The following is a 72,089-nucleotide window of genomic DNA, read 5'->3' on the forward strand; positions in this document are numbered from 1 at the left end:
TCAAACTAGTATTTATCATCTCCGTTGCATCTACGTACTTTCCTGCAATATTGAATCTCAATATTGATACGTTCGTGAATCCGATGCCAACCTTGCACTTGTTAAATGACGTTATATGTATTTTTACTACGAAATACAGTATTGTGAGTTTCATTTGCTCCCTTTTATACATATTTTTGGGACTGAGAATACATGCGCTGTTTTTATAAATGTTTTACGAAATAGGCACAAGTACTAAAACTAATTCTACGTGGGTTTAAACCAGAAATATACCCTTAGCTTGGTAACATTAAACTACTTGTCTATGTACGGTAGGCGCGAATCCTAAAGATAGATCTATTGGGCCTGACAAACCCCATCCTGACTATGGGATGCTTTAGTACTTCGAGGTTATTTTAAACACACCTGATCTGGTGTACTTCAGAGGGTAAAACATGAACGTTAAGGCTTGTTACCGGGTGCCTACAACTTATAGAATACTTTTATACACTTGCGAGTGTACATATATTTTAAACAGAAATCTTGTGGTCTATTAATATATTGAAATGATTGTTATGATAAACCTATGAACTCACCAACCTTTTGGTTGACACTTTAAAGCATGTTTATTCTCAGGTATTAAAGAAATCTTCCGCTGTGCATTAGCTCATTTTAAGGATATTACTTGGAGTCATTCATGGCATATTTTGAAAGACGTTGCATTCGAGTCATTGAGTTCATCAAGATTATTATTATGTCAATTATAGTTGGATGTATTATCAAATGGTGTGCATTGTAGTGACCCGAACTTTTCCATGTTTATATATATTAATTGAGATTGATATTTACATGATTAAATGTTTCCAACATGTTAAGCAATCAAACTTGTTAAGACTTGATTAATTGAAATAGGTTTCATATAGACAATTGACCACCCAAGTTGACCGGTGATTCACGAACGTTAAAACTTGTAAAAACTATATGATGACATATATATGGTTATATATATAGTTAACATTATATTATGATAAGTAAACATATCATTAAGTATATTAACAATGAACTACATATGTAAAAACAAGACTACTAACTTAATGATTTTGAAACGAGACATATATGTAACGATTATCGTTGTAACGACATTTAATGTATATATATCATATTAAGAGATATTCGTACATCATAATATCATGATAATATAGTAATTTAAAATCTCTTTTGATATTATAAACATTGGGTTAACAACATTTAACAAGATCGTTAACCTAAAGGTTTCAAAACAACATTTACATGTAACGACTAACGATGACTTAACGACTCAGTTAAAATGTATATACATGTAGTGTTTTAATATGTATTTATACACTTTTGAAAGACTTCAATACACTTATCAAAATACTTCTACTTAACAAAAATGCTTACAATTACATCCTCGTTCAGTTTCATCAACAATTCTACTCGTATGCACCCGTATTCGTACTCGTACAATACACAGCTTTTAGATGTATGTACTATTGGTATATACACTCCAATGATCAGCTCTTAGCAGCCCATGTGAGTCACCTAACACATGTGGGAACCATCATTTGGCAACTAGCATGAAATATCTCATAAAATTACAAAAATATGAGTAATCATTCATGACTTATTTACATGAAAACAAAATTACATATCCTTTATATCTAATCCATATACCAACGACCAAAAACACCTACAAACACTTTCATTCTTCAATTTTCTTCATCTAATTGATCTCTCTCAAGTTCTATCTTCAAGTTCTAAGTGTTCTTCATAAATTCCAAAAGTTCTAGTTTCATAAAATCAAGAATACTTTCAAGTTTGCTAGCTCACTTCCAATCTTGTAAGGTGATCATCCAACCTCAAGAAATCTTTGTTTCTTACAGTAGGTTATCATTCTAATACAAGGTAATAATCATATTCAAACTTTGGTTCAATTTCTATAACTATAACAATCTTATTTCAAGTGATGATCTTACTTGAACTTGTTTTCGTGTCATGATTCTGCTTCAAGAACTTCGAGCCATCCAAGGATCCATTGAAGCTAGATCCATTTTTCTCTCTTCCAGTAGGTTTATCCAAGGAAATTAAGGTAGTAATGATGTTCATAACATCATTCGATTCATACATATAAAGCTATCTTATTCGAAGGTTTAAACTTGTAATCACTAGAACATAGTTTAGTTAATTCTAAACTTGTTCGCAAACAAAAGTTAATCCTTCTAACTTGACTTTTAAAATCAACTAAACACATGTTCTATATCTATATGATATGCTAACTTAATGATTTAAAACCTGGAAACACGAAAAACACCGTAAAACCGGATTTACGCCGTCGTAGTAACACCGCAGGCTGTTTTGGGTTAGTTAATTAAAAACTATGATAAACTTTGATTTAAAAGTTGTTATTCTGAGAAAATGATTTTTATTATAAACATGAAACTATATCCAAAAATTATGGTTAAACTCAAAGTGAAAGTATGTTTTCTAAAATGGTCATCTAGACGTCGATCTTTCGACTGAAATGACTACCTTTACAAAAACGACTTGTAACTTATTTTTCCGACTATAAACCTATACTTTTTCTGTTTAGATTCATAAAATATAGTTCAATATGAAACCATAGCAATTTGATTCACTCAAAACGGATTTAAAATGAAGAAGTTATGGGTAAAACAAGATTGGATAATTTTTCTCATTTTAGCTACGTGAAAATTGGTAACAAATCTATTCCAACCATAACTTAATCAACTTTTATTGTATATTATGTAATCTTGAGATACCATAGACACGTATACAATGTTTCGACCTATCATGTCGACACATCCATATATATTTCGGAACAACCATAGACACTCTATATGTGAATGTTGGAGTTAGCTATACAGGGTTGAGGTTGATTCCAAAATATATATAGTTTGAGTTGTGATCAATACTGAGATACGTATACCCTGGGTCGTGGATTGATTCAAGATAATATTTATCGATTTATTTCTGTACATCTAACTGTGGACAACTAGTTGTAGGTTACTAACGAGGACAGCTGACTTAATAAACTTAAAACATCAAAATATATTAAAAGTGTTGTAAATATATTTTGAACATACTTTGATATATATGTATATATTGTTATAGGTTCGTGAATCAACCAGTGACCAAGTCTTACTTCCCGACGAAGTAAAAATCTGTGAAAGTGAGTTATAGTCCCACTTTTAAAATCTAATATTTTTGGGATGAGAATACATGCAGGTTTTATAAATGATTTACAAAATAGACACAAGTACGTGAAACTACATTCTATGGTTGAATTATCGAAATCGAATATGCCCCTTTTTATTAAGTCTGGTAATCTAAGAATTAGGGAACAGACACCCTAATTGACGCGAATCCTAAAGATAGATCTATTGGGCCTAACAAACTCCATCCAAAGTACCGGATGCTTTAGTACTTCGAAATTTATATCATATCCGAAGGGTGTCCCGGAATGATGGGGATATTCTTATATATGCATCTTGTTAATGTCGGTTACCAGGTGTTCACCATATGAATGATTTTTATCTCTATGTATGGGATGTCTATTGAAATATGAAATCTTGTGGTCTATTGTTACGATTTGATATATATAGGTTAAACCTATAACTCACCAACATTTTTGTTGACGTTTAAAGCATGTTTATTCTCAGGTGAATATTAAGAGCTTCTGCTGTTGCATACTAAAATAAGGACAAGATTTGGAGTCCATGTTTGTATGATATTGTGTAAAAACTGCATTCAAGAAACTGATTTCGATGTAACATATTTGTATTGTAAACCATTATGTAATGGTCGTGTGTAAACAGGATATTTTAGATTATCATTATTTGATAATCTACGTAAAGCTTTTTAAACCTTTATTTATGAAATAAAGGTTATGGTTTGTTTTAAAAATGAATGCAGTCTTTGAAAAACGTCTCATATAGAGGTCAAAACCTCGCAACGAAATCAATTAATATGGAACGTTTTTAATCAATAAGAACGGGACATTTCAGTTGGTATCCGAGCGTTGGTCTTAGAGAACCAGAATTTTGCATTAGTGTGTCTTATCGAGTTTGTTAGGATGCATTAGTGAGTCTGGACTTCGACCGTGTTTACTTGAAAAATGATTGCTTAACAAATTTTGTTGGAAACTATATATTTTTAACATGTGAATATTATGTGATATATTAATCTCTTAATGCGTTTGATATTATGTGATAGATGTCTACCTCTAGAACAAGTCCCATTGACTCACCTAATAATAATGAAGAGTCAAATGTAAATTGGAATGATTCGTGGACTGATTCACAAGTTCCCGAAGAGGAACCGGAAGAAGAGTCGGAACCGGAAGAAGAATCGGAACCGGAAGAAGAATCGGAACCGGATGAAGAAATAGAACCGGTGGGGGAAATAATAAAACGGTTAAGTAAAAGAAAATCCTCAACCAACCGACCAAGGTTAATTATGGTCAATGGTGTTTCCGCCAAGGAAGCAAAATATTGGGAGGATTACCAATTCTCCGATGAATCGGATTCCGACGAGAATTCCGATAATGTTATAGAAATTACCCCAACTGAATTTAAAAAGGCAAAAGAAAATAATAAGGGAAAGGGCATAAAAATAGAGAAATCTAATTCCAACCCCGATGAACTTTATATGTATCGTCAACCCCCGAAGTCCTTAAGTTGTAACAATGACCCGGGAACCTCTAAACCACCAGGTTTTTCTAAACCAATGTGGATCACGACGGCTCGTATTAGGGGAACATCATATATCCCTAGAAACTTGGCAAAACGAACCAAAACCGAAGAAGAAGAAACAAGCGAGTCAGAATAAGATAGTTGTATTCGTGTGGTGTAATATATGTAATATAGTGTGCTTATGCTTTATGATATATGTAAAAATTGCTTGTATTAATAAGTATTTTTTTTTATGAATCTAACTCTTGTCTATTTTACAGTATAAAAACACAAAATGGATAGACAACCCAATATTTTAAGAGACCTACCCGGAGACATGATTGATGAAATCTTGTCTAGAGTCGGTCAGAATTCTTCGGCACAACTATTTAAGGCGAGATCAGTTTGTAAGACATTCGAAGAACGTTCCAAGAATGCCTTGGTTTATAAAAGGCTTTCGTTCGGAAGATGGGGGATATCACATTGGGAAATCCATAAGTTACGATGTGTTTACTTTGACGCATATATTACGGGGAACCCAAATGCTATTTTACGCAATGGGTTAAGAAATTATTTTGACTCAATATATCCGAATATTGGACTTCGTGATTTAGAAAAAGCGGCTAACATGCAACATAAAGAATCATGTTATGCTTACGGATTAGTAATGTTCGCTTCTCACCAAAGTGAGAACAAGAACATCGGGCTACAACTATTAAACAAAACGTTCCCACAAGTGACGGAGTCGGTAATTGGGGTAAGAAATGAGGTTTTTAGATTGTTACGGGACTGTTGGACATTACGTAACCCTCGTCCCTTTGACGACGTTACAACACGCTGTCTTATCAACGGCCATAACGGTTATGTTCCACAAGACCAAGGATGGGAAGTAGTCCTAGTAAAACCAGAATGCATGACTTGTTTCTGGACGTATGAATTACGTGTCTTTATTGCCTTTGCTGAACGACTTGTGTACTAGCTAGAATTATCTTCACAACCATCTTGTATCAAATTTATTGTGTGCTATATTTCATGCTATATGTAAAATAAGCGGTATTGTAAGTTTGTAAAATGTTGTGTAAAAGTTTGAACGCGAAATATTATTATAATCAGTTTTTCATATAGAATTGTAGTAGTTGAATTGTATATTAGCTACTAAGTATGAACTTAACGGGTAGGTACTACCCGAATTTAAACTTATAAAACGCTAATATGAAGAAAAAGCTTTTATAAATGAGTTCATATTATGCTACGAAATACTATTAACTACTCTTAATATTCTGTATGATTAACTTGTTCCATTTAACTATTTTGAAGGAAATGGCACCGACTACTCGACACACCGTGAATATGAATGAAGAGGAATTCCGTACTTTTCTAGCTTCAAACATAGCCGCAGTACAGGCTGCGCTACATACCAATAATAACCTTGGATCTAGCAGTACAGGAAATCGTGTAGGATGCACCTACAAAGAATTCACTGCCTGCAAACCTTTGGAATTTGATGGAACCGAAGGACCGATCGGATTGAAACGGTGGACCGAGAAGGTCGAATCGGTGTTTGCCATAAGTAAGTGTACTGAAGAGGACAAAGTAAAGTACGCTACGCATACCTTCATAGGTTCTGCGTTAACATGGTGGAATACCTATCTAGAGCAAGTGGGACAAGACGATGCGTACGCACTACCGTGGTCAGCATTCAAGCACTTGATAAACGAGAAGTACCGTCCCAGAACCGAGGTCAATAAGCTCAAGACAGAACTTAGAGGGTTACGAACCCAAGTATTTGATATTACCACGTACGAAAGACGATTCACAGAATTGTGCCTATTGTGTCCGGGAGCATTCGAAGATGAGGAAGAGAAGATCGACGCGTTTGTGAAAGGATTACCGGAAAGAATCCAAGAAGATATAAGTTCACACGAGCCCGCCTCCATACAACAGGCATGTAGAATGGCTCACAAACTCGTGAACCAGATTGAAGAAAGAATTAAAGAACAGACTGCTGAAGAGGCCAATGTGAAGCAAGTCAAAAGAAAGTGGGAGGAAAACGGTGATAAGAATCACCAATACAACAACAACAGCAATTACAACAATAATCGCAACAATTATCCCAACAATCGCAACATCAATCGCAACTACAACAAACGGCCCAACAACAACAACAACAACAGCAACTACAACAATCATCCCAACAACAATAATAACCGCAACAACAACAACAATCAGAAGCAGCTATGCCAAAGGTGTGAAAAGAATCACTCGGGGTTCTGCACCAAATTTTGCAACAAGTGTAAAAGAAATGGTCATAGCGCGGCGAAGTGTGAGGTCTACGGACCAGGGGTTAATAGAACGAAAGGAACAAATGGTGTCGAAACGAGTAATGGCGGAGCAAGTAGTGTCGGAGCAAGTTATGCCAATGTAGTTTGTTATAAATGTGGAAAACCGGGCCACATTATTAGAAATTGCCCGAACCAGGAGAACACGAATGGACAAGGCCGTGGAAGAGTTTTCAATATTAATGCGGCAGAGGCACAGGAAGACCCGGAGCTTGTTACGGGTACGTTTCTTATTGACAATAAATCTGCTTACGATTTATTTGATTCGGGTGCGGATAGAAGCTATATGAGTAGAGATTTTTGTGCTAAATTAAGTTGTCCATTGACGCCTTTGGATAGTAAATTTTTACTCGAATTAGCAAATGGTAAATTAATTTCAGTAGATAATATATGTCGGAATCGAGAAATTAAACTGGTTAGCGAAACATTTAAGATTGATTTGATACCAGTAGAGTTAGGGAGTTTTGATGTGATAATCGGTAAGGACTGGTTGAAAGAAGTGAAAGCGGAGATCGTTTGTTACAAAAATGCAATTCGCATTATACGAGAAAAAGGAAAACCCTTAATGGTGTACGGAGAAAAGGGCAACACGAAGCTACATCTTATTAGTAATTTGAAGGCACAAAAACTAATAAGAAAAGGTTGCTATGTTGTTCTAGCACACGTCGAGAAAGTACAAACTGAAGAAAAGAGCATCAATGATGTTCCCGTCGCAAAAGAATTTCCTGATGTATTTCCGAAAGAATTACCGGGATTACCCCCACATCGATCCGTTGAATTTCAAATAGATCTTGTACCAGGAGCTGCACCAATAGCTCGTGCTCCTTACAGACTCGCACCCAGCGAGATGAAAGAACTACAAAGCCAATTACAAGAACTTTTAGAGCGTGGTTTCATTCGACCAAGCACATCACCGTGGGGAGCTCCTGTTTTGTTTGTCAAGAAGAAAGATGGTACATTCAGGTTGTGTATCGACTACCGAGAGTTGAACAAACTTACCATCAAGAACCGCTACCCACTACCGAGAATCGATGACTTATTTGATCAACTACAAGGCTCGTCTGTTTATTCAAAGATTGACTTACGTTCCGGGTATCATCAAATGCGGGTGAAAGAAGATGATATTCCAAAGACTGCTTTCAGAACACGTTACGGTCATTACGAGTTTATGGTCATGCCGTTTGGTTTAACTAATGCACCAGCTGTGTTCATGGACCTTATGAACCGAGTGTGTGGACGATACCTTGACAAGTTTGTCATTGTTTTCATTGATGACATACTTATTTACTCAAAGAATGACCAAGAACACGGTGAACATTTGAGAAAGGTGTTAGAAGTATTGAGGAAGGAAGAATTGTACGCTAAGTTTTCAAAGTGTGCATTTTGGTTGGAAGAAGTTCAATTCCTCGGTCACATAGTGAACAAAGAAGGTATTAAGGTGGATCCGGCAAAGATAGAAACTGTTGAAAAGTGGGAAACCCCGAAAACTCCGAAACACATACGCCAGTTTTTAGGACTAGCTGGTTACTACAGAAGGTTCATCCAAGACTTTTCCAGAATAGCAAAACCCTTGACTGCATTAACGCATAAAGGGAAGAAATTTGAATGGAATGATGAACAAGAGAAAGCGTTTCAGTTATTGAAGAAAAAGCTAACTACGGCACCTATATTGTCATTGCCTGAAGGGAATGATGATTTTGTGATTTATTGTGATGCATCAAAGCAAGGTCTCGGTTGTGTATTAATGCAACGAACGAAGGTGATTGCTTATGCGTCTAGACAATTGAAGATTCACGAACAAAATTATACGACGCATGATTTGGAATTAGGCGCGGTTGTTTTTGCATTAAAGACTTGGAGGCACTACTTATATCGGGTCAAAAGTATTATATATACCGACCACAAAAGTCTTCAACACATATTTAATCAGAAACAACTGAATATGAGGCAGCGTAGGTGGATTGAATTATTGAATGATTACGACTTTGAGATTCGTTACCACCCGGGGAAGGCAAATGTGGTAGCCGATGCCTTGAGCAGGAAGGACAGAGAACCCATTCGAGTAAAATCTATGAATATAATGATTCATAATAACATTACTACTCAAATAAAGGAGGCGCAACAAGGAGTTTTAAAAGTGGGAAATTTAAAGGATGAAATACCCAAAGGATCGGAGAAGCATCTTAATATTCGGGAAGACGGAACCCGGTATAGGGCTGAAAGGATTTGGGTACCAAAATTTGGAGATATGAGAGAAATGGTACTTAGAGAAGCTCATAAAACCAGATACTCAATACATCCTGGAACGGGGAAGATGTACAAGGATCTCAAGAAACATTTTTGGTGGCCGGGTATGAAAGCCGATGTTGCTAAATACGTGGGAGAATGTTTGACGTGTTCTAAGGTCAAAGCTGAGCATCAGAAACCATCAGGTCTACTTCAACAACCCGAAATCCCGGAATGGAAATGGGAAAACATTACCATGGATTTCATCACTAAATTGCCAAGGACTGCAAGTGGTTTTGATACTATTTGGGTAATAGTTGATCGTCTCACCAAATCAGCACACTTCCTGCCAATAAGAGAAGATGACAAGATGGAGAAGTTAGCACGACTGTATTTGAAGGAAGTCGTCTCCAGACATGGAATACCAATCTCTATTATCTCTGATAGGGATGGCAGATTTATTTCAAGATTCTGGCAGACATTACATCAAGCATTAGGAACTCGTCTAGACATGAGTACTGCCTATCATCCACAAACTGATGGGCAGAGTGAAAGGACGATACAAACGCTTGAAGACATGCTACGAGCATGTGTTATTGATTTCGGAAACAGTTGGGATCGACATCTACCGTTAGCAGAATTTTCCTACAACAACAGCTACCATTCAAGCATTGAGATGGCGCCGTTTGAAGCACTTTATGGTAGAAAGTGCAGGTCTCCGATTTGTTGGAGTGAAGTGGGGGATAGACAGATTACGGGTCCGGAGATTATACAAGAAACTACCGAGAAGATCATCCAAATTCAACAACGGTTGAAAACCGCCCAAAGTCGACAAAAGAGCTACGCTGACATTAAAAGAAAAGATATAGAATTTGAAATTGGAGAGATGGTCATGCTTAAAGTTGCACCTTGGAAAGGCGTTGTTCGATTTGGTAAACGAGGGAAATTAAATCCAAGGTATATTAGACCATTCAAGATTATTGATCGTGTCGGACCAGTAGCTTACCGACTTGAGTTACCTCAACAACTCGCGGCTGTACATAACACTTTCCACGTCTCGAATTTGAAGAAATATTTTGCTAAAGAAGATCTCACTATTCCGTTAGATGAAATCCAAATCAATGAAAAACTTCAATTCATCGAAGAACCCGTCGAAATGATGGATCGTGAGGTTAAAAGACTTAAGCAAAACAAGATACCAATTGTTAAGGTTCGATGGAATGCTCGTAGAGGACTCGAGTTTACCTGGGAGCTTGAAGATCAGATGAAGAAGAAATACCCGCATCTATTTCCAGAAGATTCGTCAACACCTTCAACAGCTTAAAATTTCGGGACGAAATTTATTTAACGGGTAGGTACTGTAGTGACCCGAACTTTTCCATGTTTATATATATTAATTGAGATTGATATTTACATGATTAAATGTTTCCAACATGTTAAGCAATCAAACTTGTTAAGACTTGATTAATTGAAATAGGTTTCATATAGACAATTGACCACCCAAGTTGACCGGTGATTCACGAACGTTAAAACTTGTAAAAACTATATGATGACATATATATGGTTATATATATAGTTAACATTATATTATGATAAGTAAACATATCATTAAGTATATTAACAATGAACTACATATGTAAAAACAAGACTACTAACTTAATGATTTTGAAACGAGACATATATGTAACGATTATCGTTGTAACGACATTTAATGTATATATATCATATTAAGAGATATTCGTACATCATAATATCATGATAATATAGTAATTTAAAATCTCTTTTGATATTATAAACATTGGGTTAACAACATTTAACAAGATCGTTAACCTAAAGGTTTCAAAACAACATTTACATGTAACGACTAACGATGACTTAACGACTCAGTTAAAATGTATATACATGTAGTGTTTTAATATGTATTTATACACTTTTGAAAGACTTCAATACACTTATCAAACTACTTCTACTTAACAAAAATGCTTACAATTACATCCTCGTTCAGTTTCATCAACAATTCTACTCGTATGCACCCGTATTCGTACTCGTACAATACACAGCTTTTAGATGTATGTACTATTGGTATATACACTCCAATGATCAGCTCTTAGCAGCCCATGTGAGTCACCTAACACATGTGGGAACCATCATTTGGCAACTAGCATGAAATATCTCATAAAATTACAAAAATATGAGTAATCATTCATGACTTATTTACATGAAAACAAAATTACATATCCTTTATATCTAATCCATACACCAACGACCAAAAACACCTACAAACACTTTCATTCTTCAATTTTCTTCATCTAATTGATCTCTCTCAAGTTCTATCTTCAAGTTCTAAGTGTTCTTCATAAATTCCAAAAGTTCTAGTTTCATAAAATCAAGAATACTTTCAAGTTTGCTAGCTCACTTCCAATCTTGTAAGGTGATCATCCAACCTCAAGAAATCTTTGTTTCTTACAGTAGGTTATCATTCTAATACAAGGTAATAATCATATTCAAACTTTGGTTCAATTTCTATAACTATAACAATCTTATTTCAAGTGATGATCTTACTTGAACTTGTTTTCGTGTCATGATTCTGCTTCAAGAACTTCGAGCCATCCAAGGATCCATTGAAGCTAGATCCATTTTTCTCTCTTCCAGTAGGTTTATCCAAGGAAATTAAGGTAGTAATGATGTTCATAACATCATTCGATTCATACATATAAAGCTATCTTATTCGAAGGTTTAAACTTGTAATCACTAGAACATAGTTTAGTTAATTCTAAACTTGTTCGCAAACAAAAGTTAATCCTTCTAACTTGACTTTTAAAATCAACTAAACACATGTTCTATATCTATATGATATGCTAACTTAAAGATTTAAAACCTGGAAACACGAAAAACACCGTAAAACCGGATTTACGCCGTCGTAGTAACACCGCGGGCTGTTTTGGGTTAGTTAATTAAAAACTATGATAAACTTTGATTTAAAAGTTGTTATTCTGAGAAAATGATTTTTATTATAAACATGAAACTATATCCAAAAATTATGGTTAAACTCAAAGTGAAAGTATGTTTTCTAAAATGGTCATCTAGACGTCGATCTTTCGACTGAAATGACTACCTTTACAAAAACGACTTGTAACTTATTTTTCCGACTATAAACCTATACTTTTTCTGTTTAGATTCATAAAATATAGTTCAATATGAAACCATAGCAATTTGATTCACTCAAAACGGATTTAAAATGAAGAAGTTATGGGTAAAACAAGATTGGATAATTTTTCTCATTTTAGCTACGTGAAAATTGGTAACAAATCTATTCCAACCATAACTTAATCAACTTTTATTGTATATTATGTAATCTTGAGATACCATAGACACGTATACAATGTTTCGACCTATCATGTCGACACATCCATATATATTTCGGAACAACCATAGACACTCTATATGTGAATGTTGGAGTTAGCTATACAGGGTTGAGGTTGATTCCAAAATATATATAGTTTGAGTTGTGATCAATACTGAGATACGTATACCCTGGGTCGTGGATTGATTCAAGATAATATTTATCGATTTATTTCTGTACATCTAACTGTGGACAACTAGTTGTAGGTTACTAACGAGGACAGCTGACTTAATAAACTTAAAACATCAAAATATATTAAAAGTGTTGTAAATATATTTTGAACATACTTTGATATATATGTATATATTGTTATAGGTTCGTGAATCAACCAGTGACCAAGTCTTACTTCCCGACGAAGTAAAAATCTGTGAAAGTGAGTTATAGTCCCACTTTTAAAATCTAATATTTTTGGGATGAGAATACATGCAGGTTTTATAAATGATTTACAAAATAGACACAAGTACGTGAAACTACATTCTATGGTTGAATTATCGAAATCGAATATGCCCCTTTTTATTAAGTCTGGTAATCTAAGAATTAGGGAACAGACACCCTAATTGACGCGAATCCTAAAGATAGATCTATTGGGCCTAACAAACCCCATCCAAAGTACCGGATGCTTTAGTACTTCGAAATTTATATCATATCCGAAGGGTGTCCAGGAATGATGGGGATATTCTTATATATGCATCTTGTTAATGTCGGTTACCAGGTGTTCACCATATGAATGATTTTTATCTCTATGTATGGGATGTGTATTGAAATATGAAATCTTGTGGTCTATTGTTACGATTTGATATATATAGGTTAAACCTATAACTCACCAACATTTTTGTTGACGTTTAAAGCATGTTTATTCTCAGGTGAATATTAAGAGCTTCCGCTGTTGCATACTAAAATAAGGACAAGATTTGGAGTCCATGTTTGTATGATATTGTGTAAAAACTGCATTCAAGAAACTGATTTCGATGTAACATATTTGTATTGTAAACCATTATGTAATGGTCGTGTGTAAACAGGATATTTTAGATTATCATTATTTGATAATCTACGTAAAGCTTTTTAAACCTTTATTTATGAAATAAAGGTTATGGTTTGTTTTAAAAATGAATGCAGTCTTTGAAAAACGTCTCATATAGAGGTCAAAACCTCGCAACGAAATCAATTAATATGGAACGTTTTTAATCAATAAGAACGGGACATTTCATGCATGCCGTCAACTTTCGTTGTAAAGAAAGTTTGTCTTTTAAAAACGAATGCAATGTTTGTAAAATGTATCATATAGAGGTCAAATACCTCGCGATGTAATCAACTATTGTGAATCGTTTATAATGTATATGAACAGGTCCTTTCACTTATCGTGTCAGAAATATATAAAGATAAATTTTAAATTTGGTTGGAAATTTCCGGGTCGTCACATTCGTTGGTCAATCTCTTTCAAGTCCTTTTCATAACATTTCAAGAAGCCATGGTTTTCCGAGATTAAAGATCACAAAGCATCGCCTCTTATATCGAGTTTATATAAACATTAGCCCGATGGTTCAATTGTTAACAATTGTCATTTTTTCTTCGAAGCAAATGGGCTAAAGTGAGGGCTGATGCATTTTTTCAAACGGCTCAACAACGACTCTATAACTTAATTCCGATCACAAGCCCACTTAGATGAGGTCCTTTTTACCGGGCCCCAAACTATTATCAAAGAAGTAGATCACGTTAACCGAGTGCAGATTTTCAAGTTTAAGGTCTTCTTTCGGGCAACTAACTTCAACTTTTGTCACGGGTTTCAATTTATGTATGTGATCAAAGCTTTTTTGTTGTGTTTCTACGCTATTTTGCCTCTTTTTTTGTAGTCTTAAACTCATGACCGAGTTTAACTCTTAATAACATTCATCGTGATGTATGTTATTCTTCGAGCGTTTTTTTCAACTTCTGTGAAGTTTTTTCAAAATTTAGCTTGATTTAGAGTTTAGGGTTTAAGATTCAGGATTTAGTGTTTTTAGTTTAGTCCCAAAACCCTAAACCCTAAACGATTCGTGTTAAAAACTCAAAACGTTAAATTTTTTCAATACACATAAAAATATAATACTACTAAACAAGTATATAATCTCATTTTAAGTCAACATGTATATTTAAAGGGTTTTTTTTTTTTAAAGTTAAATTCTTTCAAAATTTTAAACCTTGTACGATTGTCAACCTTGCACGCCTTTTAAGGTGACTCTCAAATTGGATATAATTTTGATTAGCAAAGGGAAAAGTGTCCGGTTATAGATGTTGTTTTGTAACTTAATGTTAAAGACAAAGACAATGGCAAGTTGGATTACTACTTCACATCACGATGTTGGTTTTAAGGCTATGTTAATCATGATTCAGGAATGTTTTTCTACATTAATAGACATTAATATTAATATTATTAGTATTTATAATAAAATTAATAATGATAATGATTGATGTATATTGCTTGCTAAACTTCCTAATCTTTACAAGGTCTTCCTTTTGCAATTTGAGACCAAACATGTTGTATATTCTCACTATTTTTTTTTTTTGAAAGGCAAGTTGTTGGCATCGAATACTCTCATTTACCACGCATGTACGCGCTTTCAGGCAGGAAACCCGAACCGCATTACAGGGATTCAAACCTTATACCATCCTAAGGGGCAGACGGTCGGGCCTGAGTCCTGAATACGGGTCGGTAAAACCTTCCCCGGGGCAATTCGGCTTTCAGAAAATAAATCCCACGAATATTTTTAAGGTGAGGGACTCGAACTTGAGACCTCCCCACCCCCATCCAAATGCACAAGTGCAAAGGGGTAAACCACTGGACCACAAGAGTGAGTTCTCGCTATACCTGGAAATTGAGACCCAAACACTCAAATTCGAGTCAAATGGGTCAAGTTTTCGGGTCAATTGGGTCTTGAGAAAAATTAGGCCTAATAATGTAAATCAAAACTTAAAAAAAGATTCAAATGAGTTTTCTCCAACCTATTGAGTTCTATACAAAAAATGAAGAAACGACTCTAATGTGTATCAAGACTCAAAGATCAATAAATAAAAATAGGTCTAATGTGTTTTGTGAATGAGTCAAATGGGTAGAGCATAAAAAATTTCATTCGTTAAAAATTTATGAAAGCATTCATGTTTATATCATTTATCATGTATATTAATGTTTCTTATGTATATATAATAGATAATAATAACTAAAATAATGTAATAAATGTAAAAAAAGCGATGTAACTCATTTGACCCAATTGACCTGTGACCCGTTTCGACCCGTTACCCAAACCGACCCAACCTGACCCATTTTGACCCGTTTAAAAAATTGACCCGTTTGACCTATGACCCATTTCAACTTAAAACCATTTTGACCCATTACCCAAACCGACTCAACCTGACCCGTTTGTCAGGCATAGTTCTCGCTATGTTTTATTAAACCTAATCATTCTTTGTTCAAACATAATGAGACATAAATATTTTTGTCTTCTACTATATTTATGTATTAGATTAGATTTAGTACGGGTTATTAGATTTTCCTATCGAGTAATCACAACTTTTAGAATTACCGTCAACGTGTATAAATTTATTGTATACTTGAATAACCGTCATAAAAAAGTCAATCTCGACCGCTATAAACAATATAATTATACATGTTTACGACAGTACGGATGACAGTGGTCGACAAATTCAATCAATATTACCTGCTCCAATTACTTCACAGTCGATATAAATGATCTACATGGATGAATAATAAATATGTATATGGTTATGGATGATTAGCTTACAGATATGTAACTATGTTTAGATATATAATTATCACCCAAACGCATAGATATGTAGAAATATAGATATGGATATATGAGTATACATACAGTATTTGTTAACATTAATAATTTAGATTACTCTGTATATATTATTACATATATTTTCCCTAATATATGAATCATAACTTTCAAGAATACATAAAAATGAGGTAAATAATAACAACATACATAACGCGATACCATAAAACCGAAGTCATCTATCCCTCAACCAGCCAAGTGCGTAAATAAACATTCAAATCATGTTCTATTGTCAAATATTGATCATCTACAAATCATGTTCTATTGTCGATTAATCGGCCACTTGCAAAATATATATGTTTTCAAGAAAACCATAACTAAATGAAAAATGCATACCTTACACCAGCATGAACTGAAAGAATGAAAAGAATGCACAAAATTAAATTTAGATTGTTTTTGTAAATCTTCTTCATCTTCATCTTCTTCTTCTATATTTCAAAATGGAAACAGAGAGACTTGAAACTTGTTCTAATTTTGTTTAAAACCTGTTTTAATTTGAAACCTGTTCCAAAACATAATAAATAACAAAAATAAAAAATCAAGAAGATGCATAATTTTTTTTAATTAGACTTAATGACATCATCTTAATGTCCTAGATTTTTTTTTCTTTTTTTTTTAAAGAAAGAAAAAACTTATTTATAATGTCATTATTTTAGAGATATAATAGAAACTATAAAAGAAAGCAGGCATGTTTCACGTAAAGCAAATTTTAATTTTAATGATATAGCGAATTGACAATATACTAATTTACATTATATATTTAAAATATGCGTAACTGTTACTCTGTAACAAAGACAATAGACTAATTTTATTTTATATTATATTTAATTTATATTATATATTTAAAATATGAGTAACTGTAACAAAAAAATTCTATCAACGAGTTTATGTAATTAAATGATTATTATGTCATATCATCTTTATTTTTTAATTATATAATAGTAATCTCATATATCTACAAATCACTCTTAAGTTTAACATTATAATTTCATTAATAGTTACTCCATAAAACTTTATAAAACGATATATAGTTGTAAACGACTTATGTTTAAAAAAAGTGGATCACATGATACTCTTGAGGTAGATGAAATGGAATCACCACCGTTCACCGCTCTAAGCATTCAAAGAACGACGTAACAAACGTTTTGTCACGATAGTTGACTTGTAACCTGGCTGCCTAAATCACGCATGAGGCATGCTTTCCCTCTACTCTATACAGCTCTATTCACGTGACATCAACATGATACTAACATCAACATATACTTAGGATGTCATTGTGTCGGACTTGGGCTGGGTTTAGATAAATTATAGACTCGAACTCGATTAAAAAATTCGTCCCAAACTCGGATTCGGACACATCGAGTTCACATTTAGTTACTAACTAGCGGGTAAATGGATTTCTCCACGGGTATCCGGGTCCTCTTACTTACGAGCTATTGGGTAAGGGTTTTTTCACGTGTATTCGAGTCTTTTTCGAATATACGGGCCAGTAACCGCGTATACAGGCAGAGTAATTAGGTTTACGAGTCAAGTATATCGACTCGGGTCTTTTTTCGTATATACGGACCGAGTAATCGAAATTGTGTCTAAAACCATCCATAAATTCTGACTTGCACAAAAATTTAATATCATCTTCACTATCGGTCCTAGAATGACCCGAACCTTGCTCAAATATATATTGGGATTTTGGTTTCCCCGGATCCGTACATCTACTGATCTACATGATACTCAGGTGACTTGTAACCTTGCTGACTCAGCCCCTCCACGTGTCACGTCATCAAACTTCAAACAAGCTCTGTCCGTTCTCAGGAAACAAACATCAACTGTCTCCTTAAGTACCAACAACAATTGGGCCCCTTGTTTATTTTCCATTTTAAGTTTTGTAGGTGGTTGTGAGATTTTTTACATCTAACGTTTTCTATTTTTTGTTTATGGGTTTTTTTGTATACGGAGCAAAGCTTCATAAAAGACTGTAAAATTCCCTCAACACCACCTTAGACCCTTTACCCCGTCAGTCCCTGTTGGCAATAACTGACGAAAATTGACGGCCATTAATGCGGTGTCAGTTTTCGTCAATTAGGGGCGTTAGTCAGACCCTCAACGCAAAAAAAAAAATTCGTCAATTTTCATTTTAACCCATCAATGATTTTTTAATTTTAATTTTCTATATATTTTATAATTAATTTATTTTTCGCACCCCATTTTCAATCAAATTTTACCACACCACTCTACCCAATATTTAACACAAAAAACTGACACACACACACACAGTTATAAAATGTCAGAATCTGACATTGCCAAATCACATTCACATTACACTTTTTTGCCAAAAAGTATAAAAGTTGAATGTGACGTTACAGTCATGGTTAAAATGGTCTTATATAAAGAAGAATTTTTTTTTTTTTTTTTTTTTTTTTTTTTTTGCAAAAACAAAAATTCTATAAAATAGATCAATAGAGCTAATAAAGTTACAAGTGATGATATCTTATGAACTTAACGATCTACTTGGATAAATATACATGTAAACAGGGGTGGAAGTAGTAAGGGATAAGCGGGGGCACCCACCTCCAGTGGATTCGAATTTTTTAGCACAAAAATTTTGTATTTTTTTAATTTTGCTTCCAGTGAAATTTTTTTTGGGTCCAAAAGTCTTCCTATTTTGTCCCAAAAATCTCCATATTTCAAAAAAATCTTCATATATTACTTAAAAATCTCCATATTATATCCAAAAGCATCTATATATTGCCCAAAAAAATTGCAATGCTTTTAAATATATAATATATGTTACTAACTAATATTTTTCATGAATTATTATTATTAATTACATTTAGTTATATATATATATATATATATATATATATATATATATATAATAAATAGTTTGTTATAACAATAAAAATGCAAAATGACAAAATGGGGTAAGCCAAGGGTATTAGTGTCATTTCACTACTATCCATTATATATTTATATTTATATAAAGCACCAAATCCTGAGTTGAATGGTCACCACCACTGTAGTCATTTTGTTCAAACCAAACCCATTTCTTTCTTTCATTCATTAAGGTACAAAATGAGAACACGCCGTGGCCATTCTTATCCAGTCGCCGGATCTCCGATTAACACCTGCCGGAAAAGGTCCAAGCTCTCACCATCTCACTACGATCCCTTCGATAATGTCCCAGACGACATCGTTCTGTTAATCCTCTCTAAACTCAGCTCCACTGCCGACTGTCCCACCGATTTCGTCACTACTTTATTAACGTATGGAACCAGAAATAAATCAACATCTTCATTTTATTAATTATGTATATATATTATATTAACCAGTTACATCATTTAATGAATTAATTACTTTTGTGGAACAGATGCAAGAGATTTAACGGTTTAGGACTTAACGCCGTTGTCTTATCAAAAGCTTCAGCTGAAACGTTTGCCGTTAAACCCAACAAGTGGTCCCCACCTGCTCACCGTTTTCTTCAACGGTGCTCGGATGCCGGTAATGCTGAAGCTTCTTACATTCTCGGCATGGTTAGTTTTACTTTTTACTATATGATTTTCCACATTTTATTACCACATCATCAAAGTTAATTTTTGATATTTACAATTTTACCCCTCGTACTCAATCAAGTTTTTTACACATTGTGGTTGATAATGCCATTTAACAATTTCACTAATAATTCTTTTTTTTTTTTTTTTTTTTTTTTGGTAATTATTGCAGATTCAGTTTTATTGTTTCCAAAACAGAAGAAACGGTGCATCACTAATGGCAAAAGCCGCGATTAGATCTCACGCGGCAGCGTTATATTCACTCGCGATAATTCAATTCAACGGCAGCGGCGGTTCAAAAAACGTAAAAGATTTAATCGGTGGAGTCACGCTCTGCGCACGTGCAGCATCTCTTGGCCACATTGACGCTCTCCGTGAACTCGGTCATTGTCTCAAAGATGGCTACGGCATCGGAAAAAATGTGAATGAAGGCAAACGATTTTTAATCGAAGCAAATGCACGTGAGCTAACGGCGATTTGTTCGAAAACGTTAAGGTCCGTTATCGGATCTCCGTTACTCGTAAGCGATTTCGGATTCGTTTTACCGGCTCCGAAATCTCATCCGGCGAACCGGTTTCTCGCCGGTTGGTTCACGAACCGGAAACTGGATCCGTCATTACGGATTTGTCGTTACGATGGATGTGGCCGGCCGGAGACGAGGTTGAATGAGTTCCGGCGGTGTTCAGTTTGTGGTGTGATGAACTACTGCTCACGTGGTTGTCAGGCACGTGACTGGACGATGGGTCATAGTAAGAATTGTAGGCCTTTGGTTAGGGTTGTGAATGTTAACGGCGTTGATAGATGAACCGTATGATGTAGGTGGTGGATTTAACGGAAGCGGTTACGGAAATGTTTGTTTGAAAACGGGGGAAATTCGGAAATTGTCTTGAGGTTTTGTTGAGGGGTAGTTAAGGAATTTCGTTGGATCAGCTATTTTACATTTTTGGCGGATAGATTAATCTAGATAGGATCTTGTTTAGCAGATAATTAGTATATTTTTATGTTTTATCACAAAGGGAGTAGCAATTTTGTAAAGCAAATTAGCTAGGATATATAGCTGCCTTTATTTAAGAGAAATATTGCGAATCAATTCCATATCGTTATAATCTTATTGAATTGAAATTTTGGCTTTAAAATCAAAGGGTTATTGGTATGACAATATTGAGTTGCCCTGTCGTCATAGCTTGCCTCCCATCCCATTGGTTATTACGAGACAGGGGAAAAAAAATTAAAAAGAAAAATGGAAATAGTGAATCAAAATTTGAGGTCTTGAATTTAACCCTGTTGAAGACATTTCGGGTCGGGTCTCTGCGTTTTGCCTTAAGGAAAAAAAAAAATAGCTTTACTAGTTCAAAGTTAAAAACACTAGACAATGTATTCAATTCCCTTTCACTTGGTTTTAGTGAAAAAAAAGGGAAAAACATTAAACTTGCACACTTGAAAAGGTATCCCATGCCATTTATTTATCATTTTTCCCATTTCAATTCCCTACCTTTTTTCATCTTTATGTTTGTTTAAAAGCTTTAATTTTTTAAAGTAATGCATAAAACTTTTTCTAAGAGTAGGCAAAATATTGAGGAGTCGGTTAAGATTCCGGGTTTTAAACCAAATAGAGTAGATACCGGAGTTAATGCCGGACATGCTCCGGTCAATGCAGCGGTGGAAGAAGAAGACCAAGAGTCTAGATGTGCTGAGGTGGACAAATTGGTCGAGGAAAACGAAGAGTTGGTTGGTGAGTCAAAAAGTAATGTTGATACAAACCCTAATTCCAAGAATTCGCATGCCAGCAGGTGTGAAGAAAATTCGGTGGGTGAAAATTCCAATAATTTGGGCAGTAAATGCACGGGTAACGAGTTTGTGGCAGGTGTGGACCTGGGTGATGGACATGAGTCCAATGTAAATGGGCCTGTGGATAATGGTGAGAAGACAGGAGGCCCAACTGACCCTATTGTCAATCCAGATAGTTATACTAGAGCCCAATCTTCCTTAAAAAATAAAAAGAAAGGCCCAACTTCGGCTAGGGGTTTAAACGAATGTGATGGAATCAGAAAAGAAAAAATTAGGGCTACGGGTGAGTCGAAGCAATCTGATGTCTCGGTCTGTAATGAATGCTACTGGAATGTAATGGGCAATTGGAAGGAATCATCGCGAATCATGAAATTAAAAAGCATGGCACGAAATGGTAGCAATTGTGGTGATCGATCCAAGTGTAAATCGTGTCGAAAGAAGACAACCACTGTTAGAACTAGAGCCAAAAAATCTGGTATGTCCCAAAGTACTAAGGTTTCATTGGGTGGGTCTATCAACAATGTGGAATTAAGGGACTATGGGGAACAGATTGGATTGAAATGGCCGAATCATCAGTAAGCCATTTCCTCTCATCTCGTTCATTTTTTTCGTTTTTTTAATTTGTTATGAAGATACTTTCTTTGAATGTGCGTGGCTTTGGGGTAAGGGGTAAATTCAGTTGGGTGAAGGGCTTATGTCGTAGTGAGAGGCCTGATATTGCGGTTTTTCAGGAGACTAAGTGTAGAAATTTAGATGATTGGTGGGTTCAACTGTAGTGACCCGAACTTTTCCATGTTTATATATATTAATTGAGATTGATATTTACATGATTAAATATTTCCAACATGTTAAGCAATCAAACTTGTTAAGACTTGATTAATTGAAATATGTTTCATATAGACAATTGACCACCCAAGTTGACCGGTGATTCACGAACGTTAAAACTTGTAAAAACTATATGATGACATATATATGGATATATATATATAGTTAACATGATACTATGATAAGTAAACATATCATTAAGTATATTAACAATGAACTACATATGTAAAAACAAGACTACTAACATAATGATTTTTAAACGAGACATATATGTAACAATTATCGTTGTAAAGACATTTAATGTATATATATTGATAGTGTTCCAAATGAACATATATTTAGTAGCAATATCGTTCCAATATGTAAAGTTTTTAAATGTAATTTCCTTATTTTTAGTTGTAATAGTTAAATAAATAAGTGCGAAGACGAAAGACGCAAATCGCTCGAAAATGAAGATTTAAAGACAAAAACGAAGATTTGAAAGACCAAAACGTCCAAAAAGCTCAAAAGTACAAGATACAATCAAAAAGGTTCAAATTATTGATGAAGAACGTCTAAAAATGACAAGAGTACAAGTTACAAAACGCAAAGTACAAGATATTAAATTATACGAAAGGACGTTCGAAAATCCGGAACCGGGACATGAACCAACTCTCAACGCTCGACGCAACGGTGTAAAAATTACGAGTCAACTATGCACAAGAATAAAATATAATATTTAAATAATTCATAATAAGAATAATATTAAATAATAAAAAGTTGTTAATTGAGCATAGTTCAGGGGTCGTAAATGAAAATTCAATTTCTAATTTGCCTATAAAAGAGATATTGCGTTCGATGATGAAAAGATGTAAGAAATTCTTTCCGATCTTTTTTTTCTTCTATCAATTATCAATATCAATTATCAATATCTATATTCTATATCTCTATCATAATGTTAATGTAATAAGATATAACAATAATCTTAATTTTAAGTTTAAATTATGATAATAATAAGATTTATGATAGAGATCATTTGAGTGTGTAAGTCGAAATTCTGTCCGTGTAACGCTACGCTATTTTTAATCATTGTAAGTTATGTTCAACCTTTTTACATTAATGTCTCGTAGCTAAGTTATTATTATGCTTATTTGAGCCGAAGTAATCGTGATGTTGGGCTAAAATATTAAGACGGGGTTATTGAATTTTGTACCATAATTAAGGTTTGGGCAAAAGACCGACACTTGTGGAAATTGGACTATTGACTATTAATAGATGGGGGGTATTGTCTAATTGAGTGACAACTCATTGGAGTCTGTCGAACCTATCTTCAAATTAATTAACCTAATAATTAATAATGATTATGGTTGTCCTATTTAGTGATGTTCATATGGAATCTGTTATAATCATTTAATTAATCAATTGGGTTGGGTAATTGATTATTCATTCTGATCAAGTGGATGAATTAATATTCATAAACTAATTAAAACAGGGGTGGATTACATACAGTGATAACTGGTGTAATTGTTGACAGAAGTGATAACTGCGTCACAGTTTAAATCCTTAATCAGTTGGAATATTTGACTTCGGGTATAAGGGTAATTTGACGAGGATACTCGCACTTTATATTTATGACCGATGGACTATTATGGACAAAAACCAGATAGACGTATCAAATAAACCAGGACAAAGGACAATTAACCCATGGTAATAAATTAAAATCAACACGTCAAACATCATGATTACGGAAGTTTAAATAAGCATAATTCTTTTATTATATTTCTCATCGTATCTTTATTTACTGTCATTTTATTACTCGCAATTTTATTTTCTGTCATTTTATTTATCGCAATTTATTTTACGCACTTTAATTTTTGTCATTTATTTTTACGCTTAAAATCGACAAACCGGTCATTAAACGGTAAAACCCCCTTTTATAATAATATTACTACTTATATAATTATATATATTTTGTATAAATATAGTTAAAAATATAGTAAGTATCACCAGCTCCCTGTGGAACGAACCGGACTTACTAAAAACTACACTACTCTACGATTAGGTACACTGCCTATAGTGTTGTAGCAAGGTTTAGGTATATCCCATCCGTAAATTAATAAAACTTGTGTCATATTTTGTAGTATTTTGTATTAAAAATAATACTATTTCGTACCCTCACGCTACATCACCAAGTTTTTGGCGCCGCTGCCGGGGAGCGCTAAAACGCTATATTTTTAATTATAATAATATTGAAATAGAATATAATAATATAATAATATTGAAATAGAATATAATAATATAAAAATATTTAAGAATCTTTACGTAAATTTTAAAAAAAAAAAAAGTCGTATTTATTAAATACTTCAGGGGTATATTATGTAACTTATAATTAATAATTGCTATCATGTCGCTTTCATGTGAATAGTAAATTAATTAATTTATTTTCATTTACTATTCATGAATAGTAAATAAATTAAAAAAAAAAAAAAAAAGTTTTAAAAAAAAATTATAATTATAAAAAAATTATTAATTTGTAAAAAAAATCGTTTTTAAAAAAAAAAAAAAAAAAAAAAAATCGTTTTTTTAAAAAAAAAAAAAAAAAAAAAAAAAAAAATAAAAAATAAAAAAAAAAAAACGAAAAAAAAAAAAAAAAAAAAAAAAAAAAAAAAATTTGTAAAAAAAAAAAAAAAAAAAAAAAAATATAAAAAAGAAAAAAAAAAAAAAATATATGTATTTTTAAGACTTTGTTAAATAGTTAAGTTTTAAAAGTTTCTTTATTTTTATTTTAGTTTATAAAAATATAAGTTTTAATTTTAATATCTTTTATTTAATTAAAAAACAGAAAAATAAAAAAAAAAAAAAAAAAAAAAAAAAAAAAAAAGAAAAACGCGTAAAAACAAAAGCTGTCAACTGAATTCCTGAACCCCGCGACTCGCGGAGTTTTCCTCTTTATTTGCCGCGACTCGCGGAGGCCTTCTGACACACGGACAAAAACCCTAATCACGGGTTATTTTTAATTATTATTATTATTAAAACCTAATTATTATTATTATTATTATTATTAGTTTTAAGTTTTATTTTTATTTATGTATTTAGTTTAAATAAGTTTTTATTAAATTGTAAAATTAATAGTTTTATTAAATAAATAATATAAAATAATATTTTTATAAAAATTGTACTTTTTACAACTTTTTGTATATTTTTATATTTTGTACCTTTTTAATCGTTGTAGCGTAACTTTTGTATTTTTAGCTCATATTTAATTTTAAACTTAGTTTTTGCTATAGTTATTTTTACTCCTAGATTTTTAGGCTTTGCCGTAGAATTCCTTAAGTGCTTTTTTTCTTTAGACTAAGATTTAGGTGCTTTAGAATTTTGCGACGCCTTTTTAAGTTTTAGTTTCTTTTTAAGTTATTTCCATTTGGGATTTAGTCTTTTCCTGTAAGCTTTAATATTTTTAGACCTTTTACTATGTATCAATTATCATTCCAATTAGTAATTTCAATTTGCGATTATAATTTTAAGTTAGTTGTAGTAATAAGGTTAAATTAGTTAAGTATTTTTAAGTTTTGATAAGTTTCTTTTATTTTTCCGTCACCTTTTATTTTTCAACCATTTTTTATTTTTCGACATTTTTCGGCGCGCAATCTATTTCTCTCTTATTTCTCGCCATTCTAGTTTTTAGGACTTAGAATTTTTTCTACTTCTTCTCTAAATTTCTTAAAATTACGAAAATTTATTTTAAGTTGTTAAATTGATAGACATCAAAATTTTCTGGTTCGTAGTAATAGTTGGATTTGTACGTGGACCGGGTTATTGGAGCCAAACAGTCCTCAATTATATTGAGACCAAACGAATCCTGCCCCTCTGCTGCATCTTTTGGCTATTCGAAACGTGGGCAAAATCAGAAAAGTCTATTGGTTGGATAACTTATTATAATTTTTCTTTCCTTTTTAAAACTAATAGGATATTCAGTGAATGCACCGAGTAAAACGTTCACCACCTTTCATACGTTCACCACCTGTAACTCGATCAAGACATCTAGCAAATATTGTCGCCGTTGATTTTTCTTTAGAATCGTCATCTAGTCGAACAAGAACTCCAACTCAAATTTCCGATAATCCATCTTTTGAACCCGACTTCACAATTAAGAACCCGGAACATATTCAAGGACAATTCCAAGATCCTGAACCACTAATTATTCCTCCTGAACCACAAACCGTTAAATCAGAATCCTCTAGTGATTCGTATTCAACAAATTCAATTATGGAAGTAACGGAACCTCTAAGTATGGAAGATCGAATGAGAGCCACACGCACGGGCCAAGGTCACGCCATTATTAAGCCAGAAGTTAATGCGTCAGATTATGAAATCAAAGGACAAATTCTACACATGGTAACTAACCAATGCCAATTCAGTGGTGCACCGAATGAAGATCCTAACGAACACCTTCGTACGTTTAAAAGAATTTGTACACTATTCAAAATCCGAGAAGTGGAAGATGAGCAGATCTATCTCATGTTGTTTCCCTGGACTTTAAAGGGAGAAGCCAAAGATTGGTTAGAATCGTTACCTGAAGGGGCGATTGACACATGGGATGTTTTAGTTGAAAAATTTCTTAAACAATTCTTTCCGGCATCCAAAGCCGTGAGACTTCAAGGAGAAATTGTTACGTTCGCGCAAAATCCAAATGAAACATTATATGAGGCGTGGACAAGATTCGGAAGGATGTTGAGAGGATGTCCTCAACACGGATTAGATACTTTTCAAATAGTACAAATCTTCTATAAAGGCGTAGACATCGCCACACGAAAAGACATCGACATAACCGCTGGTGGATCCATTATGAAGAAAACCGCAACTGAAGCTTACAAAATTATTGATAACACAGCCTCCCACTCGCATGAGTGGCACCAAGAAAAAGATATCTTTCGATCATCTAAAGCGGCTAGAGCCGATTCTAGCCATGACTTTGATTCCGTTTCCGCAAAAATAGATGCTTTCGAAAGACGAATGGAAAAGATGAATAAAGATATTCACGCAATACGAATCAGTTGTGAGCAATGCGGTGGACCACACTTATTGAAAGATTGTCACATTGAACCAACGATGGAACAACGAGAGAATGTTTCTTATATGAACCAAAGGCCTGGAAATAATTATCAACCGCCAAAGTTAAACTTCAATCGAAATCAAAACATTCTTTACAATCCAAACGGACCCAACAACAACTCGTATAACCAACAAGGTTCGAATAACCAACCAACTCAAAACAACACTTTCAATCCACAAAGACATGGCTTGTATAAACCACCACAACAAACCGAAGAGAAAAAGTCAAATATGGAAGACGTGGTATTTAAGCTAGTTGAATCTCAAACACAATTTATTGAAACTCAAACCCAAACGAACGAGAGGTTTGATCAGTCATTAAGAACTCAACAAGCTTCCATTTTGAATCTTGAAAAACACGTAGGTACTCTTGCTAGCATGATGAGTGAGAGGGAACAAGGAAAGCTACCGAGTAATACTGAAGTAAATCCTCGGAATGAGAATGTTAATATGGTTTCAACGAATTCTGAAAAACCAGCATCAGAAGATGGGAAGGTTTTAGATGAGAGTAACAATGAAGAAGTTACACCACCACCACCCGAGTATGTAAAGCCAGTGGTGGCACCATACAAACCACCCATCCCGTTTCCAAGAAAAGGAGTTGAGTATGAGCAAGTGATAGGTAATAAAGATTGTGATACCTCTGGAAAGAAGAAGAAGAAAAAGAATAAGAAAGTGCAAGAAACAAAAGCCGTAAATATAAACCCGGTGAATACAGTTCCACCAAAACCTCCACCTAGGGTAGGTGATCCGGGTGAATTTATTGTTCCTTGTCTACTTAGTGATTGTGTCATGTATGATGCACTAGCAGATTTAGGTGCAAGTGTGAGTGTTATGTCTCTTTCATTATATAAGAGATTAGGGGTAGGTGAGTTAAGTCCAACGGATATGAGTGTTCGACTCTTTGATCAAACCATTAAGCACCCAGTTGGAATTGCTGACAACCTACCCATTCAAGTAGGTAATTTAACCTTTCTAGTCGAATTCATTGTCATTGACATAGAAGAGGACTCAAACATTCCTCTAATTTTAGGACGACCATTCTTAGCATCCACCGGGGCGTTATTTGATGTAGGAAATGGAAGAATGACACTTAGTAGTGGTGACAAATCGATCACCTTTATGATTCGAAAGTCTAAATCTCCACCAGCCAAAACCGTTGAACCAGTAAAAACAATTGGTAATAACCATGTGGTTTTACCAACTCCAACGGTAATACTTAGCAATAATGAAACGCCTAAGTGTGGGGAAAATGAAGTAACACCTAATGATGACATGATAACAAAGAACCCCGTTGTTGATACGAAATTAAATGATCCCGTTATTAATAGTTCAATGAAGAAACTTATTAAACGGATTCGCGATGCTAAAACCAAGGGGAACTTTAAGTTATGTAACCGGTTAGTATCCAATCTATCACCTAAAGAAAAGGAGAAACTAGTTGAAATTGTGGATATTACACAGGAATCCGACCAATGGCTTAAAGAAAAAGTCACGGATATGCAAGTTGATTATGGACCAAGAGAAATTGACGATGAAGTTAATCACAATTTTGACACCACAGCTACCTAAGTGTGGGGAGATTCAAGTGTTCTAAAAAGAAAATGCTATCTAGAGTTAGTTGTTCTGTTCTCATGTAGTTCTGAGAATGGAATCCGATTGGTCTTTTCCGCTAGCAGACACTAAAGAACTAGTTTTCCCCCTCCATTCTGAATTTTTATTTTTTTTAGGTTTTATTTGAAATTAATATGCATTTTAATTTATGTTTTATTGTGATTTTAAAAAACAAAATTTACTTTATTTCATTAAGTAAAAAAATGATTTCTAAAATTCGTCGTGAGTTGAAGATTAGGTAGTTGAACCGAAATTGCTTTACCCGAGGGTGGGACGGCAAATTTTGTTATCATTATTTTTAATTTTATTGATCTAAAGTATGCCAAAAAGATATTAGACTTTATAAATTTTTGAACGTGGGGTAATATACCCAACTTCAAAAATATGTATGTATATGTTTGTATTTTATATTATGTACAAAACAGGGTAGAACAACGCACTTTCAAAGACTAACATTAAGTTCAGCAATAGCTACTGATTTTGACGACAAGAAGCAAAATATCAAATGTGATGTAAAATAATATGCTTACAAACTGGGTATTTTTAATCACTTTTCTACACTAATCACCCTCATGAATTTATAATTATAGTCTGATTTCATGCAAATGAGGGCATTGCATGATCTCAAGTGTGGGGAAGGGTTATAAATTCTCTCGGGTTTGCACTTAAGTTTATTTGCCAAATTTTGTGAAAATTTGAAAAATTTTCAACTAAATGAATTTAAAATCATGTTTATACATATTTATGAACGGTGAAAACTAGGTGATAATACCGAAATTATCGTTACCTCGAAAAGGACATAAATTGAGAAACACCCTAAAACGCTTGAATTCATTTAAAATGAAATAAAAGAAAATAAAAAGGCAAAGAAAGAAACTAAGTGTGGGAAGAATGTACCAAGTTATTCAATTTAAAACATATATCACATATTTTTGTACAAGATTATTGCAGGTACTTTTGCTTTGGACGATACTAATCAGTTTTACCCGGTTTACTGTAATACATTTGAAAGAAAGATGGATCTACACGATGAATCAATTCCATCATTAAAAGGAAGTAAAGTCTTCCGAAAAAGACACGCGCTTCTTGATTTAGGTCATGAAGTTGTCGTCCAGACCAGCTGTAGGTTGACGAAAAACCTAGAAAAGTCATCACTAAAATCAGCAGGAAATCCACGGACCTCAGCATCAAACAGGGTCGCCATGTGGTCAGATTTATCCTAACCATGAGAAGGATTTATCTCGTACAATGGGGGGGCACCGTGCAAATTAGCTTGATAAGACTAATGAATCAGATCCCCAGAAAGGATAATCTCCTTAAAGATTAAAAATCAGCTTTTAAGACTGATATTACTCAATCCTAGAGATTGACCTTAAAGATTGAGAATTCAAACTCATGGAATTCAATGATATCTAAACTCGAGCTTGAACGAGAAAATATTTTGATCAAAAATACACACCGATTTGTTTTCTGAAAAACCATTTTCAATGCGTTCATTACCATTGAACGTAAAATCCTGAGAATTCATCAGAATTCATTAGGTCACCTGAACCAAATCAGGTGTCAACCGTAAGAACGGTGGTTGCATAGCATGGTCAGAGACAGGACCTTGTGCCAGACCGAAAAATTATAGGATGATCTTTACTATCGCTCCTACCAAGGATAGTTCTAGCATCCGACACGTTAATAAGACCATAATCATCTGCATGTCACGGGACATTGCCCTAACAGTTTCTTGTTCATCGCTTTCCTTTACAACCGGACGGTAGTTTACCGAAAGGTAATATACGGAACAAGTAAACTGGATGTGTGCTTTCCGATACCGGGATAGCAGTGGATTACACGAACCTAAATGTTTTTAGCCAAAATATTGATCCACAAATATATTTTGCAACACCAATGGTGGATCAAATCAGAAAACTTATCTAGGGTAAAAGCTAGATTGAATTTTCAAAAGATCAAATGTTTTCATAAAGATCCTATTTCCTAAAGGATCTAAATTTTTATAGTCATGTGGGACTGTAAACCACCTTTCAAATGTGCACTTTGCTTTGGAAACCGAAAGTAAATCGGCTATTTGATTGCAAGTGTCGTTGACCTAAACCCGAGGCAACTGTGGATGACACACCCACCTTTAACCATCATTACTGTCATTGTTTATACCGCTATATCAAAATCACTGATGTACAAAATGTGATGAATAAAAAAGTGATTCATGTATGTTTTTATTTCAAGTTCTGTATTGCTTGAGGACAAGCAACGCTCAAGTGTGGGGATATTTGATAGTGTTCCAAATGAACATATATTTAGTAGCAATATCGTTCCAATATGTAAAGTTTTTAAATGTAATTTCCTTATTTTTAGTTGTAATAGTTAAATAAATAAGTGCGAAGACGAAAGACGCAAATCGCTCGAAAATGAAGATTTAAAGACAAAAACGAAGATTTGAAAGACCAAAACGTCCAAAAAGCTCAAAAGTACAAGATACAATCAAAAAGGTTCAAATTATTGATGAAGAACGTCTAAAAATGACAAGAGTACAAGTTACAAAACGCAAAGTACAAGATATTAAATTATACGAAAGGACGTTCGAAAATCCGGAACCGGGACATGAACCAACTCTCAACGCTCGACGCAACGGTGTAAAAATTACGAGTCAACTATGCACAAGAATAAAATATAATATTTAAATAATTCATAATAAGAATAATATTAAATAATAAAAAGTTGTTAATTGAGCATAGTTCAGGGGTCGTAAATGAAAATTCAATTTCTAATTTGCCTATAAAAGAGATATTGCGTTCGATGATGAAAAGATGTAAGAAATTCTTTCCGATCTTTTTTTTCTTCTATCAATTATCAATATCAATTATCAATATCTATATTCTATATCTCTATCATAATGTTAATGTAATAAGATATAACAATAATCTTAATTTTAAGTTTAAATTATGATAATAATAAGATTTATGATAGAGATCATTTGAGTGTGTAAGTCGAAATTCTGTCCGTGTAACGCTACGCTATTTTTAATCATTGTAAGTTATGTTCAACCTTTTTACATTAATGTCTCGTAGCTAAGTTATTATTATGCTTATTTGAGCCGAAGTAATCGTGATGTTGGGCTAAAATATTAAGACGGGGTTATTGAATTTTGTACCATAATTAAGGTTTGGGCAAAAGACCGACACTTGTGGAAATTGGACTATTGACTATTAATAGATGGGGGGTATTGTCTAATTGAGTGACAACTCATTGGAGTCTGTCGAACCTATCTTCAAATTAATTAACCTAATAATTAATAATGATTATGGTTGTCCTATTTAGTGATGTTCATATGGAATCTGTTATAATCATTTAATTAATCAATTGGGTTGGGTAATTGATTATTCATTCTGATCAAGTGGATGAATTAATATTCATAAACTAATTAAAACAGGGGTGGATTACATACAGTGATAACTGGTGTAATTGTTGACAGAAGTGATAACTGCGTCACAGTTTAAATCCTTAATCAGTTGGAATATTTGACTTCGGGTATAAGGGTAATTTGACGAGGATACTCGCACTTTATATTTATGACCGATGGACTATTATGGACAAAAACCAGATAGACGTATCAAATAAACCAGGACAAAGGACAATTAACCCATGGTAATAAATTAAAATCAACACGTCAAACATCATGATTACGGAAGTTTAAATAAGCATAATTCTTTTATTATATTTCTCATCGTATCTTTATTTACTGTCATTTTATTACTCGCAATTTTATTTTCTGTCATTTTATTTATCGCAATTTATTTTACGCACTTTAATTTTTGTCATTTATTTTTACGCTTAAAATCGACAAACCGGTCATTAAACGGTAAAACCCCCTTTTATAATAATATTACTACTTATATAATTATATATATTTTGTATAAATATAGTTAAAAATATAGTAAGTATCACCAGCTCCCTGTGGAACGAACCGGACTTACTAAAAACTACACTACTCTACGATTAGGTACACTGCCTATAGTGTTGTAGCAAGGTTTAGGTATATCCCATCCGTAAATTAATAAAACTTGTGTCATATTTTGTAGTATTTTGTATTAAAAATAATACTATTTCGTACCCTCACGCTACGCTCTAGCTGCTTTAGATGATCTAAAGATATTCATGCTATACGAATTAGTTGTGAGCAGTGTGGAGGACCACATTTGACAAAAGATTGTCTCAGTATTGAATTAACAATGGAACAAAGAGAGAATATTTCATACATAAACCAAAGGCCTGGAAATAATTATCAGAATAATTATCAACCGCCAAGACCGATTTACAATCAAAACCAGAATTATAACCGAAATATTCCATACAACAACCAACAAGGTCCTAGCAATCAACAAGTATCCAATAATACTTACAATCAGCAAAGACCGAATTTTCAAAACAAACCACCACAACAAACCGATGATAAAAAGCCAAATTTAGAAGATATGATGACGAAGCTAGTTGAAACTCAAACGCAGTTTTTCACATCTCAGAAACAAACCAATGAACAAAATGCTCAAGCATTTAGAAATCAACAAGCTTCTATTCAAAATCTGGAACAAGAAGTAAGTAACCTAGCAAGGTTAATAGGTGAAAGGAAACCGGGAAGTTTACCTAGTGATACAAACGCTAATCCCCGGCAACGGCGCCAAAAATACTTGATGTCGAACGAGGTGTATATAAAATAGCTTATATTTTACTAGGAAATACTATTAAATACGATACAATTTTACACAAGATATTTATTTATTTATAGAATGGATATACTTAAACCTTGCTACAACACTTATAGGCAGTGTACCTAATCGTACAGTAGTGTAGTTTTTAGTAAGTCCGGTTCGTTCCACAGGGAAATCTTTAAGCAAAGCTCAACGCTATATTAGTTTACTTTTATTAAAATTACAAATATATATATAAGTAATATTATTATTATAAAGGGGGGGTTTTTACCGTTTAATGACCGGTTTGTCGATTTTGAAACTTTAGTCACAGTTAAAACCTAATGTAAAATATAAAATAAATACAAGACTTTAAATTAAAGCGTAAAGTAAATAACGATAATGAAATTGCGAATAATAAAAATGCGATAAAAATTAAATTGCGATAATTAAAAAGTATGATAATTAAAAGTGCGATTAAATAAAATAACAATAAATAAAAGTGCGATAGTTAGAAGTGCAATTAAATATAAAATAAAGGAAATAAAATATGATATAAAAGAATTATGCTTATTTAAACTTCCGTAATCATGATGTTTGACGTGTTGATTTTAGTTTTATGCCCATGGGTTAATTGTCCTTTGTCCTGGATTATTCAATATGTCCGTCTGGTTTTTGTCCATAACAGTCCATCAGTCATAAATATAAATTGCAAGTGTCCTTGTCAAATTATTATTATACCCGAAGATAAATATTCCAACTAATTGGGGATTCGAATTGTAACAAGGTTTTAATACTTTGTTTAATGAATACACCAGGTTATCGACTGCGTGTAAACCAAGGTTTTACTACTTTGTTAACAATTACACCAATTACCCTTGAATGTAATTTCACCCCTGTTTTAATTATTCTAGTGGCTATTAATCCATTCCCGTGTCCGGTTAAATGAACGATTATTCGTACATATAAATACCCCGCCCATCGTGTCCGATCGAGTGTATATGGTAATTTATAGGGACGCCCAATTGTAAATCTTTATATTAACATTAACAAACTTTCATTTAGTTAAACAAATATAAAGCCCATTAATAGCCCATAGCCTAGTTTCCACAAGTGTCGTTCTTTTGTCCAAACCCCAATTATGGTACAAAGCCCAATTACCCAATTTTAGTAATTAGCCCAACATCATGATTACTTCGTTTTAAACAAGCATAATAATAACTTAGCTACGAGACATTAATATAAAAAGGTTGAACATAACTTACAATGATTAAAAATAGCGTAGCGTTACACGGACAGAATTTCGACTTACACCCTTACAACATTCGCTAACATACCCTTATTATTAGAATTATAATTAAAATTAAAATATAAATTATAAATATAAATATTACTTCGTATGAATGAGAAGAAAAAATGATATTGTGTTAAATTCGATCAGAATTCGGTTGGCTTTATAGCCAGGAGTGAATTTTGGGGCTCCGCGACTCGCGGCAAAAAGCCCTTCAAACTCCGCGAGTCGCGGAGAGGTATTTTCAATTTACTCCCTTGGAGTTTCTGGCTGCCGACAGTTTTAAATACTTGATGTCGAACTCTTTTTCTCTCTTATTTCTCGCTATTCTAGTTTTAGGACATAGAATTTTTTCTACTTCTTATCTAAAATTCTTAAAATTACGAAAATTTATTTTAAGTGGTTAAATTGATAGACATCAAAATTTTCTGGTTCGTAGTAATAGTTGGATTTGTACGTGGACCGGGTTATTGGAGCCAAACAGTCCTCAATTATATTGAGACCAAACGAATCCTGCCCCTCTGCTGCATCTTTTGGCTATTCGAAACGTGGGCAAAATCAGAAAAGTCTATTGATTGGATAACTTATTATAATTTTTCTTTCCTTTTAAAAACTAATAGGATATTCTGTGAATGCACCGAGCAAGACGTTCATCACCTTTTGTACGTTCACCACCTGTAACTAGATCAAGACATCGTTTAACAAATATAACCGCCGTTGATTTTTCTTTAGAATCGTCATCCAGTCGACCAAGTACTTCAGTTCAAATTAACGATAATCCATTTTTTGAAACAAACCTCACAATTGAGAATCCAGAAAATATTCAGGAACGGTTCATAGATCCTGAACCATTAAACTTTCCTCCGGAACCACCAATCATTCAAACAGAGATTGTTGAGGAACGAACTATTAAATCAGAATCATTTAGTGATACCGATTCAACAAATTCAATTATGGAGAATCTGGAACCTTTAAGTATGGAAGACCGAATGAGAGCTAAACGCACTGGCCAAGGTCACGCAATTACTCATCCAGACATTAATGCGCCAGATTATGAAATCAAAGGACAAATTCTACACATGGTGACTAATCAATGCCAATTTAGTGGTGCGCCGAAGGAAGATCCAAATGAACATCTACGTACCTTTAATAGGATCTGCACACTATTTAAAATACGAGAAGTGGAGGATGAACAGATATATCTCATGTTATTTCCCTGGACTTTAAAGGGAGAAGCCAAAGATTGGTTGGAATCGTTACCTGAAGGGGCGATCGATACATGGGATGTTTTAATTGACAAATTTCTTAAACAATTCTTTCCTGCATCTAAAGCCGTAAGACTTCAAGCAGAAATTGTTACGTTCACACAAAAGCCAAATGAAACTCTATATGAGGCGTGGACAAGATATGGAAAGTTGTTAAGAGGATGTCCGCAACATGGTTTAGACACCTGTCAAATAGTACAAATATTTTACCGAGGATGCGACATCACTACAAGAAAAGACATAGACATAGCAGCTGGTGGTTCTATTATGAAGAAAACCGAAACTGATGCTTACAAAATTATTGATAATACTGCTTCCCACTCACATGAGTGGCACCAAGAAAAAGATATCATTAGATCATCTAAAGCAGCTAGAGCCGATTCTAGCCATGACTTAGATTCCATTTCCGCAAAGATAGATGCTTTCGAGAGACGAATGGAAAAGATGACTAAAGATATTCATGCTATACGAATTAGTTGTGAGCAGTGTGGAGGACCACATTTGACAAAAGATTGTCTCAGTATTGAATTAACAATGGAACAAAGAGAGAATATTTCATACATAAACCAAAGGCCTGGAAATAATTATCAGAATAATTATCAACCGCCAAGACCGATTTACAATCAAAACCAGAATTATAACCGAAATATTCCATACAACAACCAACAAGGTCCTAGCAATCAACAAGTATCCAATAATACTTACAATCAGCAAAGACCGAATTTTCAAAACAAACCACCACAACAAACCGATGATAAAAAACCAAATTTAGAAGATATGATGACGAAGCTAGTTGAAACTCAAACACAATATTTTCATCTCTCTCTCAATATATACGAGTAATATATATTTATATTTATAATTTATATTTTAATTATAATTCTAATAATAAGGGTATGTTAGCGAATGTTGTAAGGGTGTAAGTCGAAATTCTGTCCGTGTAACGCTACGCTATTTTTAATCATTGTAAGTTATGTTCAACCTTTTTATATTAATGTCTCGTAGCTAAGTTATTATTATGCTTGTTTAAAACGAAGTAATCATGATGTTGGGCTAATTACTAAAATTGGGTAATTGGGCTTTGTACCATAATTGGGGTTTGGACAAAAGAACGACACTTGTGGAAACTAGGCTATGGGCTATTAATGGGCTTTATATTTGTTTAACTAAATGAAAGTTTGTTAATGTTAATATAAAGATTTACAATTGGGCGTCCCTATAAACTACCATATACACTCGATCGGACACGATGGGCGGGGTATTTATATGTACGAATAATCGTTCATTTAACCGGACACGGGAATGGATTAATAGCCACTAGAATAATTAAAACAGGGGTGAAATTACATTCAAGGGTAATTGGTGTAATTGTTAACAAAGTAGTAAAACCTTGGTTTACACGCAGTCGATAACCTGGTGTATTCATTAAACAAAGTATTAAAACCTTGTTACAATTCGAATCCCCAATTAGTTGGAATATTTATCTTCGGGTATAATAATAATTTGACAAGGACACTTGCAATTTATATTTATGACTGATGGACTGTTATGGACAAAAACCAGACGGACATATTGAATAATCCAGGACAAAGGACAATTAACCCATGGGCATAAAACTAAAATCAACACGTCAAACATCATGATTACGGAAGTTTAAATAAGCATAATTCTTTTATATCATATTTTATTTCCTTTATTTTATATTTAATTGCACTTCTAACTATCGCACTTTTATTTATTGTTATTTTATTTAATCGCACTTTTAATTATCATACTTTTTAATTATCGCAATTTAATTTTTATCGCATTTTTATTATTCGCAATTTCATTATCGTTATTTACTTTACGCTTTAATTTAAAGTCTTGTATTTATTTTATATTTTACATTAGGTTTTAACTGTGACTAAAGTTTCAAAATCGACAAACCGGTCATTAAACGGTAAAAACCCCCCCTTTATAATAATAATATTACTTATATATATATTTGTAATTTTAATAAAAGTAAACTAATATAGCGTTGAGCTTTGCTTAAAGATTTCCCTGTGGAACGAACCGGACTTACTAAAAACTACACTACTGTACGATTAGGTACACTGCCTATAAGTGTTGTAGCAAGGTTTAAGTATATCCATTCTATAAATAAATAAATATCTTGTGTAAAATTGTATCGTATTTAATAGTATTTCCTAGTAAAATATAAGCTATTTTATATACACCTCGTTCGACATTAAGTATTTTTGGCGCCGCTGCCGGGGAACATCTTAAAAGCCGGAAGCGCAACGCTAATAAAAAAAAAAAAAAAGATTTTATTTACTTTTATTAAAAGTCGTTTTTGTAAAAATTACGTTTTAATCATTCAAAAATATAAAAAGAAAAACAAAAATATAAGTATTTTTTTTAGGATTTTGTTAAATATTTAAGTTTTATAAGTTTCTTTATCTTTATTTTAATTTATAAAAATATAAATTTTATTAAAAATCGTTTATTTAAATTAAAAACAGAAAACAGAAAAATAAATAAAAATAAAAAAAAGAAAAACGCGTAAAAAGTACTACCTGTCAACAGAATTCCTTAACCCCGCGACTTGCGGGGTTTTACTCTTTATTTGCCGCAACTCGCGGAGGACCTCTGACACACGGACAAAACCCTAATCACGGGTTTTAATTTATTATTATTATTATTAATTACTTAATTATTATTATTATTATTAATTTTAGTTTTATTTTTACTTTTTACTTTATATATGTATTTTGTTTAATTAGTTTTATTAAAATTGTAAAATTAGTAGTTTTATAAAATAAATAATATAAAAATAATATTTTTTATAAAAATTGTACTTTTTACAACTTTTTGTATATTTTTATATTTTGTACCTTTTTAATCGTTGTAGCGTAACTTTTGTATTTTTAGCTCATAATTAATTTTAAAATTAGTTTTTGCTATAGTTATTTTTACTCCTAGATTTTTAGGCTTTGCCGTAGAATTCCTTAAGTGCTTTTTCTTTATACTAAGATTTAGGTGCTTTAGAATTTTGCGACGCCTTTTTAAGTTTTAGTTTCTTTTTAAGTTATTTCCATTTGGGATTTAGTTTTTCCTTGTAAGCTTTAATATTTTTAGACCTTTTACTATGTATCAATTATCATTCCAATTAGTAATTTCAATTTGCGATTATAATTTTAAGTTAGTTGTAGTAATAAGGTTAAATTAGTTAAGTATTTTTAAGTTTTGATAAGCTTCTTTTATTTTTCCGTCACCTTTTATTTTTCAACAATTTTTCTTTTTCGACCTTTTTCGACGAACTCTTTTTCTCTCTTATTTCTCGCTATTCTAGTTTTAGGACATAGAATTTTTTCTACTTCTTATCTAAAATTCTTAAAATTACGAAAATTTATTTTAAGTGGTTAAATTGATAGACATCAAAATTTTCTGGTTCGTAGTAATAGTTGGATTTGTACGTGGACCGGGTTATTGGAGCCAAACAGTCCTCAATTATATTGAGACCAAACGAATCCTGCCCCTCTGCTGCATCTTTTGGCTATTCGAAACGTGGGCAAAATCAGAAAAGTCTATTGATTGGATAACTTATTATAATTTTTCTTTCCTTTTAAAAACTAATAGGATATTCTGTGAATGCACCGAGCAAGACGTTCATCACCTTTTGTACGTTCACCACCTGTAACTAGATCAAGACATCGTTTAACAAATATAACCGCCGTTGATTTTTCTTTAGAATCGTCATCCAGTCGACCAAGTACTTCAGTTCAAATTAACGATAATCCATTTTTTGAAACAAACCTCACAATTGAGAATCCAGAAAATATTCAGGAACGGTTCATAGATCCTGAACCATTAAACTTTCCTCCGGAACCACCAATCATTCAAACAGAGATTGTTGAGGAACGAACTATTAAATCAGAATCATTTAGTGATACCGATTCAACAAATTCAATTATGGAGAATCTGGAACCTTTAAGTATGGAAGACCGAATGAGAGCTAAACGCACTGGCCAAGGTCACGCAATTACTCATCCAGACATTAATGCGCCAGATTATGAAATCAAAGGACAAATTCTACACATGGTGACTAATCAATGCCAATTTAGTGGTGCGCCGAAGGAAGATCCAAATGAACATCTACGTACCTTTAATAGGATCTGCACACTATTTAAAATACGAGAAGTGGAGGATGAACAGATATATCTCATGTTATTTCCCTGGACTTTAAAGGGAGAAGCCAAAGATTGGTTGGAATCGTTACCTGAAGGGGCGATCGATACATGGGATGTTTTAATTGACAAATTTCTTAAACAATTCTTTCCTGCATCTAAAGCCGTAAGACTTCAAGCAGAAATTGTTACGTTCACACAAAAGCCAAATGAAACTCTATATGAGGCGTGGACAAGATATGGAAAGTTGTTAAGAGGATGTCCGCAACATGGTTTAGACACCTGTCAAATAGTACAAATATTTTACCGAGGATGCGACATCACTACAAGAAAAGACATAGACATAGCAGCTGGTGGTTCTATTATGAAGAAAACCGAAACTGATGCTTACAAAATTATTGATAATACTGCTTCCCACTCACATGAGTGGCACCAAGAAAAAGATATCATTAGATCATCTAAAGCAGCTAGAGCCGATTCTAGCCATGACTTAGATTCCATTTCCGCAAAGATAGATGCTTTCGAGAGACGAATGGAAAAGATGACTAAAGATATTCATGCTATACGAATTAGTTGTGAGCAGTGTGGAGGACCACATTTGACAAAAGATTGTCTCAGTATTGAATTAACAATGGAACAAAGAGAGAATATTTCATACATAAACCAAAGGCCTGGAAATAATTATCAGAATAATTATCAACCGCCAAGACCGATTTACAATCAAAACCAGAATTATAACCGAAATATTCCATACAACAACCAACAAGGTCCTAGCAATCAACAAGTATCCAATAATACTTACAATCAGCAAAGACCGAATTTTCAAAACAAACCACCACAACAAACCGATGATAAAAAACCAAATTTAGAAGATATGATGACGAAGCTAGTTGAAACTCAAACACAATATTTTCATCTCTCTCTCAATATATACGAGTAATATATATTTATATTTATAATTTATATTTTAATTATAATTCTAATAATAAGGGTATGTTAGCGAATGTTGTAAGGGTGTAAGTCGAAATTCTGTCCGTGTAACGCTACGCTATTTTTAATCATTGTAAGTTATGTTCAACCTTTTTATATTAATGTCTCGTAGCTAAGTTATTATTATGCTTGTTTAAAACGAAGTAATCATGATGTTGGGCTAATTACTAAAATTGGGTAATTGGGCTTTGTACCATAATTGGGGTTTGGACAAAAGAACGACACTTGTGGAAACTAGGCTATGGGCTATTAATGGGCTTTATATTTGTTTAACTAAATGAAAGTTTGTTAATGTTAATATAAAGATTTACAATTGGGCGTCCCTATAAACTACCATATACACTCGATCGGACACGATGGGCGGGGTATTTATATGTACGAATAATCGTTCATTTAACCGGACACGGGAATGGATTAATAGCCACTAGAATAATTAAAACAGGGGTGAAATTACATTCAAGGGTAATTGGTGTAATTGTTAACAAAGTAGTAAAACCTTGGTTTACACGCAGTCGATAACCTGGTGTATTCATTAAACAAAGTATTAAAACCTTGTTACAATTCGAATCCCCAATTAGTTGGAATATTTATCTTCGGGTATAATAATAATTTGACAAGGACACTTGCAATTTATATTTATGACTGATGGACTGTTATGGACAAAAACCAGACGGACATATTGAATAATCCAGGACAAAGGACAATTAACCCATGGGCATAAAACTAAAATCAACACGTCAAACATCATGATTACGGAAGTTTAAATAAGCATAATTCTTTTATATCATATTTTATTTCCTTTATTTTATATTTAATTGCACTTCTAACTATCGCACTTTTATTTATTGTTATTTTATTTAATCGCACTTTTAATTATCATACTTTTTAATTATCGCAATTTAATTTTTATCGCATTTTTATTATAATTCTAATAATAAGGGTATGTTAGCGAATGTTGTAAGGGTGTAAGTCGAAATTCTGTCCGTGTAACGCTACGCTATTTTTAATCATTGTAAGTTATGTTCATGCTATACGAATAAGGGTATGTTAGCGAATATATATCATATTAAGAGATATTCATACATGATAATATCATGATAATATAATAATTTAAAATCTTATTTGATATTATAAACATTGGGTTAACAACATTTAACAAGATCGTTAACCTAAAGGTTTCAAAACAACACTTACATGTAACGACTAACGATGACTTAACGACTCAGTTAAAATGTATATACATGTAGTGTTTTAATATGTATTTATACACTTTTGAAAGATTTCAATACACTTATCAAAATACTTCTACTTAACAAAAATGCTTACAATTACATCCTCGTTCAGTTTCATCAACAATTCTACTCGTATGCACCCGTATTCGTACTCGTACAATACACAGCTTTTAGATATATGTACTATTGGTATATACACTCCAATGATCAGCTCTTAGCAGCCCATGTGAGTCACCTAACACACGTGGGAACCATCATTTGGCAACTAGCATGAAATATCTCATAAAATTACAAAAATATGAGTAATCATTCATGACTTATTTACATGAAAACAAAATTACATATCCTTTATATCTAATCCATACACCAACGACTAAAAACACCTACAAACACTTTCATTCTTCAATTTTCTTCATCTAATTGATCTCTCTCAAGTTCTATCTTCAAGTTCTAAGTGTTCTTCATAAATTCTACAAGTTCTAGTTACATAAAATCAAGAATAGTTTCAAGTTTGCTAGCTCACTTCCAATCTTGTAAGGTGATCATCAAACCTCAAGAAATCTTTGTTTCTTACAGTATGTTATCATTCTAATACAAGGTAATAATCATATTCAAACTTTGGTTCAATTTCTATAACTATAACAATCTTATTTCAAGTGATGATCTTACTTGAACTTGTTTTCGTGTCATGATTCTGCTTCAAGAACTTCGAGCCATTCAAGGATCCGTTGAAGCTAGATCCATTTTTCTCTTTTCCAGTAGGTTTATCCAAGGAACTTAAGGTAGTAATTATGTTCATAACATCATTCGATTCATACATATAAAGCTATCTTATTCGAAGGTTTAAACTTGTAATCACTAGAACATAGTTTAGTTAATTCTAAACTTGTTCGCAAACAAAAGTTAATCCTTCTAACTTGACTTTTAAAATCAACTATACACATGTTCTATATCTATATGATATGCTAACTTAATGATTTAAAACCTGGAAACACGAAAAACACCGTAAAACCGGATTTACGCCGTCGTAGTAACACCGCGGGCTGTTTTGGGTTACTTAATTAAAAACTATGATAAACTTTGATTTAAAAGTTGTTATTCTGGGAAAATGATTTTTATTATGAACATGAAACTACATCCAAAAATTATGGTTAAACTCAAAGTGGAAGTATGTTTTCTAAAATGGTCATCTAGACGTCGTTCTTTCGACTGAAATGACTACCTTTACAAAAACGACTTGTAACTTATTTTTCCGACTATACACCTATACTTTTTCTGTTTAGATTCATAAAATAGATTTCAATATGAAACCATAGCAATTTGATTCACTCAAAACGGATTTAAAATGAAGAAGTTATGGGTAAAACAAGATTGGATAATTTTTCTCATTTTAGCTACGTGAAAATTGGTAACAAATCTATTCCAACCATAACTTAATCAACTTGTATTGTATATTATGTAATCTTGAGATACCATAGACACGTATACAATGTTTCGACCTATCATGTCGACACATCTATATATATATTTCGGAACAACCATAGACACTCTATATGTGAATGTTGGAGTTAGCTATACAGGGTTGAGGTTGATTCCAAAATATATATAGTTTGAGTTGTGATCAATACTGAGATACGTATACACTGGGTCGTGGATTGATTCAAGATAATATTTATCGATTTATTTCTGTACATCTAACTGTGGACAACTAGTTGTAGGTTACTAACGAGGACAGCTGACTTAATAAACTTAAAACATCAAAATATATTAAAAGTGTTGTAAATATATTTTGAACATACTTTGATATATATGTATATATTGTTATAGGTTCGTGAATCAACCAGTGGCCAAGTCTTACTTCTCGACGAAGTAAAAATCTGTGAAAGTGAGTTATAGTCCCACTTTTAAAATCTAATATTTTTGGGATGAGAATACATGCAGGTTTTATAAATGATTTACAAAATAGACACAAGTACGTGAAACTACATTCTATGGTTGAATTATCGAAATCGAATATGCCCCTTTTTATTAAGTCTGGTAATCTAAGAATTAGGGAACAGACACCCTAATTGACGCGAATCCTAAAGATAGATCTATTGGGCCTAACAAACTCCATCCAAAGTACCGGATGCTTTAGTACTTCGAAATTTATATCATATCCGAAGGGTATCCCGGAATGATGGGGATATTCTTATATATGCATCTTGTTAATGTCGGTTACCAGGTGTTCACCATATGAATGATTTTTATCTCTATGTATGTGATGACCCGAAAATTTTTGACTTATTTAAACCAATTCTCTATACGATTTATTATTTTAACACGTTAAACAAAGTCTGTTAGATTGAGTCTCAAAATTTTAGAACTGTTACATATATACAATTACCTTTGACTACTCTCGACGATTCATGAACAATTATATGTATGTATATATATGTACAAGTAAAAACGACTTTTCTACAGTAAAAATTACTTTGCTACAGTAAAACACTATTTGCTACAGTGAAACCGTATTTTGCTACAGTGATACAGTGAAAACACTATTTGCTACAGTAAAACACTATTTGCTACAGTAAAAACTATTTGCTACAGTAAAACACTATTTGCTACAGTAACACTATTTGCTACAGTAAAACACTATTTGATGTCGACGAACTAGCAAACAAAAACAGAAAAGGCGGCCATGCGATCGCATGGCAAAAACACTGAAAACTCATGCGATCGCATGAGCTACAGTAAATGGAAAAGTATTATAAATACACCAGTTTGCTCGACGATTTTTTTTTCAACTCTTTCTTATTCTTCTTCAATTTAAATTTAAATTTATAATTATAATTTTAATTTTAAGTTTAATAATAATAAAGTATATTCGAGTGTATTTTAATTCGGGTTTCAAACCGCTTTAAGCTAAGGAAATATTGGGTATTGTCCGGGGTATTGTTCTTGAATCCAGGGCCAACCATACAGTCATCTACCATCATTACGTCTACGCAATTTGCCTACAATATTGAGTCTCAATATTGAACTGTGAGTTATAGTCTCCCTTTTTAAATGCTTTAAATATTTTTGGGCTGAGAATACATGCAATTTATTTTAAACGCAATAAGACACAAGTACATACAAAATTCTACACTGAGTTAAACCGAAAATCCCTTAGCTTTGGTAACTAGTAGCTGCCAGTACATAGGATATGGACTGGTGGGCGCGAATAATTGTATATGGATCCATAGGGCTTGACATCCCCGTCCGAGCTAGAGCGCTAGCCTTTTAACGGACGTATGTTATTTGAGTTTAAGACACGTTGGTTTGCGCGTATTAAAACGAATGGGGTAATTATCACTATAGCGTTAAGTTTAGTTACCAGGGTGCTCTGTTACGTAGAATCTATTGATAAACTTTTGATGAAATCTTGTGGTCTATCTTTATATATGTTTATGACTCGAGCAATTAAACCTATAACTCACCAACATCCGTGTTGACTTTTTAGCATGTTTTATTCTCAGGTCCTTAGAATGCTTCCGCTGTGATGTGCTTGTTGCCTGCATGGAGTCTCTCATGCTTTGTACAAAGTTTATTGCATTCAAAATAAAACTGCGTTGTGTAATAAATAATTGGACTGTAATGTCAACCTGTAAATTAAAGACTTATGTATTTTGGGGTTTTGCTTATACCTAAGCACTCGCCCACATGTTTATAACTTTCTATGTTTAGAAAGTCACTTATTTTAATGAATGCAATATTTTATCAAAACGTATCATATAGAGGTCAAAACCTCACTGTGGAATCAATGATTAACGTGCCGCGTCAATAGCGATTTTGACGGGTCGTTACAGTTGGTATCCGAGCTTGAGGTCATAGGGAACCAGAAATTTCATTAGTGTGTTTAAATGGTAATTGTTAGGATGCATTAGTGAGTCTGGACTATGACCATATCCGTTTTTACTGATTTTTGCTTATTAATTGGTTAAAAACATTATATGTGATATATTTATATGCTAACGTAATTGTTGTTTCAATTATGTGATAGATGACTTCCTCTAATCCTATCATTTTGTACGACTCGGAATCGGACACTGAATCTATTCTATCCACAACTGAAAAGGGCGTTCCAATACCTATTAAAGAAGAAATTGTGTTAGCCGGGGAATCTCAACTCCCGGTAAACCCAGAGGAGGTTCCAGCTCCACCCAGCTTTAGTTTTCCGGAGCCACAGTATCGTTGGCATGGACCCATGATCCCTGGAGTAAACGAGGATCGTCCATTTCTAAACAAATATGGACATTGGTCCAGATATACCGCCGACGGGCGGGTTGTGCCGATTACGCCTGGCAGATTTCGGTTCATGACCACCGGTACATATTCTTGCAGTTCGTCATCATATTCTCCTACACATGACTCAGACAGTTCGTCATCAGACGAGATCAGTAAGGAGGAGGATTTCGCTAATGAAATAAAAGAGATCACTAAGGAGAAATTCCAACTTGCTATAGATAATAAAAACAACCACAATAATAAAATGTCCTTAGTTATTAAAAAAGAACAGGACCATTCGATCCGTAACCACCCTTATTGTATAAAACCCACTGAGGTAACGGGTACCTCAAAACCCCAACTAAAAATAAAATACACTGCCAGAATGTCTGTCGGACCATGTGCACACAAACAATTGGCAGAGAGAACCAAATGGGAAGAAGTTTCTGATAGTTCTGAATAAACGACCTCGCAACCATAAATCTTCCATGCGCTATTTTATTGCTTATGTGTGCTACTCTATCTTGTTATGTAAAATAAGCATATGTAAAATATCAGTATTGTATGGTATTGTATTATTTTGGTTTATTAATAATAAATGCATGGAATGATTATTTGTATTATTACTACTTATTATTATTATTATTATTATTACATAATAATGTAGTAACTCGCTATAATTTTTTATAGTGGAATATTATTAGGATTTTAGTAGTTAATTCCTTGTACTAGCTATTATGTATGAACTTAACGGGTAGGTAATACCCTAGAAATAATTATAAAATGCTAATAAGAAGAAAAGGCTTTTATAATAATCGGTTCATATTATTAATATGCTACGATTAACTATTGACAACTCATTTTACCTATAATATTCTATATGATTAAATTATATCTGTTGTGTTTATTGAAGAAACATGTCTCAAATGTCGGATGCTGAGTTTGAGCAACTAGTCGAGAAACGTGTGAATGAAAGAATTGCTGCAACCGAAGCAGCAAAAGCAACAGCCAAAGCAGCAGCCGTAAACACAAATTCACGAAACGGATGCTCATACAAAACTTTTCAAGGATGCAAACCACAGACGTTTAGTGGAACTGAGGGACCAGTCGGTCTAACCCGATGGTTTGAAAAGATGGAGTCCGTTTTCAAAATCAGTAATTGTGCGAACGAAGACAAGTCAAAGTATGCTTCGTGCACGTTGCAAGATGGTGCACTTACTTGGTGGAACAATTATGCTAAAGCAGAAGGAATAGATACGGCATATGATATCTCTTGGGAAGAACTGAAAAAGATGCTAATCGAGGAGTACTGTCCTCGAAACGAGATCAGAAAAATGGAATATGAGTTACGTAATCTGAAGGTTATCGACGCGAATCTCAATAACTATGAAAAGCGTTTCATGGAACTAGCCTTGTTGTGTCCCGAATTGGTGCCAAATGAGAAACGAAAGATAGAAATGTATATTGACGGTTTATCGATCAATATCAAATGAAATGTTACCTCGTCCAAACCGAATACGATGCAGGAAGCCATGACAATGGCACACCAACTCATGGACCAGATCACAGAGAGTTCGATTAAGGCACCAATTACCGAAGTCAAGACAACTGAAGGAAAGAGGAAATGGGAAGACTATAAGGGCAAAAGTACTCACCTGAAGAAACAAGAAACTTTTAAAGGTAAACAAGATGGGGCAACTGCAAGTCCAAACTATAAGGGACCCCATCCGTTCTGCAAAAGATGTTACACACATCATGCAGGTTATTGTCAAGTGGTCTGTGATAAGTGTAATAAGAAAGGACATGTGGCGAAAGATTGTTATGCCACCGTTTCTGAAGTAAAGACAAAACTGACCGATGTCAAGAAATGTTTTGGATGCGGGAAGTCTGGTCACTTTATAAATCAATGCCCTGATAAGGAGAAGAACAAAGAACCCGCACGTGGGAGGGCATTTAATGTTAGTGCCAGTAAAGCACGTAAGGATCCTAATCTTGTCACGGCTACGTTTACCGTTAATAATCAACTAGCTTCTATTATGTTTGATACGGGTGCTGATAGAAGTTATATGTGTAAAGACTTTAGTTTTAAACTAAAATGTGCATCATTACCTCTAGACGATAAATATACTATTGAATTAGCTAATGGTAAACTGATAAAAGCCGATAAAATTTGCCATGGTTGCGAAATGAATCTCGCTGGTGAAACCTTCAAAATCGATTTGATACCCGTAGAATTAGGAAGTTTTGACGTAATCGTTGGCATGGACTGGATGTCCAAAACAAGAGCGGAAGTTGTTTGCGCTGAGAAAGCAATCCGCATCCCTCGTAAGGATGAAACGTCATTAATGATTTATGGGGAGAAGAGCAACTCAAAGCTGAACTTTATCAGCTGTATGAAGGCCCAGAAACTTATAAGAAAAGGTTGTTATGCTATTCTGGCACATGTAAAGAAGATCGATACTGAAGAAAGAAGCATTAATGACATGCCGGTTGTAAGAGAATATCCCAGAGTATTTCCAGAAGAATTACAGGGGCTACCTCCACACAGATGTGTAGAATTCCAGATTGATCTCATACCAGGAGCTGCACCTGTAGCCCGATCTCCATATAGACTTGCACCTTCAGAAATGCAAGAATTACAAGACCAGTTGCAAGAATTATCAGACCGTGGATTTATTCGTCCTAGTTTTTCACCTTGGGGTGCTCCTATTCTGTTCGTCAAGAAGAAGGATGGATCTATGAGAATGTGCATAGATTACCGAGAATTAAACAAATTAACGATCAAGAATCGGTACCCATTACCGAGGATTGATGATTTGTTTGATCAATTGCAAGGATCAAGTGTTTATTCCAAGATTGATCTACGCTCCGGATATCATCAGCTAAGAGTGAAGGAAGAAGATGTTCCTAAAACCGCGTTCAGAACCCGTTACGGTCACTATGAATTTCTAGTCATGCCTTTTGGATTAACTAATGCTCCAGCAGTATTCATGGATCTAATGAATCGCATCTGTAGACCGTATTTAGACAAATTGGTCATTGTTTTTATCGACGACATATTGATTTACTCGAAGAACAAGGAAGAACATGAGCAACACTTAAGACTGGTACTGGAGATACTCAAGAAAGAAGAATTGTACGCAAAATTTTCGAAGTGTGATTTCTGGTTACAAGAAGTACAATTTTTGGGACATGTTGTCAGTAAACATGGAATTAAAGTTGACCCCGCCAAGATCGAAGCCATTAGTAAATGGGAAACCCCGAAGACTCCAACACAAATTCGCCAATTCTTAGGTCTTGCTGGTTACTATCGAAGATTCATTCAAGATTTCTCTAGAATCGCCAAACCCTTAACTGCATTGACTCAAAAGGGAAAGAAGTATGATTGGTCCACAGAACAGGAATCCTCATTCCAGTTATTAAAGAAGAAGTTAACGTCTGCACCCATTTTGTCATTACCGGAAGGAAATGATGATTTCGTGATCTATTGTGATGCTTCACGCCAAGGTTTAGGATGTGTATTAATGCAACGCACAAAAGTCATCGCATATGCCTCACGACAACTAAAAATTCATGAAAAGAACTATACGACGCACGATTTAGAACTTGGAGCAGTAGTTTTTGCACTCAAAATATGGAGACACTATCTATATGGCACCAAGTGTACAGTGTACACCGACCATAAGAGTCTTCAGCATATTTTTGATCAAAAACAACTCAATATGAGGCAACGTCGCTGGGTAGAGTTGTTAAACGATTACGATTGTGAAATCCGTTACCACCCCGGAAAGGCTAATGTTGTAGCTGATGCCCTAAGTCGAAAAGAAAGAGTAAAACCTCTTAGGGTCCGAGCTTTGAATATTACAATTCGTACTGATCTCACAAAGCAAATTCAAGCAGCACAGTTAGAGGCTTTAAAAGAAGAAAACGAAAAAGGCGAAATAAGCAAAGGGTTAGAAAAACAACTTGAAGAAAAAGCCGATGGAACCCTGTATTTTGCTGGTAGGATATGGGTACCAAAACATGGTAACCTAAGGCAACTAGTACTGGATGAAGCACACAAAACGAGGTACTCAATTCACCCAGGAAACGGGAAAATGTACCACGATCTCAAGAAGTTTTATTGGTGGCCTAATATGAAGACAGAAATTGCTACTTATGTAAGCAAATGTTTGACGTGTGCAAAGGTCAAAGCTGAGCACCAAAAGCCGTCAGGATTACTGCAACAACCGGAAATTCCGCAGTGGAAATGGGAAAGAATAACCATGGATTTCATTACGAAATTGCCAAGGACTGCAAGTAGTCATGATACTATTTGGGTGATAGTTGATCGTCTAACTAAATCAGCTCACTTTCTACCAATAAAGGAGACAGACAGTATGGAGAAATTAGCACGCCTATATTTGAAGGAAGTAGTTTCCAGGCATGGTGTACCCATCTCTATCATATCTGATCGCGACACCCGATTCACATCACGTTTTTGGCAATCATTACAAAAAGCATTGGGAACTCGATTAGATATGAGCACCGCTTATCACCCACAGACAGATGGTCAAAGTGAAAGAACAATACAAACATTGGAAGACATGTTACGGGCATGCATGATTGACTTTGGAACCAGTTGGGATCGACACTTACCGTTGGCAGAATTTTCATACAATAACAGCTATCATACGAGCATCAAGGCAGCGCCATTTGAAGCACTTTACGGTAGAAAGTGCAGATCTCCTATCTGTTGGAGTGAAGTAGGAGAAAGACAACTTACTGGACCAGAAATTATTCATGAAACCACCGAAAAGATCATTCAAATACAACAGCGATTGAAAACGGCCATGAGTCGCCAAAAGAGTTATGCTGATGTAAGAAGAAAACCGCTAGAATTTCAAGTGGGCGACAAAGTCATGTTGAAAGTGTCACCCTGGAAAGGCGTTGTACGATTCGGTAAACGAGGAAAGCTAAGTCCTAGGTACGTAGGACCCTTTGAAATCACCGAAAGAATTGGAGCAGTTGCTTATCGATTAAAGATACCGCAAGAACTTAGTAGTGTTCACGACACATTTCACGTGTCAAATTTGAAGAAATGTTTAGCTGAAGAGGATGTCGTAATTCCTCTTGACGAATTACGAATTAATGATAAACTCCATTTTGTCGAAGAACCTGTCGAAATCATGGACCGTGAGGTCAAACAATTAAAACAAAGCAAAATACCGATAGTTAGAGTTCGTTGGAACGCAAGACGAGGACCCGAGTTTACTTGGGAACGTGAAGATCAAATGAAGCAAAAGTATCCACATTTGTTCACTGATATCGCTCATGAAACAGGTACTACTCAAAATTTCGGGACGAAATTTTCTTTAACGGGGAGGTACTGTGATGACCCGAAAATTTTTGACTTATTTAAACCAATTCTCTATACGATTTATTATTTTAACACGTTAAACAAAGTCTGTTAGATTGAGTCTCAAAATTTTAGAACTGTTACATATATACAATTACCTTTGACTACTCTCGACGATTCATGAACAATTATATGTATGTATATATATGTACAAGTAAAAACGACTTTTCTACAGTAAAAATTACTTTGCTACAGTAAACACTATTTGCTACAGTGAAACACTATTTGCTACAGTAAAACACTATTTGCTACAGTAAAACACTATTTGCTACAGTAAAACACTATTTGATGTCGACGAACTAGCAAACAAAAATAGAAAAGGCGGCCATGCGATCGCATGGCAAAAACACTGAAAACTCATGCGATCGCATGAGCTACAGTAAATGGAAAAGTATTATAAATACACCAGTTTGCTCGACGATTTTTTTTCAACTCTTTCTTATTCTTCTTCAATTTAAATTTAAATTTATAATTATAATTATAATTTTAATTTTAAGTTTAATAATAATAAAGTATATTCGAGTGTGTTTTAATTCGGGTTTCAAACCGCTTTAAGCTAAGGAAATATTGGGTATTGTCCGGGGTATTGTTCTTGAATCCAGGGCCAACCATACAGTCATCTACCATCATTACGTCTACGCAATTTGCCTACAATATTGAGTCTCAATATTGAACTGTGAGTTATAGTCTCCCTTTTTAAATGCTTTAAATATTTTTGGGCTGAGAATACATGCAATTTATTTTAAACGCAATAAGACACAAGTACATACAAAATTCTACACTGAGTTAAACCGAAAATCCCTTAGCTTTGGTAACTAGTAGCTGCCAGTACATAGGATATGGACTGGTGGGCGCGAATAATTGTATATGGATCCATAGGGCTTGACATCCCCGTCCGAGCTAGAGCGCTAGCCTTTTAACGGACGTATGTTATTTGAGTTTAAGACACGTTGGTTTGCGTGTATTAAAACGAATGGGGTAATTATCACTATAGCGTTAAGTTTAGTTACCAGGGTGCTCTGTTACGTAGAATCTATTGATAAACTTTTGATGAAATCTTGTGGTCTATCTTTATATATGTTTATGACTCGAGCAATTAAACCTATAACTCACCAACATCTGTGTTGACTTTTTAGCATGTTTTATTCTCAGGTCCTTAGAATGCTTCCGCTGTGATGTGCTTGTTGCCTGCATGGAGTCTCTCATGCTTTGTACAAAGTTTATTGCATTCAAAATAAAACTGCGTTGTGTAATAAATAATTGGACTGTAATGTCAACCTGTAAATTAAAGACTTATGTATTTTGGGGTTTTGCTTATACCTAAGCACTCGCCCACATGTTTATAACTTTCTATGTTTAGAAAGTCACTTATTTTAATGAATGCAATATTTTATCAAAACGTATCATATAGAGGTCAAAACCTCACCGTGGAATCAATGATTAACGTGTCGCGTCAATAGCGATTTTGACGGGTCGTTACAATGTATGGGATGTGTATTGAAATATGAAATCTTGTGGTCTATTATTATGATTTGATATATATAGGTTAAACCTATAACTCACCAACATTTTTGTTGACGTTTTAAGCATGTTTATTCTCTGGTGATTATTAAGAGCTTCCGCTGTCGCATACTTAAATAAGGACGAGATTTGGAGTCCATGCTTGTATGATATTGTGTAAAAACTGCATTCAAGAAACTTATTTTGTTGTAACATATTTGTATTGTAAACCATTATGTAATGGTCGTGTGTAAACAAGATATTTTAGATTATCATTATTTGATAATCTACGTAAAGCTTTTTAAACCTTTATTGATGAAATAAAGGTTATGGTTTGTTTTAAAATGAATGCAGTCTTTGAAAAACGTCTCATATAGAGGTCAAAACCTCGCAACGAAATCAATTAATATGGAACGTTTTTAATCAATAAGAATGGGACATTTCAGTTGGTATCCGAGCGTTGGTCTTAGAGAACCAGAATTTTGCATTAGTGTGTCTTATCTAGTTTGTTAGGATGCATTAGTGAGTCTGGACTTCGACCGTGTTTACTTGAAAAATGATTGCTTAACAAATTTTGTTGGAAACTATATATTTTTAACATGTGAATATTATGTGATATATTAAACTCTTAACGCGTTTGATATTATGTGATAGATGTCTACCTATAGAACAAGTCCCATTAACTCACCTAATAATAATGAAGAGTCAAATGTAAATTGGAATGATTCGTGGACTGATTCACAAGTTCCCGAAGAGGAACCGGAAGAAGAGTCGGAACCGGAAGAAGAGTCGGAACTGGATGAAGAAATAGAACCGGTGGGGGAAATAATAAAACGGTTAAGTAAAAGAAAATCCTCAACCAACCGACCAAGGTTAATTATGGTCAATGGTGTTTCCGCCAAGGAAGCAAAATATTGGGAGGATTACCAATTCTCCGATGAATCGGATTCCGACGAGAATTCCGATGATGTTATAGAAATTACCCCAACTGAATTTAAAAAGGCAAAAGAAAATAATAAGGAAAAGGGCATAAAAATAGAGAAATCTAATTCCAACCCCGATGAACTTTATATGTATCGTCAACCCCCGAAGTCCTTAAGTTGTAACAATGACCCGGGAACCTCTAAACCACCAGGTTTTTCTAAACCAATGTGGAAAACGATGGCTCGTATTAGGGGAACATCATATATCCCTAGAAACTTGGCAAAACGAACCAAAATCGAAGAAGAAGAAACAAGCGAGTCGGAATAAGATAGTTGTATTCGTGTGGTGTAATATATGTAATATAGTGTGCTTATGCTTTATGATATATGTAAAAATTTCTTGTATTAATTAGTATTTTTTTTATGAATCTAACTCTTGTCTATTTTACAGTATAAAAACACAAAATGGATAGACAACCCAATATTTTAAGAGACCTACCCGGAGACATGATTGATGAAATCTTGTCTAGAGTCGGTCAGAATTCTTCGGCACAACTATTTAAGGCGAGATCAGTTTGTAAGACATTCGAAGAACGTTCCAAGAATGCCTTGGTTTATAAAAGGCTTTCGTTCGAAAGATGGGGGATATCACATTGGGAAATCCATAAGTTATGATGTGTTTACTTTGACGCATATATTGCGGGGAACCCAAATGCTATTTTACGCAATGGGTTAAGAAATTATTTTGACTCAATATATCCGAATATTAGACTTCGTGATTTAGAAAAAGCGGCTAACATGCAACATAAAGAAGCATGTTATGCTTACGGATTAGTAATGTTCGCTTCTCACCAAAGTGAGAACAAGAACATCAGGCTACAACTATTAAACAAAACGTTCCCACAAGTGACGGAGTCGGTAATTGGGGTAAGAAATGAGGTTTTTAGATTGTTACCGGACTGTTGGACATTACGTAACCCTCGTCCCTTTGACGACGTTAAAACACGCTGTCTTATCTGTAGTGACCCGAACTTTTCCATGTTTATATATATTAATTGAGATTGATATTTACATGATTAAATGTTTCCAACATGTTAAGCAATCAAACTTGTTAAGACTTGATTAATTGAAATATGTTTCATATAGACAATTGACCACCCAAGTTGACCGGCGATTCACGAACGTTAAAACTTGTAAAAACGACATGACGATATATATATGGATATACATATGGTTAACATGAGATTATGATAAGTAAGTATCTCCATAAGTATATTAACAATGAGTTATATACATATAAACAAGACTACTAACTTAAGGATTTCGAAACGAGACATATATGTAACGATTATCGTTGTAATGACATTTAAATGTATATATATCATATTAAGATATATTAATATATCATAATATCATGATAATATAATAATTTAACATCTCATTAGATATAATAAACAATGGGTTAACAACATTAATTGAGATCGTTAACTTAAAGGTTTCAAAATAACACTTACATGTAACGACTAACGATGACTTAACGACTCAGTTAAAATGTATATACATGTAGTGTATTTAGATGTATTAAAATACTTTTGGAAGACTTCAAGACATATATCAAAACACTCATACTTAACGAAAATGGTTACAGTTACTTTTCCATTCTTTTCTTTCATCAAGAATTCTAGTCGTATTCTTACCCGTATTATACACTGCTTCAAAACGTACTTACTATGAGTATATACCAATAGGAACTAGCATGGGATTCCACTCTTGATTATGTCATGTATGACTAATCAATTTTAACTTCTACCATGAGCTAGTCAACTAACTAGAACTCCTTTTAACCCCACTCACCACTCACCAATTACCACTCATCATTCACTCCATTTCACTTCCAATTCTCTTTCTAATTCTCTCTCAACACACACACACTATTATGAACGTATTTTTCCAGTAGTTAATCATCATCTTCATCAAAAATCACTTCAAGAATCAAGCTATAATCATTATAGGAAGAACACTTCAAGAACACTTCAAAAATCCCTTCAAGTTTACTAATTTACTTCCAAGCTTTCTAATCCATTCCAAGTAATCATCTAAGATCAAGAAACCTTTATTATATACAGTAGGTTATCTTTCTTATTCAAGGTAATATTCATATTCAAACTTTGATTCAATTTCTATAACTATAAACTATCTTAATTCGAGTAAAAATCTTACTTGAACTTGTTTTTGTGTCATGATCCTACTTCAAGAACTTTCAAGCCATCCAAGATCCTTTGAAGCTAGATCATTTCTTGTCACTTCCAGTAGGTTTACCTACTAAACTTGAGGTAGTAATGATGTTCATAACATCATTCGATTCATATATATAAAACTATCTTATTCGAAGGTTTAAACTCGTAATCATTAGAACATAGTTTAGTTAATTCTAAACTTGTTCGCAAACAAAAGTTAATCCTTCTAACTTGACTTTTAAAATTAACTACACACATGTTCTATATATATATGATATGCTAACTTAATGATTTAAAACCTGGAAACACGAAAAACACCGTAAAACAGGATTTACGCCGTCGTAGTAACACCGCGGGCTGTTTTGGGTTAGTTAATTAAAAACTATGATAAACTTTGATTTAAAATTTGTTATTCTGAGAAAATGATTTTTATTATGAACATGAAACTATATCCAAAAATTATGGTTAAACTCAAAGTGGAAGTATGTTTTCTAAAATGGTCATCTAGACGTCGTTCTTTCGACTGAAATGACTACCTTTACAAAAACGACTTATAACTTATTTTTTCGACTATAAACCTATACTTTTTCTGTTTAGATTCATAAAATAGAGTTCAATATGAAACCATAGCAATTTGATTCACTCAAAACGGATTTAAAATGAAGAAGTTATGGGTAAAACAAGATTGGATAATTTTTCTCATTTTAGCTACGTGAAAATTGGTAACAAATCTATTCCAACCATAACTTAATCAACTTGTATTGTATATTATGTAATCTTGAGATACCATAGACACGTATACAATGTTTCGACCTATCATGTCGACACATCTATATATATTTCGGAACAACCATAGACACTCTATATGTGAATGTTGGAGTTAGCTATACAGGGTTGAGGTTGATTCCAAAATATATATAGTTTGAGTTGTGATCAATACTGAGATACGTATACACTGGGTCGTGGATTTATTCAAGATAATATTTATCGATTTATTTCTGTACATCTAACTGTGGACAACTAGTTGTAGGTTACTAACGAGGACAGCTGACTTAATAAACTTAAAACATCAAAATATATTAAAAGTGTTGTAAATATATTTTAAACATACTTTGATATATATGTATATATTGTTATAGGTTCGTGAATCAACCAGTGGCCAAGTCTTACTTCCCGACGAAGTAAAAAACTGTGAAAGTGAGTTATAGTCCCACTTTTAAAATCTAATATTTTTGGGATGAGAATACATGCAGGTTTTATAAATGATTTACAAAATAGACACAAGTACGTGAAACTACATTCTATGGTTGAATTATTGAAATCGAATATGCCCCTTTTTATTAAGTCTGGTAATCTAAAAATTAGGGAACAGACACTCTAATTGACGCGAATCCTAAAGATAGATCTATTGGGCCTAACAAACCCCATCCAAAGTACCGGATGCTTTAGTACTTCGAAATTTATATCATATCCGAAGGGTGTCCCGGAATGATGGGGATATTCTTATATATGCATCTTGTTAATGTCGGTTACCAGGTGTTCACCATATGAATGATTTTTATCTCTATGTATGGGATGTGTATTGAAATATGAAATCTTGTGGTCTATTATTATGATTTGATATATATAGGTTAAACCTATAACTCACCAACATTTTTGTTGACGTTTTAAGCATGTTTATTCTCTGGTGATTATTAAGAGCTTCCGCTGTCGCATACTTAAATAAGGACGAGATTTGGAGTCCATGCTTGTATGATATTGTGTAAAAACTGCATTCAAGAAACTTATTTTGTTGTAACATATTTGTATTGTAAACCATTATGTAATGGTCGTGTGTAAACAGGATATTTTAGATTATCATTATTTAATAATCTAATTAAAGCTTTTTCAACCTTTATTGATGAAATAAAAGTTATGGTTTGTTTTAAAATGAATGCAGTCTTTGAAAAACGTCTCATATAGAGGTCAAAACCTCGCAACGAAATCAATTAATATGGAACGTTTTTAATCAATAAGAACGGGACATTTCATTATCAACGGCCATAACGGTTATGTTCCACAAGACCAAGGATGGGAAGTAATCCTAGTAAAACCAGAATGCATGACTTGTTTCTGGACGTATGAATTACGTGTCTTTATTGCCTTTGCTGAACGACTTGTGTACTAGCTAGAATTATCTTCACAGCCATCTTGTATCAAATTTATTGTGTGCTATATTTCATGCTATATGTAAAATAAGCGGTATTGTAAGTTTGTAAAATATTGTGTAAAAGTTTGAACGCGAAATATTATTATAATCAGTTTTTCATATAGAATTGTAGTAGTTGAATTGTATATTAGCTACTAAGTATGAACTTAACGGGTAGGTACTACCCGAATTTAAACATATAAAACGCTAATATGAAGAAAAAGCTTTTATAAATGAGTTCATATTATGCTACGAAATACTATTAACTACTCTTAATATTCTGTATGATTAACTTGTTCCATTTGACTATTTTGAAGGAAATGGCACCGACTACTCGACACACCGTGAATATGAATGAAGAGGAATTCCGTACTTTTCTAGCTTCAAACATAGCCGCAGTACAGGCTGCGCTACATACCAATAATAACCTTGGATCTAGCAGTACAGGAAATCGTGTAGGATGCACCTACAAAGAATTCACTGCCTGCAAACCTTTGGAATTCGATGGAACCGAAGGACCGATCGGATTGAAACGGTGGACCGAGAAGGTCGAATCGGTGCTTGCCATAAGTAAGTGTACTGAAGAGGACAAAGTGAAGTACGCTACGCATACCTTCACAGGTTCTGCATTAACATGGTGGAATACCTATCTAGAGCAAGTGGGACAAGACGATGCGTACGCACTACCGTGGTCAGCATTCAAGCACTTGATGAACGAGAAGTACCGTCCCAGAACCGAGGTCAATAAGCTCAAGACAGAACTTAGAGGGTTACGAACCCAAGGATTTGATATAACCACGTACGAAAGACGATTCACAGAATTGTGCCTATTGTGTCCGGGAGCATTCGAAGATGAGGAAGAGAAGATCGACGCTTTTGTGAAAGGATTACCGGAAAGAATCCAAGAAGATATAAGTTCACACGAGCCCGCCTCCATACAACAGGCATGTAGAATGGCTCACAAACTAGTGAACCAGATTGAAGAAAGAATTAAAGAACAGACTGCTGAAGAGGCCAATGTGAAGCAAGTCAAAAGAAAGTGGGAGGAAAACGGTGATAAGAATCACCAATACAACAACAACAGCAATTACAACAATAATCGCAACAATTATCCCAACAATCGCAACATCAATCGCAACTACAACAAACGGCCCAACAACAACAACAACAACAACAGCAACAACAACAGCAACTATAACAATCATCTCAACAACAATAATAACCGCAACAACAACAACAACAATCAGAAGCAGCTATGCCAAAGGTGTGAAAAGTATCACTCGGGGTTCTGCACCAAATTTTGCAACAAGTGTAAAAGAAATGGTCATAGCGCGGCGAAGTGTGAGGTCTACGGACCAGGGGTTAATAGAACGAAAGGAACAAATGGTGTCGGAACGAGTAATGGCGGAGCAAGTAGTGTCGGAGCAAGTTATGCCAATGTAGTTTGTTATAAATGTGGAAAACCGGGCCACATTATTAGAAATTGCCCGAACCAGGAGAACACGAATGGACAAGGCCGCGGAAGAGTTTTCAATATTAATGCGGTAGAGGCACAGGAAGACCCGGAGCTTGTTACGGGTACGTTTCTTATTGACAATAAATCTGCTTACGTTTTATTTGATTCGGGTGCGGATAGAAGCTATATGAGTAGAGATTTTTGTGCTAAATTAAATTGTCCATTGACGCCTTTGGATAGTAAATTTTTACTCGAATTAGCAAATGGTAAATTAATTTCAGCAGATAATATATGTCGGAATCGAGAAATTAAACTGGTTAGCGAAACATTTAAGATTGATTTGATACCAGTAGGGTTAGGGAGTTTTGATGTGATAATCGGTATGGACTGGTTGAAAGAAGTGAAAGCAGAGATCGTTTGTTACAAAAATGCAATTCGCATTATACGAGAAAAAGGAAAACCCTTAATGGTGTACGGAGAAAAGGGCAACACGAAGCTACATCTTATTAGTAATTTGAAGGCACAAAAACTAATAAGAAAAGGTTGCTATGCTGTTCTAGCACACGTCGAGAAAGTACAAACTGAAGAAAAGAGCATCAATGATGTTCCCATTGCAAAATAATTTCCCGATGTATTTCCGAAAGAATTACCGGGATTACCCCCACATCGATCCGTTGAATTTCAAATAGATCTTGTACCAGGAGCTGCACCAATAGCTCGTGCTCCTTACAGACTCGCACCCAGCGAGATGAAAGAACTGCAAAGCCAATTACAAGAACTTTTAGAGCGTGGTTTCATTCGACCAAGCACATCACCGTGGGGAGCTCCTGTTTTGTTTGTCAAGAAGAAAGATGGTACATTCAGGTTATGTATCGACTACCGAGAGTTGAACAAACTTACCATCAAGAACCGCTACCCACTACTGAGAATCAACGACTTATTTGATCAACTACAAGGCTCGTCTGTTTATTCAAAGATTGACTTACGTTCCGGGTATCATCAAATGCGGGTGAAAGAAGATGATATTCCAAAGACTGCTTTCAGAACACGTTACGGTCATTACGAGTTTATGGTCATGCCGTTTGGTTTAACTAATGCACCAGCTATGTTCATGGACCTTATGAACCGAGTGTGTGGACCATACCTTGACAAGTTTGTCATTGTTTTCATTGATGACATACTTATTTACTCAAAGAATGACCAAGAACACGGTGAACATTTGAGAAAGGTGTTAGAAGTATTGAGGAAGGAAGAATTGTACGCTAAGTTTTCAAAGTGTGCATTTTGGTTGGAAGAAGTTCAATTCCTCGGTCACATAGTGAACAAAGAAGGTATTAAGGTGGATCCGGCAAAGATAGAAACTGTTGAAAAGTGGGAAACCCCGAAAACTCCGAAACACATACGCCAGTTTTTAGGACTAGCTGGTTACTACAGAAGGTTCATCCAAGACTTTTCCAGAATAGCAAGACCCTTGACTGCATTAATGCATAAAGGGAAGAAATTTGAATGGAATGATGAACAAGAGAAAGCGTTTCAGTTATTGAAGAAAAAGCTAACTACGGCACCTATATTGTCATTGCCTGAAGGGAATGATGATTTTGTGATTTATTGTGACGCATCAAAGCAAGGTCTCGGTTGTGTATTAATGCAACGAACGAAGGTGATTGCTTATGCGTCTAGACAATTGAAGATTCACGAACAAAATTATACGACGCATGATTTAGAATTAGGCGCGGTTGTTTTTGCATTAAAGACTTGGAGGCACTACTTATATGGGGTCAAAAGTATTATATATACCGACCACAAAAGTCTTCAACACATATTTAATCAGAAACAACTGAATATGAGGCAGCGTAGGTGGATTGAATTATTGAATAATTACGACTTTGAGATTCGTTACCACCCGGGGAAGGCAAATGTGGTAGCCGATGCCTTGAGCAGGAAGGACAGAGAACCCATTCGAGTAAAATCTATGAATATAATGATTCATAATAACCTTACTACTCAAATAAAGGAGGCGCAACAAGGAGTTTTAAAAAAGGGAAATTTAAAGGATGAAATACCCAAAGGATCGGAGAAGCATCTTAATATTTGGTAAGACGGAACCCGGTATAGGGCTGAAAGGATTTGGGTACCAAAATTTGGAGATATGAGAGAAATGGTACTTAGAGAAGCTCATAAAACCAGATACTCAATACATCCTGGAACGGGGAAGATGTACAAGGATCTCAAGAAACATTTTTGGTGGCCGGGTATGAAAGTCGATGTTGCTAAATATGTAGGAGAATGTTTGACGTGTTCTAAGGTCAAAGCTGAGCATCAGAAACCATCAGGTCTACTTCAACAACCCGAAATCCCGAAATGGAAATGGGAAAACATTACCATGGATTTCATCACTAAATTGCCAAGGACTGCAAGTGGTTTTGATACTATTTGGGTAATAGTTGATCATCTCACCAAATCAGCACACTTCCTGCCAATAAGAGAAGATGACAAGATGGAGAAGTTAGCACGACTGTATTTGAAGGAAGTCGTCTCCAGACATGGAATACCAATCTCTATTATCTCTGATAGGGATGGCAGATTTATTTCAAGATTCTGGCAGACATTACAGCAAGCATTAGGAACTCGTCTAGACATGAGTACTGCCTATCATCCACAAACTGATGGGCAGAGCGAAAGGACGATACAAATGCTTGAAGACATGCTACGAGCATGTGTTATTGATTTCGAAAACAGTTGGGATCGACATCTACCGTTAGCAGAATTTTCCTACAACAACAGCTACCATTCAAGCATTGAGATGGCGCCGTTCGAAGCACTTTATGGTAGAAAGTGCAGGTCTCCGATTTGTTGGAGTGAAGTGGGGGATAGACAGATTACGGGTTCGGAGATTATACAAGAAACTACCGAGAAGATCATCCAAATTCAACAACGGTTGAAAACCGCCCAAAGTCGACAAAAGAGCTACGCTGACATTAAAAGAAAAGATATAGAATTTGAAATTGGAGAGATGGTGATGCTGAAAGTTGCACCTTGGAAAGGCGTTGTTCGATTTGGTAAACGAGGGAAATTAAATCCAAGGTATATTGGACCATTCAAGATTATTGATCATGTCGGACCAGTAGCTTACCGACTTGAGTTATCTCAACAACTCGCGGCTGTACATAACACTTTCCACTTCTCGAATTTGAAGAAATGTTTTGCTAAAGAAGATCTCACTATTCCGTTAGATGAAATCCAAATCAACGAAAAACTTCAATTCATCGAAGAACCCGTCGAAATAATGGATCGTGAGGTTAAAAGACTTAAGCAAAACAAGATACCAATTGTTAAGGTTCGATGGAATGCTCGTAGAGGACCCGAGTTCACCTGGGAGCATGAAGATCAGATGAAGAAGAAATACCCGCATCTATTTCCAGAAGATTCGTCAACACCTTCAACAGCTTAAAATTTCGAGACGAAATTTATTTAACGGGTAGGTACTGTAGTGACCCGAACTTTTCCATGTTTATATATATTAATTGAGATTGATATTTACATGATTAAATGTTTCCAACATGTTAAGCAATCAAACTTGTTAAGACTTGATTAATTGAAATATGTTTCATATAGACAATTGACCACCCAAGTTGACTGGTGATTCACGAACGTTAAAACTTGTAAAAACTATATGATGACATATATATGGATATATATATATATATATATATATATATATATATATATATATATATATATATATATATATATATATATATATATATATATATATATATATATATATATATATATATTGTTAACATGATACTATGATAAGTAAACATATCATTAAGTATATTAACAATGAACTACATATGTAAAAACAAGACTACTAACATAATGATTTTTAAACGAGACATATATGTAACGATTATCGTTGTAAAGACATTTAATGTATATATATCATATTAAGAGATATTCATACATGATAATATCATGATAATATAATAATTTAAAATCTTATTTGATATTATAAACATTGGGTTAACAACATTTAACAAGATCGTTAACCTAAAGGTTTCAAAACAACACTTACATGTAACGACTAACGATGACTTAACGACTCAGTTAAAATGTATATACATGTAGTGTTTTAATATGTATTTATACACTTTTGAAAGACTTCAATACACTTATCAAAATACTTCTACTTAACAAAAATGCTTACAATTACATCCTCGTTCAGTTTCATCAACAATTCTACTCGTATGCACCCGTATTCGTACTCGTACAATACACAGCTTTTAGATGTATGTTCTATTGGTATATACACTCCAATGATCAGCTCTTAGCAGCCCATGTGAGTCACCTAACACATGTGGGAACCATCATTTGGCAACTAGCATGAAATATCTCATAAAATTACAAAAATATGAGTAATCATTCATGACTTATTTACATGAAAACAAAATTACATATCCTTTATATCTAATCCATACACCAACGACTAAAAACACCTACAAACACTTTCATTCTTCAATTTTCTTCATCTAATTGATCTCTCTCAAGTTCTATCTTCAAGTTCTAAGTGTTCTTCATAAATTCTACAAGTTCTAGTTACATAAAATCAAGAATACTTTCAAGTTTGCTAGCTCACTTCCAATCTTGTAAGGTGATCATCCAACCTCAAGAAATCTTTGTTTATTACAGTATGTTATCATTCTAATACAAGGTAATAATTATATTCAAACTTTAGTTCAATTTCTATAACTATAACAATCTTATTTCAAGTGATGATCTTACTTGAACTTGTTTTCGTGTCATGATTCTGCTTCAAGAACTTCGAGCCATCCAAGGATCCGTTGAAGCTAGATCCATTTTTCTCTTTTCCAGTAGGTTTATCCAAGGAACTTAAGGTAGTAATGATGTTCATAACATCTTTCGATTCATACATATAAAGCTATCTTATTCGAAGGTTGAAACTTGTAATCACTAGAACATAGTTTAGTTAATTCTAAACTTGTTCGCAAACAAAAGTTAATCCTTCTAACTTGACTTTTAAAATCAACTAAACACATGTTCTATATCTATATGATATGCTAACTTAATGATTTAAAACCTGGAAACACGAAAAACACCGTAAAACCGGATTTACGCCGTCGTAGTAACACCGCGGGCTGTTTTGGGTTAGTTAATTAAAAACTATGATAAACTTTGATTTAAAAGTTGTTATTCTGGGAAAATGATTTTTATTATGAACATGAAACTATATCCAAAAATTATGGTTAAACTCAAAGTGGAAGTATGTTTTCTAAAATGGTCATCTAGACGTCGTTCTTTCGACTGAAATGACTACCTTTACAAAAACGACTTGTAACTTATTTTTCCGACTATAAACCTATACTTTTTCTGTTTAGATTCATAAAATAGATTTCAATATGAAACCATAGCAATTTGATTCACTCAAAACGGATTTAAAATGAAGAAGTTATGGGTAAAATAAGATTGGATAATTTTTCTCATTTTAGCTACGTGAAAATTGGTAACAAATCTATTCCAACCATAACTTAATCAACTTGTATTGTATATTATGTAATCTTGAAATACCATAGACACGTATACAATGTTTCGACCTATCATGTCGACACATCTATATATATTTCGGAACAACCATAGACACTCTATATGTGAATGTTGGAGTTAGCTATACAGGGTTGAGGTTGATTCCAAAATATATATAGTTTGAGTTGTGATCAATACTGAGATACGTATACACTGGGTCGTGGATTGATTCAAGATAATATTTATCGATTTATTTCTGTACATCTAACTGTGGACAACTAGTTGTAGGTTACTAACGAGGACAACTGACTTAATAAACTTAAAACATCAAAATATATTAAAAGTGTTGTAAATATATTTTGAACATACTTTGATATATATGTATATATTGTTATAGGTTCGTGAATCAACCAGTGGCCAAGTCTTACTTCTCGACGAAGTAAAAATCTGTGAAAGTGAGTTATAGTCCCACTTTTAAAATCTAATATTTTTGGGATGAGAATACATGCAGGTTTTATAAATGATTTACAAAATAGACACAAGTACGTGAAACTACATTCTATGGTTGAATTATCGAAATCGAATATGCCCCTTTTTATTAAGTCTGGTATTCTAAGAATTAGGGAACAGACACCCTAATTGACGCGAATCCTAAAGATAGATCTATTGGGCCTAACAAACCCCATCCAAAGTACCGGATGCTTTAGTACTTCGAAATTTATATCATATCCGAAGGGTGTCCCGGAATGATGGGGATATTCTTATATATGCATCTTGTTAATGTCGGTTACCAGGTGTTCACCATATGAATGATTTTTATCTCTATGTATGGGATGTGTATTGAAATATGAAATCTTGTGGTCTATTATTATGATTTGATATATATAGGTTAAACCTATAACTCACCAACATTTTTGTTGACGTTTTAAGCATGTTTATTCTCAGGTGATTATTAAGAGCTTCCGCTGTCGCATACTTAAATAAGGACGAGATTTGGAGTCCATGCTTGTATGATATTGTGTAAAAACTGCATTCAAGAAACTTATTTTGTTGTAACATATTTGTATTGTAAACCATTATGTAATGGTCGTGTGTAAACAGGATATTTTAGATTATCATTATTTGATAATCTACGTAAAGCTTTTTAAACCTTTATTGATGAAATAAAGGTTATGGTTTGTTTTAAAATGAATGCAGTCTTTGAAAAACGTCTCATATAGAGGTCAAAACCTCGCAACGAAATCAATTAATATGGAACGTTTTTAATCAATAAGAACGGGATATTTCATCAACAATTATGGGGACAAACTGATTTTGGGTTTATTCAGAAGGAGGTTGTCGGAAACTCGGGGGGTATGCTGATTATCTGGGATAATACTCGGTTCAAGGTTAACTGTGCGGGTGGGGGTGACTTTTACTTGGCTATTAGAGGGAATTGGGTTGGGACTGGGTATGAATCGACTATTGTTAATATATATGGGCCGCATAATGATGAAGGGAAAAGGAAATTGTGGAACTCATTAGATAATTTCTTGATTGGTGACGATTTGGGATGGGTTTTGTGCGGGGACTTCAATGAGGTGCGTGAACACTCGGATAGACTTAATTGTGTTTTTCATCATGCTAGAGCGAGGAGATTCAAAGAGTTTATAATTCGTAACAACCTAATTGAGATACCAATAAATGGGCGGAAGTTCACAAGAATAAGTGATGATGGGACCAAGTTTAGTAAATTGGATCGTTTCCTAGTGTCGAACAACTTCATTAAATTGTGGAAGGACTTATCAATAAATGTGCTTGATAGGCGAGAATCGGATCATTGCCCGTTGATTCTTAAAGATGGTGTCATTGACTTCGGTCCTAAGTCCTTCAAGATATTTGACGTTTGGTTCAACAATGAAGGTGTGGATAAAGTTATTCAAAATGGGTGGAATAAGGAGGTGCGTGGCTATAAAAAAGATTGTAACTTTAGAGATAAGCTTAAAAATGTGAAGATTGATTTGAAATGTTGGAGTAGGGACGAATTTGGTAATCTTGATGAGGAGATTAGAGTGTTGAAGGAAAGTGCTTTGGAAGGGGAAGTAAAAGCCGAAAGTGGTACTTTATCCGAAGGTGAAAGATTGCATTGGCTTGAGACAAGGAAAAAGTGGATGGAAAAGGAAAGAATTAAGTCGGGTATGCTAAAACAAAAGGCGAGAATCCGTTGGGTGTTAGAAGGAGATGAGAACTCCAAGTACTTTCACGCTTCTATTCGAAGGAAATATAATAAGAACAACTTTAGGGGCGTGAATATTAACGGTAATTTGTGTGAAGACCCGGATATAATAAAGGCATTTGTATTTGAGCACTTCAAAAAGCGATTCGGTTCCTGTGATAAAGGCAGGCCTACTTTTAATTTTCGCAATTGGGCCTCAGAGAGGGCAAGGCCTGAATTGCAGTTGATTGGGCCTGTGGTGGCTGATTCACGTCAGGTACCTTCACATCTCACGCAGGCTGCTTCGGTTGGGCTCAATTCAGAGGTCAGCGGGCCTGAGTTTGGTAGATTATCCATTGAAAATGCAAAATTGCTTGAACTCAATTTTAGTGAAAGTGAGGTATGGAATGCGATAAATGATTGTGGTAGTTCAAAGGCCCCGGGTCCAGACGGTTTCAACATGCGTTTTTTCAAGAAATTTTGGCACATTTATAAGGATGATCTAATGTCTGCAATTGAAGAATTTTGGGTGTCGGGTAAAATAAATAATGGTTGTAATGCCTCTTTTATCACTCTTGTTCCTAAAAAATCGGATCCTTCGACCCTTAACGACTACCGCCCAATTAGCCTTATCGGAAGTTACTACAAAATTATTGCGAAGATACTTTCAAATAGGTTAAGGCGGGTGGTTCCAAACCTAGTCGGATTTGAGCAAAGTGCATTCATAAAAGGACGGAATATTCTTGATGGGGCCCTAATTGAGAATAAAACTCTCGATTTTTTAAAGTACAAGCGTTCAAAAAGTCTTATTCTCAAAGTAGACTTTGAGAAAGCCTTTGATTGCTTAAATTGGGATTTCTTGATGGAAGTAATGGAAATTATGGGGTTTGGTGTCAAGTGGAGGGGGTGGATTTTGTCATGTCTTAATTCGACCTCTATTTCGGTCCTTGTTAACGGATCTCCCACTAGTGAATTCAAACTAGAGCGTAGTGTTAGACAAGGTGATCCTCTATCACCTTTCCTTTTTATCATTGCGGCGGAGGGACTAAATGTGATGGCAAAGCAAGCGGTAAGAAACAAAAAATTCATTGGTGTCGAAGTTGGAAATGATAAAGTTCCGATCTCGCATCTCCAATATGCGGACGACACTATTTTCTTCGGTGAATGGAGTGAGAGTAATATACGTGACCTCTTTAAGCTTCTCAAATGCTTTGAGCTCACATCGGGTTTGAAGGTGAACTATCTTAAGAGTAATTTATTTGGTGTTGGTGTTGAAAAAGCGGAAGTTGTGAATATGGCTAACATGTTTGGGTGAAACATTGGCACTCTTCCGTTTATCTATCTTGGGCTTCCGGTGGGGGGTAGAATGAATAAATTGGAAAGTTGGTACCCGGTTATTGAGAAATTTTCGAAACGACTCTCGGATTGGAAGGCTCGTGCGGTGTCTTTTGGTGGACGCTTGACCCTTGTGAAATCGGTGTTGAATAGTCTTCCGTTGTACTACTTCTCGCTCTTCCGTGCTCCGCCGTGTGTGCTAAAAAAGCTTGAGAGCGTAAGACGTTTTTCCTTTTGGGGCGGGACGGGTAATAAAAACAAAATTTCTTGGGTAAAATGGGAAGATACCCTTCTACCTTTTGAAAAGGGGGGATTAAATTTGGGTTGTTTAAAGAGCAAGAATTTAGCCTTGATAGGCAAGTTGTGGTGGAGGTTTAAATCCGAGACCGCCTCTTTGTGGGTCAAGGTTATTTCGAGCATCTATGGGTCCTCGGGGGGGGGGGGGGGGTGGGGGGGCTTTTGGCTACTAATAATTTTCATTGTGATATTTCTTATAAGTCGGTGTGGAGCAACATTATTAAGGCAGGAAGGTGCATCGATGATCTTGGGATTAATTTTCGGAACTCCTTTGTGCGAAAGATTGGTGATGGAAATACAACGTCGTTTTGGAATGACCTATGGCTCGGGAATGAGACTCTTAAAACCAGATTTTCCAGGCTCGCGCGTCTTGACTCTAATCCGGAGGCAACTGTTGGTTCGAGACTATGCTATAACGGGTCAGAATGGGTAGGGAATTGGGAATGGACTCGAAACCCAGGGGGTCGGGCTGCTGGGGAGCTACGGGTTTTATGTGACCTGCTGTCACACAGCAACACGTCGTTGGATCCTCAAAGTCGAGATTCGTGGGAGTGGTTGTCGGGTAACAATGGTGTATTCAAAACAAAGACACTTTCGGACCTAATCGACTCTAAGGTTCTACATTCGAACTCGTCTACTTTATGTACTTCTCGTAATAACTTTGTACCTAAAAAAGTAGAGGTGTTTGTTTGGAGAGCTAAAAGAGGTAGATTACTGGTACTTTTGGAATTAGATAAAAGGGGTGTTGACTTGCATTCGGTTCGTTGTCAATCATGTGACAATGATCTCGAGTGTATTAGGCACGCCCTTTTGTCTTGTGATAAGGTGTGGGAAGTCTGGAAAAGGCTCTTTGATTGGTGGGGTGTCAATCTTCCTCCGAATGTGAACCTTATTGAGCTTATTGAGGGGAGGTTGGGACAGTTTGGTTCGGACTTGGGGGAAAAGTTGTGGCAAGGGATGCTTTGGATAGCATGGGACAATCATGCATGACATATGCTACTATACTTTGTGGACGTGGGATTATAATTCTGAGCAACTTCGACATAAAACGTCACACATGAAAATGGCAGTTGAAAACATGGATCATCCATGATCATTGTTCCGATGTTCGTATCAACTTAACACACAATTTCATAGTTGAAAGGAAATCTGGATATCATTATGCCTATTAGCTTTTCATGTACTAAGTTATTTCACTTTAGTAATTACCAAAAAATATACATTGGTAACCACCAAAAAAAGGTGGATCAATCGAATGATAACGGTAAAGGTTTCTTTCAAGGACTAGCGGACCAAGGCTTGATTCCTCCATGTGTTCCGGGTAAAGTCTTCAATGGTAAGGCGTAGGGATGGCAATGGCCACCCGATCCGATGGATATTCACCCGATCCACCCGCTTCGTAATGGATATGGATGAACCTAAATGGATATGGATATGGACATGGATGAATCTAAATGGATATGGATATGGACATGGATGAAAAGTTTCATCCATGGATATATCCATTACCACCCGAAATACATATCGATATACATAAATATAGATATATGCTTACATATTTACTATTTACAAGTTCATTTACCATTAAATTTACATTATATTTCCAACTCTATAATGAAATAACTATAATATATTACCATAAAACACGTCTATCTAACAAAATAAACTTACAAATTTTATGTTATATTCATTTTTGCTATACTACATTTTTATTTTAATCGCATATTAGAAAATATTATAACAAAATTTTAATATCCATTGGATACCCATTAA

At 34.2% G+C, this 72,089-nt stretch overlaps 1 protein-coding gene across 1 annotated transcript; it reads left to right on the forward strand.

Annotated features, from left to right (window-relative positions):
* Nucleotides 1–19,561: 19,561 nt before the first annotated feature.
* LOC139849927 (F-box protein At1g67340-like) lies at nt 19,562–20,842 on the forward strand. Its single transcript, XM_071839539.1, has 3 exons — nt 19,562–19,752; nt 19,857–20,019; nt 20,210–20,842. The coding sequence occupies exons 1-3, from the start codon at nt 19,562–19,564 to the stop codon at nt 20,840–20,842; spliced, it is 987 nt and encodes a 328-aa protein (XP_071695640.1).
* The last annotated feature ends 51,247 nt before the right edge of the window (nt 20,843–72,089 follow it).

This window comes from Rutidosis leptorrhynchoides, chromosome 5 (assembly GCF_046630445.1).
Source record: "Rutidosis leptorrhynchoides isolate AG116_Rl617_1_P2 chromosome 5, CSIRO_AGI_Rlap_v1, whole genome shotgun sequence".
Lineage (NCBI taxonomy): Eukaryota > Viridiplantae > Streptophyta > Magnoliopsida > Asterales > Asteraceae > Rutidosis > Rutidosis leptorrhynchoides.

Coding starts and splice junctions, on each gene's coding strand:
- LOC139849927 (XM_071839539.1), top strand. CDS start 19,562: ATGAGAACACGCCGTGGCCATTCTTATCCAGTCGCCGGATCTCCGATT. Junction 19,753..19,856: donor TTCGTCACTACTTTATTAAC/GTATGGAACCAG, acceptor TTTGTGGAACAG/ATGCAAGAGATTTAACGGTT. Junction 20,020..20,209: donor CTTCTTACATTCTCGGCATG/GTTAGTTTTACT, acceptor TAATTATTGCAG/ATTCAGTTTTATTGTTTCCA.